Source organism: Phoca vitulina, unplaced genomic scaffold (assembly GCF_004348235.1).
Source record: "Phoca vitulina isolate PV1807 unplaced genomic scaffold, GSC_HSeal_1.0 scaffold13, whole genome shotgun sequence".
Taxonomy (NCBI): domain Eukaryota; kingdom Metazoa; phylum Chordata; class Mammalia; order Carnivora; family Phocidae; genus Phoca; species Phoca vitulina.
In genome coordinates this window covers 42,349,148-42,413,319 of record NW_022589716.1, presented here as the reverse complement: position 1 = coordinate 42,413,319, position 64,172 = coordinate 42,349,148, and the positions used below count along the sequence as shown (strand labels likewise).

Genomic DNA, 64,172 nt, shown 5'->3' with positions numbered 1-64,172 from the left:
AGGAGGGAGAGAAGGGAAGGAGGAAGGTGGGAGGGAGGGGAGGAGGGAGGAAGGCGGGAGGGAGGGGAGGAGGGAGGGATGGAGGAAGGTGGGAGGGAGGGGAGGAGGGAAGGAAGGAGGAAAGTGGGAGGGAGGGGAGGAGGAAGGCAGGAGGAAGGTGGGAGGGAGGGGAGAAGGAAGGCGGGAGGGAGGGGAGGAGGGAGAGGGAAGGAGGAAGGCGGGAGGGAGGGGAGGAAGGAGAGAGGGAAGGAGGAAGCCGGGAGGGAGGGGAGGAGGCAGGGGAGGAGGGAGGGGAAGAGGGAGGGTGGAGGGAGGAAGGAGGGGGAAAGAGCAGCCACTGTCATCTGGAAGCTGGCCATGTGCTCACAATTGGGCTGTGCTAGTCTCTGCCAAGACATGAGCAATTTCATGGAACACCAACCTCAGATAAGGTCCCTCTGGGACCCTGATAGAGACAAAGCAAGGCCACTTCAAACTGTGTCTCAGTCCAGATGAACAAGGTCCCTGTGCCACCCACTAAATACCAATCAGCCACTGTAAAAAAAGATTATGGCAGTTTCTTAATATGCTAAACATGTAATTACCATATAACCTGATAATTGCACTCATGGGCATTTATTCCCAGAGGGATGAAAATTTATTTCAATGCAAAAGCCTGTATATGAATATTTGTAACAGCTTTATTCATAACAGAACTGGAAACAACCAAGTGTCCTTCGGTGGGTGAATGGCTAATGATCAGTAGCACATCCACACCATGGAATAGTGCTCAGCAATAAAAAAGGAACAAGCTATTGATACAACAACCTGAATGAATCTAACAGAGAAGTATGCAGAATGAAAGAAGCTAATCCCCAAAGGTCATAAACTATATGGTTCCCTTTATATAACATTCTTGAAGTGATGAAATTATAGAAATGGAGAAGAGATTAGTGGTTGCCAGGGATCAGGGAGGGGAAAAGTGAGAAGAAGAGTGGGTGTGGCTCTCAAAGGCAGCTTGAGGGATCCTGATAGTGATGGAAATGTTCTGTATTTTAACAGTATCAATGTCAATATCCCGGTTGTGAAATTGTCCTGTAGTTTTTCAAGATGTTCCCATTGAGGGAAGCTAGATAAAGGTCGTACGGGATCTCTGTATTATGTCTTAAAACTGCATGTGATTATCTCAAATAAATAATTATCTCAAATATATTATACATTATAAAAAGTTTCATTTAAAAAACATGGTCAAACAGAGGTAGTTTTTGTTGTTGTTGTTGTTTGAAGTTTTTTAAATTTATTTATTTGAGAGAGAGAGAGAACGAGCAGTGGGGAGGGACAGAGGGAGAGAGAGAGAGAGAGAAGCAGACTCCCCACCAAGCAGAGAGCCTGATGCGGGGCTCAATCCCAGGACCTTGGGATCATGACCTGAGCCGAAGGCAGCCACTTCACCGACTGAGCCACCCAGGGGTCCCTCTTTATTAATTTTTAAAATTTAACTTTGGTCCTCGTCCTTTAAAGTAGGCATAGGGATCCTGGCATCTGAGAGTTAGCGGCGCTGTCAGGGTCAGCAGGTTCGACCTCTGCCTTCAGCCAAAGCTGGTTTTCATCCTGCCCATTTTACAGGCAGAACAACTGAGGCCCAGAGGCCAACATGAATCACGCTTAATCTGGATTTAGGAATATTTTAAACTCCATCTCATATAGCATCAGCTGCAGCTGTTGTTTCTCAAAGACTATGGAGTTGCAAAGATTCCAGTCTAGGCCAGAGGCTAGCTCTTCGAATGTGGATTTCAATGACATATACAAGGGCTTCTAACCCAGAAGTTCAGGTTGGGGTTTCTGCATGGAGGAGTGGGAAAAGTCCCAACTTTGCAGTCAGGGAAACCGGGCTTCGAATCTTGACCCAGCCACTTTCTGGTTAGTTATCTGACCTGGAGCAAATCATTTCAGTCTCTGACCCTTAATTTTCCATCCATGAAATGGGGCCAATGCCCCCTGATTTAGAGAATCCATTTAATAAATGTTTCAACGTGATTAAAACAGGCCCCATCCTCACAGACATCTGTTTGGTGACAAAGTAAAAATTCATGTAGAGAACCAGGCTCCTAGGTGTGCATAGTAGGAGCACATTTTTCCCCCCTACACCTGCGTGGCATAACTCTCAGACCTAACAAGTCCCTGGGGAGTTCCCATCTGCATGAGGAATCCCAGCGGCCTCATCACCGGAATGCCGAAGCGTAGAGCAGGCTGACTGTGTGCAGGCATGCTTCCAAGCACTTTATACCAATAACGTCACCAGGGCTAGGTGCTGCCATCTCCCCATTCTGATGGATGTGGAGACGGAGGCCAGCTCTTTGTTATCTCCAGAGTGCACGTGCTTGCTGAGTCAGGTGGGCCCCCAGCTGGCAGTCCTGGAATGCAGGGAAGCCGGATGCCACGCTCAGCTGCTGAGTCGGCTTCCCCGGGGCTGTCAGCTGTGCCCACAGGACAGTGGGAGGTTGTCTCATGAATCCCCACCCCCCCTACATACACACATAGGGCAGTGAGGTCACCTCGGGAGGGAGCTAAGCTGGGGCCTCCCGTACACCTCTGGCAGCCCTGTCCGCAGCCCTGGCCATCTGCCCATGTTGGAGAGACAGGAAATGCCCTGAGGTTGTGCCTCTATCCCGTGTCAGGTCCGTACAACCTGGTGCTACGGGTGAGACAGGAAGTAAACTCATTTGCTCAGAGACAGGAAGTACCTTTGCCTGGGATTAGAAAGCAAACAGAAGGTGAAGGGGGGGGGGCGGGGGGTCTTTCTGAGCACTTACTATATGCCAGTCATTGAAACCTTTAAATGATACTAAGTATTCTTTAGTCCAGTGATTCTTGAACAAGCATCTGAAGCACCTCGGCGGGTTTGTTAAATACAAATTATGGGTCCCACTTCCAGACTTGCTCATTCAGTAGGACTGGGATGGAACCTGAGAATTTGCATTTCTAAAAGGTTTTCAGGTGATGCTGAGGCTGCTGGTCCAGGGACCACATTTTGAAAGTAACTAATCAGTTCAACTTCCTTTCCCCTGGTTAATGGTGGTCTTCAAATTTCTTCTTACATACCTCCTGGGACGGAGGACTCATTGCCTATTCTGTCAACCTATTCCATTTCTGGATTGTTCTTACTGTAAAGACAGGAATTTTGTGTGTGTGCTTGTGTTGAGAAGAGAACTAATTCTATTGGCCCTTCCCTGTAGCCCATTCTTTCTGCCTCTGGATTACACAGTCTCATCAGACAGGCGCAGTTAGAAGGGAGAGGAGACCTGTAATCAGACTGAGGGTCTCCCTCACCCTCCCAGGCCATCAACCAAGCCCTGCCTGTTCTACCTTCTAAATCAGGGCTGTCCAACAGGAATATATTGTAAGCTCTATGTACCTACAAACATTTTTAAATTTTCCAGTAATTACATTAAAAATAGCAAAAAGAAGCAGGTGGAACTAATTTTAATAACATATTTTCTTTAACCCAGTGTACCCAAAATATTATCTTTTTAACGGGTAATACCAAAATTATTAGTGAGCTATTGCGTATTCTTGTTTTTCATAGCAAGTTTTGGGTGTCTTTTACACTTAACAGCGCATCTCAATTCTGACCAGCCACATTACGAGGACTCCATAGCCACACGTGGCTGGTGGCTACTGTTTGGGACAGTGCAGTGACCCTGTCCCTAGTCCTTATCTCCCCTGTCATGGCTCGTGCTCACCTGAATGCCTACCCCTCACAGCCTCACCAATCCACAACATGGCAGCCAAATTGTTGTCTAAAATGTAGTAGATTTGATCATGTCCCTCTTGCGTGGCTCCCCATCACTCTCAGGATAACACCTGGCCCCCGAGGTCTGGCTCCCAAGGCCCTGCCTCTCGCTTTCCCTTCTCCCCTCCTCCAGGCCCCACTCTCCTGCTGCACTGAGTTATTTCTAGACCCTCAGCACAAGCAGGGCCTCTTCCTCCTAACCCTTTGCACTCCCGGTTCCCCTGCCTGGAATGCCCTTGCAATGCTTCTTCAGCTTCCCTTTCAGGTCATTCATTCAGTCAACAAAATCTATTGAGCACCTACTGTGTGTCAGACACCGGCCTAGGTTCCTGGAGCAAACAATACATGAGGAGGAAATACACATAACAGAAGACATATAGTATGTCAGTTGATGAACAATAAAGCGGGATGACAGGAAAAGGTGGTGCTGGCGGTTACTACTTTGTACCGGGTGGTCAGGGAAGGCCTCTTGGAGAAGGTGACATTTGAGTAGAGACCTGAAGAAGTGAGGAAAGGAACCAGCAGGCTATTGGGGGAAAAGCATTCTAGGCAGAGGGAACAGCGAGTGCAAAGGCCCCGAGGGTGGAACCTAACTGGAGGGCTTGGGGCACATTCCAGTGTAGCTGGGCAGAGTGAGAGAGGAAGTCATTGGAATTAAGGTCAGAGAGAGCAAGAGGTGGGTCCCAGATGGTGGAGGGCTATGTAAGACCTTGAGTTTTATCCTGAGTGAGTTGGGAGCCCTGGGAGGGACATGAGTTGTCTTGGGTTTTAACCAGATCCCTCTGGTTGCCATGATTAGGACAGCGGCTGGGCTGAGGGCAGGAGCAGACAGACTAGTGGCATATTTTTTAATGCTATTTTAATAAAATTAGTTCCACCTGCTTCTTTTTGCTCTTTCATGTTGGCTGGACCAGGGTGGTTGCCATGGAGGTGGAGAGAATAGCCTGGCTTTGGGATACGTTGAAGGTGGGGCCAACAGGGTTTTCCAGATATGTCAGATACAGAGTATGAAAGAGCCAAGAGTCAAGGATGACTCCGAGATTTTGGCCTGAGCTTAGGATCCAAATGACTCCTCTTCCAGAAAGCCCTCCTGGGAACCCATAGCTCCCTGGGCCTTGCCTTCATGGGGCCTGTCATGGCCTGTCTCTAGCTGGCCTGGGCGCTTCCCAAGGCAGTGTAGGACTTGTTTACTATCCTACTTCCAAAGTGTTTGATAAGTGAGTAAGAAGCAGAGGCAGGCTGAGCTGGGGTTATTCTTGGACTCACTGTAGGAGGTCAGTCCCCACCCCTCACCCCCTTGGGACCTGTGTTTTCCTGTCTGCACAAGGCAATGGATATTCTAGCCTTTGCCCAGTTTCCTCACCAGAAGAGGGCACTGCCAGTCCCATTCACAGGAGTCCCCCAGTCCTCTGAGCCCTGGGCCTCTGGTCCTGCTGCCTGCCCAACCTCACCCCTTGGGAAAGCATTGGGTTGGCCCACACAGCTGGGTCCTGAGTCAGTCTCACCAATGAGGTGGGATCTGGGACACACCCCACCTCCTCCCTGCACCAGCCAAGGGCAGGGCAACTACCCCCTGCATCACCGTGCCCTGAGTCAGCAGTCATGGCCATGATCAGGGGGTGGGTTTGGGGGTTTAGGAGCCCCATCTGCTGTGCCTGGGGTGTCATGAGGAAGCCTCAAGTCAGACAGGAAGTCCTGGGGCCCGATAGCACCAGCAGGAAGGAATGCCACCCTGGTGAACTGAGTGCGGCCCAGGGCAACTCATGCCCCGCCCCCTCCCTGTCACGGGGGTGTGGCCTGGCCTCTCCCACCGCCCTCTTCCCCTGCCCAGCCTGGCATTGGCACAGTCCACACAAGGCTCTCCTGGCAGCCAACACGGGCCTCCAGACCACAGGTAATGGGACACACGTGCTGGGTGAGGGGCGGGGTGGAGGGTTAATTTTTAGGAGAACAGGCTCTTCCACCGGCCTGAGATTTTGTGGTTCCTAGGTGGACCTGGATTTGAATCCCAGCTCTGCACCTTCCCAGCTGGGTGAGCACCTCAGTCTCCATCTCTGGAGGTATCAGGGGAGGATGACAAATATTCACCTCCCTGGGTTGTTTTGAGGCTTCAGCCAGCCCATGTCTGGTCACAGCAGGTGACCAACTCCTGTTTCTGTCGCTAACTTGCTGCGGGACCTTCCGAAAAACCTTTGATGGCTCTGAGCCTCAGTTTCCCCTGAAGGGCCAAACTCGATCTCTGAAGGCTTCGTCCATTCTGCCCTTGTGGGACCAAACACTTGGGAGGACGAAGGTGTTTCCCCCCAAAACATCCCAGTCTCTGTGCTTTGACCAGCAAGTGAAGGCAGCTGCCCTCCGGACACCCCCTCCGAAGGCGCCCTAGGCTCTCTGGGCCAGGCCTGGTAGACTCGAGAAGATGAGGAGGCCAGTCGTCTCCTCCGCCTTGGGCTCAAAGGCACCTTTGGGGAGAAAATGCTGGAAATGCTGAACAGGCAGAGCCGGGCCTTGGGGGAGGGGAGCCCTGCTGCCTGTCAGAGGCTCACCCAGGTGGCGTGGCCTGGAAGGGAGCTCCGCCCCCCAACCCCGCCCCCAGCATCAGGAGCCCCCTCAGCTCCGAGGGAGCATCCCAGCCCCTCTCCTCAGAGGCGGCCTTCAGGCCTCCAGCCAATCCGTTTTTTTGGTAAGGGGGACAAAAGATGATGGTCATGTGCTTATTATTTTATACTGCTTTGTTTAGAAACTGCCAGAAAAGTTGAATCAGGCGTGTGTGTTAGGGGGAGTTGTGGCGAGGGACGTGTGCGGTGTTTGGTTTGGGGTCCAAACCAAGCAGATCTATAAATAATGGGACCTCCCCTGTCTCTGAAACCCGTGGACCTGGGGGCTAGCGTAGCCCTCTAAAACGCCTCTAAACCTGTGCTTTGAAATCCCCTCCAGGCCACCGTCCTAGAGCGCTCTCTCTCCCGCGCTGGCGGAGGTGTCCTCATTCTTTTTTTTTTTTCAATAACAACTTTATTGAGATATCATTCACATGCCATCAAATTCTCCCTTTTAAAGTGTACAAGTCAGTGTCTTTTAGTATATTCACAGAGTCATGCAACCGTCACCACTATCTAATTTAGAATTTAGAATTTTTATCATCCCCAAATAAACCCCGGACCCTTTAGCAGTCATCCCCCACTTCCTCCTTCCCCTGGCAACCACTAATCTACGTTGTGGATTATCTCTATGGATTTGCTTATTCTGGATATTTTATATGAATGGAATCATGTAATAGGTGCTCCTTCCTGACTGGCTTTTTTTTTTTTCACTTAGCATCATGCTTTCAAGGTTTGTCCATGCTGTAGCATGTCACCAGCACTTCATCCCTCTTTCTGGCTGAATGGTGTTGTATGATTCTATCACATTTTGTTTATCCGTTCATCAGTTGATGGACACTTGGGTTGTTTCCACTTTGTGGCTGTTATGAATAAAGCTGATGTGGACATTCATGTGAGAGTTTTTATGTGGACATAGGTTTTCAGTTCTCTTGGATGTATACTTAGGAGTGGACTTGCAGGGTCATATGGTGAATCTATGTTTGACATTTAGAGAAATCACTAAGCATTCCCCAAGGGGCTGTACCATTCTGCAATCCCACCAACTATACATGAAGCCTCCCAATTTTCCACATCCTTGTTAGCACATGTTATTTTCTGGATTTCTTATTGTAGCCATCCTAGAGGGTATGAAGTGGTATCTCATTGTGGGTTTGTTTTGTGTTCTTTTTAAAGTTTTCGTTATTTAAATAATCTCTACACCCAACATAGGGCTCAAACTCATGACCCCGAGATCAAGAGTCATATGCTTTTCCAACCGAGCCAGCCAGGTGCCCCTCTCATTGTGCTTTTGATTTGCATTTCTCTTAATAAATAGATGTCGAGCGTCGTTCCAGGTGCTACTGACCATTTCTTCAGAGAAATGTCTATTCAAATCCTTTGACCATTTTAAAGTTAGGTTCGCATTTTATTGCTGAGTTGTAGGCATGTCTGTTTCTCCAGGGGAGGATTCTGAGGCTCTGAGAATGAATGTGGTGTGCAGTGATCCCAGTCAGTGGAAGGTAGTGGTGGGAACTTAATCCAGATTTGTCTGACATTCAAGATGCAGCAAGCTCCTTCTCTTGCACTGGACACCTCCTTTCTGGTTTTCCCTGTTGCCAAATTACATGTGTGTGGGGGTGGTGGGGAGACAGGAGAAAAAGATGGAAAAGAGAGAGGAGACAAAGAAACTTAGGTGACAGAATGAGAAAGGAGGCTGGACTGGCTCTGGCTGTTTATTTTTTATTCTTTTTTTTTTTAAAGATTTTATTTATTTATTCATGAGAGACAGAGAGAGAGGCAGAGGGAGAAGCAGGCTTCCCGCAGAGCGGGGAGCCCAATGCGGGACTCGACCCCAGAACCCTGGGATCATGACCTGAGCCGAAGGCAGACGCTTAACCATCTGAGCCACCCAAGTGCCCTGGCTCTGGCTGTTTAAATAGGCACCTACCTTGGAGAATCTGAGCTGGGGAAAACCTTTTAAGAGCTTTTGGTTTCTTCCCATTAATCTTGATATGTTGTTGGGGAGGGGCTCAACAATTTTTACTAGGGGGCACACTCCCCCCTAGTTTTTCTTAGTTCCTAAATCTGAAACAAATCTGATTCAACCCTGAAACCCAAACAGGGAGCAGCATCCCCTAGTGTCTAGCTGGGTCTGAGGATCTGGGGCAGTGGTTGCCACACTTTCTTTTTTTTCTTTTTTTTTTTGGAGGGGGGGTGGTGCGGGCGGGGACAGAGGGAAAGGGAGAGAGAGAATCCCAAGCAGGCTCCACACCCAGCACAGAGCCTGACCCAGGGCTCAATCCTGTGACCCTGAGATCACCACCTGAGCCGAAATCGAGTCAGATGCGCAACCCACTGAGCCACCCAGGTGCCCCTGTCACACTTTTCGATTGCACAGGCTTCTCAAGAAAAATGCTTTAGGCACTCCTAACAGATGCATATTTATAGATTTAGAAATGATATACAAGTACTGTGATGATTAGCTAATGTCTAAAGGCCCAATATATACTCAGTGTGAATTTAATTACCAAAATAGTGGATGGAAGTCCACATACCAAGTAGTTTTCCTATTATTATTTCAGTAAGCATTACCGTGTGTATGAGATCCCATTCATTGTTTTCAACGTGGTAAGGTGGCTGATGAAGGCCTTGAGTGCGGAGCAGCCAGGGGTCTGTCCCGCACTTTTCCTGCTCTCGCTTGCACTTTCTGGATTAGAGTTATCTCCATCTGTGGTTTCTTTGCAGGGACTCTTTGAATCCACTTGTCTACTCTGTAGGGGCTGATTCAGTTAAAATGCATTGTTTGATCCTCAAATCCGCCCAACCTGGCACCAGTGTACTGCAATATACGGCAGTACAATATATAGGCTGAATGTAGGGAAATGAAAGACAGGGTCGCAGCAGACCTATTGTGGGGCTTCCCACTGGCCTTGGAAACCGCACTTAGTAGGCATGACATTCAGTATCTGACATATAGCCAAGGGTGCCCATCAGGGTTGAACTATATACTGTCAGCTATTTTTAGTTAAAAATTAAGTAGAAACAGATGGACTAATATGTCCCTCTGGAGATTATAATTTGGGAGCCTGGTAGGTTCTGAGCTAAGGACATCTAACCCAACCTCTGCCACCCCTCATGGCAGGGTGCCCATGACCATCCAAAGCAGTTCTCTAAAGAATTTTAGAAAATTATTTTATATATTGAGCTGGCATCTCCTCTAGTGACATCCCAAGGTCCTGACCTCTGGAGCTCGTAGCCCCACATGGTCCCTCTGTCCTGCAGGAAGCCCTGCAGATACCTGGGGACTGTGACCAAGTCTGTCCACGCAGTGCTTATCCCTAGGCTTAGTGCCCTGCTCCTCCAGCCACTTCTCTTGGCTTTGATCTTTTTTTTTTTTTTTTTTTTTTTTAAAGATTTTATTTATTTATTTGACAGAGAGAGACCAGCGCGAGAGGGAACACAAGCAGGGGGATGGGGGGAGGGAGAAGCAGGCTTCCCGCTGAGCAGGGAGCCCGATGTGGGGCTCGATCCCAGGACCCTGGGATCATGACCTGAGCCGAAGGCAGACGCTTAACGACTGAGCCACCCAGGCGCCCCTTGGCTTTGATCTTAATATCCCACACATCCCCTGGATTATCTCTGTTTGTCCAGAGCTTATTCTGTTCAGAACCCAGGATTGAACCTAGGATGGGAGATGGTGAGATATGGGTCACCTTCTTCACTGTAGACTCTGTCCTTCTGTTAATATGACCTAAGGCTGTGTTAGCTTTGCTCTGTAGCTCTATCACCTTGTTGGCTCATATTACACTTTAACAAACAATGGTTATGCACCTACTATGTGCTGGACACCAAGTTAGATGCTTGGGCTAACATTTACTTACCTTTCAGAGGGTCTTTTAAAACTCCTAGGTCTTTCTGTATGAACGGCCTCCAAGCTGGGTTCACCCATCCTCTTTCTGCACAGACTTGATTTTGTTATCCTGCCATTAAACTGCCTGATGGTGGAGGAGGTGGAAACTGAGGCATTTTCCTTCTTTCCCTCTGTGAGGTTCCCCTCATGCTTGACTTCAGACTCAGATTTGAGTTCATATCTAGACGCCTTGCTGTGTGACCTTGGGCAAGTCCCTTTCCCTTTCTGGGCCTCAGTTTTGGTCTCCAGGTTACAACTCTGTGGAATTGTAACCAGGAGAAAGGGAGAGACCGCCAAACCTGGGGAGCTGGGGGGTGGGGTGGGGTGGGGTGGGGGTGAGGTGAGCCTGGGACAGGAAGGGGGAGAATGTTGAAGAAGGGATGTGAACAAGTAATATAAAGGAGAGAAGGAGATGCTAAAGAAACTTTGCTAGGCTAGCATTTCTCTAAGCTCTTAAATTCAGTACTTTATGACTTCTTTTTATGAAGCACTTTGTCTAAGCCAGTGGCTAGAATATAGTAGAGAGTAAGAAAAACATGATTCCTCTTCCCCGGGAGCTCAGAAGTAAGGTCCTTTTCATCTCAATCCTCACAGCAACCCTGCAAGACAATGACACTAATCCTCATTTTACAGACAAAGGAAATTGAGGCTCAGAGAGATAAAGTGATTTACCCAACATCACAGAGCTGGGAAGCAAAGTGATAAAGCACGTCTTGAGTGGGCTCGGTCATACCCCATTGCCGCAGTGACTTAATCAAGATACCTCTCAGTATAATGTCCTGGCAAATGACATGATAATTTTACGATGTACTTTCCTATCCACAACCCCATATGCATTCCAAAATGTGAATAGTAAGAGTGACATTATTTTGTCTCGTAAATGAGAATAAAAACCTACAGGGGGGAAGTGATGTGCCTGAGGGCCCAGGGTGGGTTGGAAGCAGGGCCAGGACTAGGCTCTTGGTCTCATGACAGCTGACTCAGTTTCTTCCCCACCCCGTACATGCCCCAGGATGCTGAGAGGATTTACCAGCCACACCTTGGGATCCCAAAGCTGATGAAAAGACCATTTCTGTTCCATGCCCCTGGCTTCCGAGGGTCTGTTTCTGATTCCTTCCCCTCCCTAGCTGTCCTGATGGAGGGATAGAAGAACTCCGGATCTGGGAATTGGCACTGTCCAAAATGGGCAGCAATGGTGCCCAGGCCTGGACTCCAGGATAGAAAGGCTGACCTGGAGAATGTCAGGGATTGAAGCTGGTGGCATTTCCCAAAGCTGCGCCAAAGTATACTGAACCATATTCTGGGGGAAAGGACTGTGCTCTTGCATGGTTTGGGGAAGGGTTGGGATAAGGTGAAAGAGCTTTCTCTCCTGCAGGCCTTTTCAGAGCCTTTAACATGTAATCACACATTTTGGAGCTCCGAGATGGGAGCTATGGAAACAGTGTTGCACAAACATCTTTGAACACAAAATCTCCTTTTTTCTTGGAGCATTTCAACAGCCTGCTGTTCCCCACAAGATCCTATATGCATCTTATTATTAGAACATGCTGTTCTGGGCCTTTCTGCAGGTCACATCAACCCCGAGTCCCAAAGTTCTTTGCTGACTGGATGAATCAGGAAGACATTAACTGGAGGGGAGTGCTAGTTTCCTAGAAAGTCAAAGCTGAAAGAACCTTACAGAGGGCAGCCCAACTTCTACATATGGAGTAACTGAAGCCCAGGGCAATCCGGCAATGTGTTTGGAGGGGCGAGGCCAGAGGCAGGCAGGGAGATGACTTTAACACTCTGGGAGAGGTTCTGGTGGTCTGAGGGGACCACACTCTGCCTAGCATATGATGCCTTTGTTAACAATGCACACTTCCTTGGGCCACAGCCTAACCCTAACTTTGCTCCTAACACCAGCCACCTGAGTGGAAGCCTCCAAAGGAGAGAGTCCTGGGAATCTGCCCTGTCAACAGTTCTCCCAGGGAAATTGGATTATTAGCCAAACTGGGGAGACATTGAAGATGGGCAAGAAGAGGGGATACTCTCATTTATTAAGTGCCAGTATTCTGGGCTTGTTATGGGCACAATATCATTTAATCCCGACAACACTCTTGGGGACATATATATTAATACCCCACTTTATAAATGGGAAACTGAGGCTGAGAAGAGCCATCTAAGGGACAGGGATAAGAACACAGTTACAACCAACTCCAAAGCCCTCAGTCCCCTTATCAGATCTCTTGGGAAGGAGGCAGTGGGAACATAAAAGCCAGGCCCTCTTGAAGGGAAAATGGGACAAGCTTGGGCTTTGGCTGGCTGGGGAGGAAGGAGCCAGGGCATCCTTCCTATCTTTGGAGTTTGGGGGCCCAGGAGCATGGTGGAGTCAGAGAGGGAACCTGGTTTAAGAAGGAAGATGTTCAGCCTTTGCGGGGCTCCAGACTGTGGCAGGCACTGGGGTTAGAGACTGTGGCAGCCCGAATAATGGCCCCCAAAGAGGTCTGCATCCTAATCTCTGGAAACTGACTAAGTAAGGTTTCATGGCAAAGGAGAATTAACATTGCAGATGGAAGTAAGGTTGCTCATCAGCTGACCTTAACACAGGGAGATGATCCTCAATGACCTGGGTGGGCTCATGTCACAATGACACAAGGGTCCTTAAAAGTGGAAGAGGGATGGGGCACCTGGCTGGCTTAGTCAGTAGAGCATGGGACTCTTGGTCGTGGGGTAGTAAGTTCGAGCCCCACATTGGGTGTAAAGATTACTTTATTTTATTTTTTTTTAAAGAGTTTATTTATTTATTTGACAGAGAGAGACACAGTGAGAGAGGGAACACAAGCAGGGGGAGTGGGAGAGGGAGAAGCAGGCTCCCTGCTGAGCAAGGAGCCCGATGTGGGACTCGATCCCAGGACCCTGGGACCATGACCTGAGCCGAAGGCAGACGTTTAACGACTGAGCCACCCAGGCGTCCTAAAGATTAACAAAGGGGGAAAAAAGGAGAAAAAAGGAGAAAGAGTGGAAGAGGGAGGCAGAAGAGGTCAGAATAGCGTAAGGTGAGGATTGACCTGACATTCCTGGCTTTGCAGAGGGAAAAAGGCACCACAAACCAAGGTCTGTGGGTGGCTTCTAGGAGCTGGACAAAGCAAGGAAATTAAGGGGACGGGGTGGGGGGCGGGGGGGGTGGGGCGTTGGAGAGGTAGCTGCAGCAGCAGGGATAACAGCAAGGAAATGGATTTTCCCCCTAGAGCTTCCAGAAAGGAATGCAGTCCTGCTGACCCCAGTGAGACCTGTTAGACTTCTCACCTACAGAACTGTGAGAGGCTAAATTTGTGTTGTGTCACAAGTCAGATTCCCAAGAGGGAGAGGCTGATGGTCTAACCTGGGTACAGGGCAGTGACCGCTTGTCCTGGAGCTGTGTCGGCCAGGCCAGGATACATTTGAAATTAGGCTTTATGCCCGTTTGGGGTGGCTTGGGAAGCCAAAGGAGATTCTGGAGGGCTTTGGTATAGCCACCGGAAGAAGGGGCTTCCATCCCAGGTAGGCAAAAACAACAAGCATCCACCCTCAGTCAGCTCTGTTCTCTGCACAACTGCTCTTCTGCTTCTAATTCCCCCAACCCCGTTACTGCCCTGGGCCTGTTTAACTTAGCTGGCTCTGTGTTCAATTGAGGCTCACAGGCGCAATGTTAGCAGTCTACCTACAGGGAAAGGGCCGTTCACCTGACATTCAAGGCCCAGGATGATTTTCCCCAACCTCACGGGCTTCCTACCCCTTCAACTGCCTGCCACCCACTTCCTCTAGTAAACCTTTATCCCATTCGCCTTTTGCCACCTGTTGAAATCCACCTCAGTCCCCTCCTCCAAGGTGGGCAACAAGGAAGGATAAGCAGCTCCTGAATCAAGAGTTAGGGCTCTGGAAGTCAGCCTTGCCCCTGAGTTGCCTTAATACCTTGTGCAAGTTCCTCTCTATTTCTGGGTCTTAGTTTCCCCATCTATAAAATAGGACAAGAATCCCCACTCTGCCTCCCTCCTGGTGCACATGAGGATCAAGTGAGCTGGGCGGGGAAAGCACTGTGAGCTTGATGTCCCCTAGTATCCCTCCCACCCTGGGCCCAGGCCCTTGTGACAGCAGGAGCTTAGGAAATGTGGGCTGAACTGAAGGGGAAATCCAGTTTAGCAAGACCTGTGGGTACAGAGGCCCTGGCCTCACCAGTGACTCAGCAGGGCTGGGCCTTTGGGAGAAAAGTGCTAGAAAGTCAGGCATTCCATTTCCTTGTAGGATCAGTCTCAGATTTGGGGTGGGGGGCGGGGAAGGGCAGAGCACCTGCGAGAGGGGATTTTAGGGACCTCTAACCAGGGTCAGGGAATGGGGCTTCTCTGCTGGGGCAGGGGTTGGATTCGAGTCCACCTGTCAGCTGGGAGACTTGAACAAGTCACCCGTCTATCTGAATCTCAGCTTCTTGCTGCATAAAGTAAGACTTGCATTCATGAAATAAGATCTTGGGGAACATGCCTTGTTCTCTTTGCTCTTTCTGCTTTCTTCACTTCTCCTGTCCCAACGCCCCATGGTCCATCTTGCTTCAGCGGAGGTCACACGCTGTGCACTTGAGCTTTGGAAGCCCATCCCAGAAGTGCCTCGGCCAGCCTGACACTGTGCCATCCGTGCTGCCCTTCTGAGTTAAGCATTGCCCTGCGTGCTGATCCTTGAGTTTAATTTCTTCTTGAATCCATTTATCCTTTCTTAGAACAGAAATGTGGGTGGAGAAGGGATGGGGCAAGGACATTAAAAGGAGAAATAGGGCTGCCTCAGGTCCCACCTCCATGATAGTTGCATTTCCCTCACCCCTGATGGAGGAGCTGAGCAAGTGCCTGGGGCAGTTGCCCTGGCCGTGAGGACGCGGCTCAGCGCTCCACCTCCACGGAGGGCACGGAGGGCACGGAGGGCACGGAGGGCTAACTATAAGCCAAGTCAGCATCATTTGCATAGCACTCCCATGACTTCGTGGCTTCATTGCTGGTGCTAATGACAGGGGCCTGAGGAGAGCTGACAGCTGCACTCCTTCCTGTCTCCCAACATGGACTAAGCCACTCCCTTTGCTCAACCACTTACTAGCTACGGCCCTGGGAAAGTTTCTTAGTCTCCCTGTGCCATCTAGAAAGTGGGCACAACCCTGGTGAGCCATCACAGAGTGGTGGTGAGGAATACGTGAGATGACACCTGTAAGGTGCTTAGAGGGTGGCCTGGCAGCTGGGAAGTACTTGGTTGTCATCGTCATCGTCATCATCATTATCATTTTTGCTTTTTTGCCGGGCCCCGTGCAGGCTTTGGGTGACACAGAAATGAGTCAGTCTTGGTCTGTCCCCGAGCTGGGTTCAGGCTCTAGTGGAGGAGACACACCCCGCCGAGCCCTGAGAAGAGATCTGTGTGTGACCAAGAACAGTGGCCCTAGAGTTGTGCAACAAGGTGCCCTACCCTGAGGAAGAAGAGTCTGGCACAAGGCAGAATTGATGAGGCTTAGGAGAGCGATATGGCTGGGGACAAGGCGGGGGTGCCCTTTGGGCCTCCCCCCAATCTCTTCCTTCTTTAGAATTGCCTCCTGCAACTGTTTCCCATGTGGGATGTGGCCCCTTGCCTCTATGCCTTTGCACATTGTCCCCTCTGGCCCTTCTAAACTCACCCCAGCATTCCTTCCTTCAGGAACTTTCCCTGACTGACCCTGTTCTGATTTGGCTCCTGGGTTCCCATAGCCCCCTGGTCTACCATGAAATTCCTTGAGGACAGGGATGCAACTTGCTCACCATATTGCCCAGTTCTAGCACACAGTGGGTGCTCAATTAACAGATGTAATGCAGGAGAGGGAAAGTGTGTATCAAAAGTCCTGACTAAAAAGTTTTATTTTTCTCAAATAACAAGAAAGCAGGCAGCTGCTGGCAAGGGCTCGGCAGCTCAACAACGTCTGCGCATTTGCTTTGGCTTTTCCTCATGGTCACAAGGTGGCCACTGTTGCTCCTGCCATCACATTCATGTTCAAGGAAGGAAGGAGAGGCAAGACACAGCACCAGCACTGTTGGCTTCTTTTGTCAGGAGAAGAAAAACCCTTCCCAGAACCCCAGCCAACTTCAGCTACAAGGGAGGCTGACAAAACAAGTATCTAACTGGAGCTGGAAGAACAAAATTGCAGTTTCATAGCAAGAAAGAAGGGCAGGGGTGCTGGGGGAAGGAGGATTAAGGGAGTAGGGTAAGGAGGGTGGGGATTGGCTAGGCAACTAGCACAGGGCTTCATGAAGGAGGTGGCATTTGATCTGTGCCTTCAAGGTCAGATACAATTTTGATAGTAAGAAAGAATGGCCTAGGGGCGCCTGGGGGGCTCAGTCGTTAAGCGTCTGCCTTCCGCTCAGGTCATGATCTCAGGGTCCTGGGATCGAGCCCCACATCGGGCTCCCTGCTTAGCAGGAAGCCTGCTTCTCCCTCTCCCTCTCCCCCTGCTTGTGCTCCCTCTCTCACTGTGTCTCTCTCTATCAAATAAATAAATAAAATCTTAAAAAAAAAAAAGAAAGAATGGTCTAGGTCTGGAGGCCTGAAATCATCTCCTCTGGCATTTATTCCACACCTGCTCTATACCAAGCATTGTTCTAAGTGCTTTACATTTTTTAATACATACCATTTTAACAACACTATGAGATAAGCACTATTATTGTCCCCATATTACAGATGAGGAAACAGAGACAGCAAGAGGTTAAGTAATTTGCTCAAGATCCCACAACCAGGAGTGTTAGATAGGATCCAAGCCCAGATGGTCCACCTCTGAGGCACAAGGAAGGCTATTACCTTGCCAAGGTCTTGGTAGATTAAGAGTAGATTCTGTACCAAAAGCAAACAAACAAACATACAAAAAACCCAAACTCATAGATACAGAGAATGGATTGGCGGTTGCCAGAGGTAGGGGTGGGGGATGGCCAAAATGGGCAGTCAAAAGGTACAAACTTCCAGTAACAAAAGAAATAAGTCATGGGAATGTAATGTACAACATGGTGACTATAGTTACTAATATGGTATTGCAGGGGGTGCCTGGGTGGCTCAGTCAGTTAAATGTCCAACTCTTGGTTTTGGCTGGGGTCATGATCTCAGGGTCGTGGGATTGAGCCCTGTGCAGGGCTCCGGGCTCAGCGTGGAGTCTGCTGGAGGTTCTCTCTCTCTCCCTTTGCCTCTGCCCCTCCCCCTGCTCACGCATGTGCACATGCACGCACTCTCTCTAAAATAAATAAATAAGTTCTTTTTTTTTTTTTTTAAGATTTTATTTATCTATTTGACAGAGAGAGACCAGCGAGAGAGGGAACACAAGCAGGGGAAGTGGGAGAGGGAGAAGCAGGCTTCCCGCGGAGCAGGGAGCCCAATGTGGGGCTCGATCCCAGGACCCTGGGATCATGACCTGAGCCGAAGGTAGACGCTTAACGACTGAGCCACCCAGGCGCCCCATAAATAAGTATTTTTATTTATTTATTTTTGAGAGAGAGAGAGAGAGAGCATGAGTGCGGGGAAGGGGCAGAGAGAGAAACAGGCTCCCCGCTGAGCAGGGAGCTTGATGTGGGACTCAATCCCAGGACCCTGGGATCATTACCTGAGCCAAAGGCAGATGCTTAACTGACTGAGCCACCATTGCCCAATAAATAAATCTTTAAAAATAATAATAATAAGGTATTCCATATTTGAAAAGTTGCTAAAAGAATAGATCTTAAAAGTTCTCATCATAAGAAAAAGAATTTGTAACTACATATGGGAACAGGTGGGAACTAGACTTATTGTGGTGATCATTTCACAATGTAGAGAAATATTGAATCCTTATGTTGCACACCTGAAACAAATATAATATTATATGCCAATTACATTGCAATAAAAAATTTTAATACAATTAAATTTTTGTAAAAAGAGTAGATTCTCTAGACCAGTGGTTCTCAAGTAGGGGTGATTTTCGCCCCCAGGGGACATTTGGTAATGTCTGGAGACATTTTTGATCATCACAACTGGCTGGGGCATGCCACTGGCATCGAGTGGGAGGCTTGACATCTCACAATGCATACAATGGCAAAGAGTCATTGGTCCCAAATGCCAGGAGGGTTGCGGTTGAGAACCCTACTCTAAACTAATCAGAGTAGTGAAGCTATTCCCTCTCCCAGTTGAGGACTTAGACTCAGAGCTGAGAGAAGAAATAGGGGAGACTTTTAAATGAAGCCTGTGCAACTCAGCTATGTTGCTGTAACAAATAGACCAAATCACGGTGCGCAAATAAGAGAGAAGCTTATTTCCTGAGCACGTAGCTGATCAGAAGCAGGTTCAGGTGGTCAGGCAGCTCTGTGCGTGAGGCCTGGCAACACTTAGATTTCCTTTTGACTGCTTGCTCAGGAATTCCCTGGGGTATTCGCTTGTTTTGCACGATTGAGGTAGTTCACCGCCCCCACCCCACCCCCGTGGAGTCTGGGAGTCTGCCGCTCCAGCAAACACAAAAGGAGGAAAGAGGCAGTGGAAAGGCAAGCAGAAGTTGGTATGTCCAGAGCTGCACCAGGCTCTATCGCCTGTGAAAGCACTGGTTAAAGCTTTAGGGATTTTGGGAGCCAAAGATTGTTAAACCCAACCATTATTAAATTATAGAAATGTACAATTAAATAAATTCTATTAAAAACAAAGTTAATATGTACTCAAAAGGTATCACTTCCTGATTTATTTTGCTGCCTTCTGCTATTACCTAGGCACTTGAGATTTTCATACCTGGTTTATCTGTATGGTAGAAACAGCGCATGGTGTGTTCTATGGCTCAGCCCTCCCCAACTTCTCACTCCACGACCCCACACTGGTAGCTTGAAATCAGCCACAGTGGGAGTGTTTACACCATAGAAATCAGTAAACTCTACAAATCAGAGCTCGATGGTTTGTTCTGTGGATTGTCTGCATTTTAGAAAGTGATCAAGAAAACACTAATAATGCAGATTGAACCTAAAAATTGCATTGCACCTGCAGCCATTACATTGTGAGTAGCCGAAAAAGTTGAGAAAATACTCTTCCAGAATTTGAAGACTGATTCGATTCAGCATTGCTCATCTCACTGGCAAACTATGACAAGAAATGCCTTAGTTGATTCACTTTTGTCTTATCCATTAAGGTGAAAGAAAACAGCAGCTAACGTTCACACTGGAAATACTCCGGTTCATCAATGACGTCAGCAACTTTTTTGCTGAATCTGGTAGTAATAAAAAATGTATAGTAGTCTGATTTTGTGACCCTGTTATTGGTAATGGACTTACAAAAACTGATAATGAGTTTTGGGGTGTATTAAACAGAATGTGGATTCTGGAGTGTCTCTGTAAAATAGGGATAATGAAATGTACCTTGCAGGGTTATTTTAAGAGTCAAATGAGACAATGGGGAAGTTTTGTTGTCTAGAAACTACAATTCAGCTGTGAAGAGCCATGAATCCCAATGCCTACATGACTGGTTTGTGAGCAGGCTCAGATAAGCCCTTAGTAAAACCATGAAGGACTACACTGAGACAAGATATGGGCATATTACATTTATAAGTACTTAAGGAAAAATTATTGGGGGTTTTATTTTTTTTTTTAATTTTTTTAGATTTTATTTATTTATTTATTTGAGAGATTGAGAGAGTGAGCATGTTCGAGGGGAAAGGCAGAGGGAGGGGGAAAGAGAGAATCTCAAGCAGACTCCACACTGAGTTCGGACCCAAGGCAGGGCTCAATCCCATGACCCTGAGACCCTGACCCAAGCCAAAATCAAGAGCCAGACGCTCAGCTTACTGAGCCACCCAGGCGTCCCTATTGGCGATTTTATTATAACAAAAACAATACTGTTAAAAATTTAGAAAATGTAAAGTAAAAATCAGAAGCTAAAAATACCCATAATACCCGACCCAGAGATAACCACTATTTATATTTTGATATAGCTCCAATAACTATTAACTCAGGATCATGTGTGTTTATTTGGACCCCCACCTATGCCCTGAGACTCCTCAACAAGATCATGTTGAAGAAAGTCCCAGACATCATTTAATTTCATCATAAAAACTTCAGTATCCTTACATTTAAGGACACTTCAAATCAATATAACCTCAATATAAATATCACACCTAAAAAAATACTCTGGTGGAGGATGTTTATAATGAGGGGAGGCCATATGCGTTTGGGGCCAAGGGGCATGTTGGTTATCTCTGTTTGTACCTTCCACTCAATTGTGCTGTGAACCTCAAACTGCTCTAAAAACTAAAAATAAGTTATTAATATTATCAAAAGATGATCCACTATTCAAATTTCCCTAACTGTGTATTCCCTTTTTTTTTTTTTATAAGTTGTGCTCTTGTACTTTTGAATATTGGGTGTTTGTCTTTTTCTTGTTTGTTTGCCAAGGTCTTTATATGTTAAGGGGATTAACTAAGGTGGTACTACTTACTTACTTATTATTGTTATTCCTCCAGGGAAAACCATGGAGACATCAGGACCCTCCTCCCAGACTCCAGATCATAGTCGAGTCCATGGAGAAACAGAAGATCTAGACTGTATGTTTGCCTTCTCTCACCCTCTGGGCAAAGCCACGTGGGAGGTAGAGTCCAGCAATGGGTGGAACAGAAGAAGACCTTGCTCGCCTCATGTGGCACAATGGCTCAAGTCACAGTTGAATCCTCTAGAGAAGTAATGTTTTACACACACACACTCACACACACACATGCTTGGTCCAGTCTGTCCCTAGAACTTTCTAGCTTTGGGGACCTTCAGTGGCTCCCCAAATCTCAAGGGGGCTCTGGAGGCTTGGGCTGGCGCTGGGGAGGGTCCTCAGAAGGCGAGAAGGTTCCTGTGCTACCCCAGAATTGGGGATGAGAAGATTCACTTGACCAGATCATCCCTGCCCTGTAATTTAGAGTGAATCCTAAGTTGACCACTATTGTATACAGTCTAGTGGCCTCTGGGCAGGATGGGGGGCTTAGAAGCCCATCTCTGGTTTCCACATTCAGAGAAATTTATGCCTTGGGCCTTCCTCGAGCCCCTGGGGCCTCTGAGAGCTTGGATCTCCTGCACCCTCCATTGGCCCTACTTGTTTGGGGAAAGTGTCCCGGAGAATCCAGTCATTCCTGGCCCCCAAGTCCAAGTAGATGCCTGGGGAGGTCTTGCTGGTCTCTGGGGTGGGAAGGGGCAAGAAACACTCATCCTTTTCTATGTGTGCCTCCCAGATGAAGAGACGGATTTCCACAAGCCAGACAGGGAGGCTGGACTCCTTTCTCATGAACAACCCAAGAGAGACAAGTCTTCTACCTCCTTCTCCTCTTCTTCCCCCTCCTCCTCTTCCTCCTCGTCATCCTCCTCTTCCTCAGGTACAGCAATATTAATATATATGTGTATATTCACAATATTATCCAAGAAAAGCATTTACATGGAAAAACAATGCCCCATAATCTCCCACCTTGATACTTTAATTCTATTTTTCCATATCCCCTTCCAGACCGCATCTATCAGTACACATAACTTGTATATAGTTATAACTACCAGACAAATAATTTTGTCCTCTGTTTAAAATGTTTTGCTATCGTATCCTGGGCATTCTGACAGGTTATTCCATAATATCTTGGCAGCTAATTTTCATGCTTACCAAAAAGTCCCTCAAGCGGCTGCATCTCATGTAAAGTAACATTGAGGTTTATCAGGAGCACTCTGGTGTTGAACTCAATGCATCTGTCTGCTCAAGCAGCCTGCCTAGGTCCAAATCCTTTTTTTGACACTCACAAGCTATGTGTCCTTGGGTAAATTGCTAAACCCTATATGCCTTGGGGTCCTCATCTGGAGGTTGGGGATGATAACAGAAGTTACTGCCTCATGGGATTATTGTGAGGATTACATTCTTTACATTTGTCAAGTCTTAGCACCTAGCACGTAGTAAAAGCTCTAAAAAACAAGTGTTAAGATTATCCCCCAACAGTGCACCCCAATGTTTATAGCAGCAATGTCTACAATAGCCAAACTATGGAAAGAGCCCAGATGTCCATCCACAGATGAATGGATAAAGAAGATGTGGTATATATATTCAATGGAATATTATGCAGCCATCAAAAAAATGAAATCTTGCCATTTGCAACGACGTGGATGGAACTAGAGGGTATTATGCTAAGCGAAATAAGTCATTCAGAGAAAGACAATTATCATATGATCTCACTGATATGAGTAATTTGAGAAACAAGACAGAGGATCATAGGGGAAGAGAGGGAAAAATGAAACAAGACAAAACCAGAGAGGGAGACAAACCATAAGAGACTCTAAATCTCAGGAAACAAACTGAGGTGGTTGCTGGAGTGGAGGGGGGTGGGAGGGATGGGGTGGCTGGGTGATGGACATTGGGGAGGGTATGTGCTATGGTGAGCGCCGTGAATTGTGTAAGACTGATGAATCACAGACCTGTACCCCTGAAACAAATAATATATTATATGTTAATAAAAAAAAAAAGAAAAAAAGATTATCCTCCAACCTTCCACCAGTTTACCATGCTCATAAGCAACCTTGCTCAAAGGTTTTTACTTTTTGAATTTTTGGCACAAATTGTGTCCTTGGGATCAATTCCCCACAAGTTCTTCAGTGGGTTAACAGGAAATGAATATCTCCCATTGGGCCTTGATTACAAATCGCCATATTATTCTCCGATAGAAAGCAGAATGTCCTTTCATTTTTATTCTCTTAATTCAAAATGTTAGGCGGAATGGATAGCACCGGCAGCGTCGTGCCTGGCATTTATTGAGCACTTACTATGGGCCATGGACTGTTCCAAGCACTTTACATGTAATAACTAAGTTCGTTCTCATAGAGACCCATTGAGGAAAGTGCTATTATTATTCCCATTTTACAGGTGAAGAAACTGAGGCACGGGGAGGCTGAATGACCTGCTGTCAGAGGGCTCAGTAACCAACTCGGGATCCCTGGAGGTCTTTCCTGGACTGGGGAGCCTAAGGGGCGGGCTCTGGTCTACTCCTCCACCAGAATGCCTGCACTAAGATCTGCTTTATGGAGTGGGCTTCGGCCTGAGGTTTCATTTGGGGGAAGAATTCTCAGGCTAAATCCTAAAAAATGCTTGCAAAGCCCTGGCCTCACATTCTCACATTACAAATGATGAGACTGAGGCTCAAGACTACAAAATCTATGCTTATTTCTCCAGACAGAAGAGAGTGAGTGATTGGTGGGTCCAGTGGGTTTATTTGAAGTCCTCATAGGACTGGAAAGGAAGCCACTGCCCTTATTATTTTTTTCTTTTAAAGATTTTATTTATTTCTTTGAGAGAGAGAGGGAGAGACAGAGAGCTCGAACAGGGGGAGGGGCAGAGGAAGACACAGAAGCAGACCCCCTTGCTGATCAGGGAGCCTAATATGGGGCTTGATCCCAGGACTCTGGGATCATGACTCAAGCCAAAGGCAGACGCTTAACCGACGGAGCCACCCAGGTACCCTGCCACTGCCCTTATTAAAAAGTACAATTGACCCTTGAACAACATGGGGTCAAGGGACTGACTCCCCACGCAGTTGAAAATCTGCATATAACTTTTGACTCCCCCCAAACTTAACTACTAAAGCCTTCTGTTGACTGGAAGCCTTACCGAAAACATAAACAGTGATTGCTACATATTCTGTATCTTGTATGTATGATATATTGTATTCTTACAATAAAGTACGCTAGAAAATAAAAAGTTATTAAGAAAAGGAAGAGAAAATACATTTATAGCACAGTGAGGTGAAAAATCTGCGTGTAAGTGGACCCGTGCAGTTCAAACCCGTATTGTTCAAGAGTGGACCATATATAACCCCATCCCCTGTTAGGGTTAGCCCTGGAAGAAGAGCTTCCAGGTGCAAGGGGGCTCTTGCCTGTCCTTTTGTTTCTCCTCCCTGGGTGGGAGGTGACATTCTGTCTTCCGATTGTGGTTGACCCTCAGGGGCGCTGCTCCGCTACAAATGTTCTCCCCCAAGTGTGGCTATGAGCCCCTTCCCTCAGGTCTCCACAGCACACATAGGACTACCTGTAGTTAGCAAAACAGAACACCAAGAAAAAACAACAAGAAAATCAACAGAAGCACAGAGACATACTGATATCAGGATTCCAATCTCTGATCCACAATGGGTGGCCTGCTGTTAGAACTCAGACCCTGCTCATTCTTTGGGCTTAGATGGCTCCCAATGCCCCAAGCCTGGTTGGGTAGCTCACTGCAGCCCCAGCCCTCCTCCACACTCAGGACCCGAACTCATAGTCTAGCATCCAGTACTGCTCTCCCTACATTTCTTTTTGTTTTTACTGTATCCTATTATTTTTTAATTAAAACTTTTTATTGTGAGAGGCGCCTGGGTGGCTCAGTCAGTTGGGCGGCCAACTCTTGATTTCAGCTCAGGTCATGATCTCAGGGTCGTGAGATCAAGCCCCATGTCAGGCTCTGCGCTGAGCACAGAGCCTGCTCAAGATTTTCTCTCTCCCTCTCCTTCTGTCCCTCCCCCTGCTCATGTGCACGCTCTCTCTCTCTCTCTCTCAGCAAAACAAAACAAAACAAACTTTTTATTGTGAAAGATTACACATAGGAACACTGTAGAAAATGTGGAGTATATAAGGAAGTAGAAAGAATAAGAAAATCATCCTTTGCTCTGTCACCCAGATATAACCACTAAACACATATTAGTGTGTTTCCTTACATTTATTCAATAAATATTTATTGAGCACCAGCTATTTGCCAGGCTCTGGGATGGATACTGGGGGCACCAGCAACAAACTTTGACTCCTTCTGCCAGGGTTAATTTTTTAAGTAACTGAATTAGAGTGCACATACAAAAGTTGTCTTCGTTTTAGACAACATATAATTCTATAATGCCTTTTATAAAAAATACTCTTGATCTCAGCTCAGGTCTTAATTTCAGGGTCGTGAGTTCAAGTCCCACATTGAGCTCCATGCTGGACATGGAGCCTACTTAAAAAAAAGTTATATATTATGAACATACCATAGAGAAAGCTAAAATATAATGTTCATTTGTATGTTGATGGAGGCAGAATTTGGAGTAATTTTTGCTTTCATTTTCTGTATTGTTTGATATTTTGCAAAATGCAATGAAAAGGCCTTTTATTTTAAAGATTTTTATTTATATTTGAGCGAGCACGAGAGAGCCCACAAGCAGGGGGAGTGGCAGGCAGAGGGTGAAGCAGGCTCCCCACTGAGCAAGGATCCCGATCCGGAACTTGATCCCAGGACTCTGGGATCATGACCTGAGCCGAAGGCAGACGCTGAGCTACCAGGCACCCGAAAAAGCCTTTTTTTTTTTAACACTGATTAATATTTATAAAATACAGAAAAGAAGAAAATAGAAGCCAACCAAAATCCTATCTTCTGAGATAAATACTGCTGTTGTAATCTTGATGTACTTCCTGATACCTTTTTCTCTGTATCTAGCTGAGATCACATGCACTGATTTTAAAGCACAGTTAACTGGCTTCCTGGAAATTTGAAATTTATCCACGATTGAGCAGGAGTTTCCCAAGCACACTGAGGGACATTAGCCCGGGTGGGAGTCATCTTGGTCATCCTAAGGAAAAGGGAGTCCTCTGGACCTCAAACCAGGAACTTCCTGCAATGCTGACTGTCCAAGAGTGCAAATAAGTCTGTCATTCTTCAAGTCTTGATCAAGCTCCTCCTCCAGGCACCTTTCGATGAGTGAGGACCCAGGCCTTGTCCTTCAGGAGCTCAAGATGGTTGGAGAGATGAACCCCACTACCACTGGCCCTCTTGCCCACCGTGTCAAGTACAGACAGTGGATACTATAGTAACCCCAGACGAGGGAGGGCCAAGGTGAGCGTGAGCTGGGGCCGTTGGAAAAGCCTTCCTACCCCTTAATCTTCAAGATAAAGGAGACAAATGGGAAGGGCCTTCCAGGTGGGAACAAACAGAGTCAGCATGATATGGGGACGCAGAGATGACACAGCCGTGTGCTTGTAATATGGTACCTTGGATGGACCTTGTCTTATCTTCATGAAAGCGGCAGTGGAAATATTAAATGATTTGTTCAAGATCACACAGAAAGTTTATGGCAGATCTCCTACCCCTCCCATTCCCCAAAGACCTCTCTTTCCTCCAGACCTCCTCATATAGGCTAAATTCTGAGAACACCAGAACCAATGTATTTCAGGCTCGTTCCAGACTGAGGTTCTCCTACAGCTTGTGTTTGTTCTCTGCAGAGAGCAGTGATGAGGACCAGCACCCAGGAGTAACTGGACAACGTCAGCAAAGCCAGGGGGCGGGACACCCCCCGGGACAGCTCACCTGGTAGGCAGTAGGCCTTGCCCTTTCCCCTTTGCTCGCCCAGCTCACCGTTGAGCTTCTCAGCGGGACCAAGCGTGCCTGCGTAAGGATGTTCCTCACGGCATTGTTTATAGTAGGGTGCTGGTAGCAAGCAGCCTAATGTCCAACACCAGCAAAGTACACCCTGTCCTACAACTCTATTCTTCACATATCTCTGAAGTGAAAAAGAAATATGTCAAATCATAAGATTCGTTTGATCTCATGCATACTCTAAAAATTCACACGTATGTGGTGATGGGTACGACCGGAAGGAAAAATAGCAAAATGTTAGTAGTGGTTATCTCTGGATGGTTAAATGATGGGTGATTTCTATTTTCACTCTTTTGACCTGGTCCTATACTATAACTATTATACAGTGAGCATGTTCTATTTTGACAACCAGGAGAAGAATTTTGGAAAAATAAAAATTTTAAGTAAATTGTGGCCTAAATGGATTGTGGCAAGAAAAGAGCATGGGAGAGGGGCACCTGGGTGGCTCAGTCGTTAAGCGTCTGCCTTCCGGAAGCTCAGGTCATGATCCCAGGGTCCTGGGATCGAGCCCCGCATCTGGCTCCCTGCTCGGCGGGAAGCCTGCTTCTCCCTCTCCCACTCCCCCTGCTTGTGTTCCCTCTCTCGTGTCTCTCTCTGTCAAATAAATAAAATCTTAAAAAAAAAAAAAGAGCATGGGGGAAAGAGCCTGGATTAATGCCTAGAACGGAACCTGGCACACATGAGATGCTTAATAAATGCTGCCCTTGAAGCTGGAGTTGAGTTCTGGGTTCTATTTCTGAAGATAAAAGTGATGAGGGGGCGCCTGGGTGGTGCAGTTGGTTAAGCATCCAATTCTTGCTCTCAGCTCATGTCATGATTTCATGGGTCGTGAGATGGAGCCCCACTTCTGGCTCCACGCTCGGCGGGAAGTCTGCTTTAAGATTATCTCCCTCTGCCCCTCCCCCGACTTGTGCATGTGCTTGTGCACGTTCTCTCTCTCTCAAATAAATAAATCTTTTTTAAAAAGGGATTAGGATTGCAGGCTTGGGTGTCAGATCTGGGTTTGAACCCTGGAATTTCCACTTACTGGCTGTGTGATCTTCAGGGAATAATTTAACTTTGTGAACCTCAGTTTCCTTACCCATAAAATGGGGGAGGGAGAGGTACGAATACTTTCTTCATAGGATTTCTGTAAGGATCTAATGAAATATTAAATATAAATTACTTAGTTCCACATTGATACCTAGTAAGTGCACAATAAATGGCAACTCTTATTACTGACTTTGAAGGAGGCCCAGGTCCACTCAGACCCTCAGTTCTTTTTCAGGAAACTGACCACAGTCACCTCTGAGTGCGTGGGGGGAGTTAGAAAGGGTAAAGGGAAAGTACTTGTAAGGCTGCCTTGCCCCTTGAAGACTGCCCGGCTCACGCCCAGCACAAAGAAGGACCGTGTTACTTTTTAAGGCTTCAGATGTGCAGGAGATGGAAGCTGCCCTGGGGTGCTGTGATGGGGAGAGCTGACTAAAGGGGGTTGTCTCCACTCAGGTGCTGAGCATGAGGAGCCTGACCTTTTGACGGATGAGCTTCAGCTCTATGGAGGTAAGTCATTGTCCAGTGGCTTTGGCAAAAATGGAATTACACAAAGGACATGAGGGCTTTGGGCTTTGTTGGACAGAAACAAGTTCATGAGGGTGTTTCATGGCTGAAAAGTGCTAGGAAAATATAGGAGATATGGCAAGAAAAATGGTCAGAACATTGGTAAATGGGGATGGAGGCAAGCATTTTCTGCCTTGGTGAGACTGTCCCGGATTCCCTTCTGAACTATAACCTTGACTTGCAGGGCGACTTAGCTCAGTCACCCAATCTTTCTGGGCCTGAGCTTCCCAGCCAGCAAAATGGAACATGATTAGCAACCCACTGTCTTGGAATAGTGGGCTGTTTACAGGTGCACAGGAAAATTAAGGATCTCATCTCGAAAAAACTCATGTTATGGAATAATTACCTCCAGGCATCGTGATTATTACAGCAAGGAGATATAAACATTATGGCACTTCGCTTGGAAGCACTTTGATGAAATGGGGACAATTTGTAAGAATGAACCAGTTTGCCAAAAAGCCTAACAAATGCATACTGCAGTTAAGAAAACCCACTTAACTTTGTTTAATACATGGGGTATCTGGCTGGCTCAGTTAGTAGAGTGTGTGACTCTTGATCTTGGGGTTGTGAGTTCAAGCCCCATGTTGGGTGTAGAGATTACTTGAAAAAAAATCTTAATTTTGTTTAATCCAACATTTCTATAATCTACGTAGTCTCCTAACACCTGATAATAACCCAAGAAACAACAAGAAACACATACACATTCTAAGAAATGTAAATGAAATATTTTAATTTCTGCATCAAGATATTACCCATGGCTGCCTCTAGGTGGTAGCATTGTGAGTAATAGTTACACTGTTTTATTTGCTTAACTGAATTTTCTGATTTTCTTTCTTCCCTTTTTTTACACAAAAACAAGTATTACTTGGTTTAGAAAAATGTTTATAATTACTCAAGTAGTGTAAGAATAGTTTCACAGGGTGTAAAATGAGAGAGAAACTGTTACATTTACATATATTTAAAAATGTTTTTGGGGGCACCTGGGTGGCTCAGTCGATTAAGCCGACTGAGTTAAACTCTTGATTTCGGCTCCGGTCATGATCTCAGAGTCATGAGATCAAGCCCCACGTCTGGCTCCGTGCTCAGCGTGGAGTCTGCTTGGGATTCTCTCTCTCCCTCTCCCTCTGTCCTCCCTCCCTTAAATAAATAAATAAATCTTTAAAAAAATGTTTTTGGGGTGCTTGGCTGGCTCAGTCAGTGGAGCATGCGACTCTTGATCTCAAGGTTGTGAGTTCAAGCCCCACATTGGGTGTAGAGATTACTTAAAAATAAAATGGTTTTATCTCTCATAAAAGAAATTCATATTTAGTGTAGAAAACGTAGATACCACCACAAACTTGTGAATTACTCCCCCCCACCAAGACATTGGAAGTTCTTAGTAAATTACACTCTTGGAGTCTCATTTCATGCCGTTCTAGTAGGTATGTTTTCCGTACCCTCAGCACCGGCCACTCTTAGGTCACCTGCAGATGATGCTTCCCATTTGCATATTAGCCTTAAAGACAGTCCAGCATGTTGATTGTTGTGTGCCGAGTGCCCCCTTCTGGTGTCTGTGTCCTGGGGCTGACCCAAACATTGGAAAGTGTACCGGCATGGTGACTACTGGTGGTGGAGGCAGGGGGCGCTACCCGGGGGTCCTGCCTGCCCTTGAGGGGAAGGATTTGACAGGCTAGGAGAGAGGTCACCAGGAATTAGAATAGGCACCAAGAATCAGGGTGAATGGGGTGGGTAGACCACCCTAGACCAGATTAATGAGGAGGCTGCGGCTTGGGACAAGTACATAGGGCTCACATCACCCTCAGCAGTGCAGACAAGGAGCTCAACACTCAGGGTGTGGGGCTGGGCTTCCCAGGATGCAGCCCGCCTCGGCTCCCACGAACTCGGCCTGGTGGGGCTGGGTCCACGTAGCTGAGGGTCACCACCTGCATCTTGCATGGTCAAGAACAGGCACAGGTCGCAAACTGGTGCCCACGTGTGTGCAGATGTGTTTTATCTGGCTCATAGAGCATTATTATTATTATTATATTTCATCAACTCATACTTTTTCACATTTAGATATCTCTGAAATCAGGATGCATCTTAAAATCACTGGCAACTTACAATTAAAATTGGCAGTGGTTTTCCTTACATAGTAATGTATAAAATAATGTCATGTCTCACAAACGATGACATCTTTGATTCCGTGGAATCCAAGAGTTGCCAACCTTTTTTATAATCAAGAAGTTGATGTAAAAACCTGGATTTCTGGCTTTTCGTGGGAAATTGGATGACCTATAACACTAGACAGGCATTCCTACTGTGGCTGGTGGCTGGTGGCTGCCCCTTAGATGGAATAGGCTTCCAGCTTGCTCCAGTCACCACTTGGCCCACTCAGATCACATGGAAAGTCTCTGAGTGAGATCCACCTTCCCCACAGTGTAACTTCTCCCCACCCAGAGGATAAGGGATATGTGATCACTGATTTTCCTTCCATGTAGGTGCCCCTGGAGAGGTGGTGCCCTCTGGAGAATCAGGTGAGTGTCCTCTTAGGGGAGAGAGGTTGTCAGTACTGATGATGGACAGGTCTGGGCACTGTCTTTCCCCTGGGAGAACCAGCTACTGTTGGGATTCATGGGTGTGAGATGGGGACTCCAAATCCAGCCGGGGTCCTGGGACTCTGACCTGGGCTCAGAGGGTTAGAAAAGGGTTTCAGGCAAGAGGAAAAGGGATTGCAACTGGCAACTGATAGATGGAAAGCTCCTTTGGGGGCTGGAGAATTTGACGTGGCTTTTTCAGAGGTCATCTACTTCCTCCGCTAGGGTGCAGGCACCTGTTAAAGTCCCAAGCTAGCCTGGCACTAATGTTGAGTTTCTAATCTCCAGGACTCCGAAGAAGAGGTTCTGACCCAGCAAGTGGTAAATACACAAACTCCGAGAAGAGAGAAGAGAAGAAGGAGGGGGCCTGGATTCTGGGGGATTAGGACAGGACCAGACAGCCTGAGAGGGTGGGTCAGTCACAGCAGGGATGCCATCACCAGCCAGAGTGTCACCACGATTCTGGAAAGGGACCTCCAAGCTCAGGAGAAAGGAAACAGAATGCAGACTCAGGCCTGTGTGGAGAGGAGGGGGGGGGAGTGGGGGCCCCAAGGACAGATAGCCCCACCTTCACAGCTTTGCTCTGACTGGTCCTGCGGTGAGTGCCTTCTGACCCAGGAAGAAGAACCCAAGAGAGCCAGTCTCAGTGAAGCAGGGAAGAGAAAACCCCACCAGCCATCCCTCATCCAAGTTCAACACTCATCTCTCTCTTGTTCCTAAGGAGAAGTGGAGGCCTCTGAGTTAAGAAGACTGAATATAAAGAAAGATGGTAAGGAAATTGGTGCCCCCAAGCTGCTTCTGCCTGTCTGGTCCAGATTTCTATGGGCAGAAATTCTGCCGGTGGCCTAGAAAAACAACGATCATAGCCCACCTTGGTCGTGTGCCCTGTTTGCAGACTCCTCGGCTTAGAATCACCTCAAGAAGGTGGTATGATGACTCCCATTGTGCAGATATGGAAACTAAGGCTCAAGGATGGAGTGTGGGCTTTCAGCGAGCGAGTGGCACAACCTGGGCTTGAACCCTGGTCCTGTGCTGTTTCTGCTGTACATGGAGTCACAGGGATGATAAATGCCCCCTAGCCCTCTGGCCACAATGGGGAGCTGGAAGGGGGGGTGAGGAAGCCCTGAGGTTAGATTAGCTAGACTCTAGAGAAGGAGCCATACGAACTGGAAGGAACTCCTTCACTCTAAGCCGGGGGTCTGTGAGGGCTTCAGGGAGGAGGTCAAGGAAGGGACAGGAGACCAGGGTGTTTGATTAAATAAATGGCAGTTGTCCTAGAAACATCTGGGGTTTTTGCAAAGGCCCACCTTCAGGGAGTGGGAGACCTGGGTGTGAGCCCCTGACTCTGTCCCTCTCCAGCTAAATGAACCAGGGTTTTAGAGCTTTCCTGGGCTATGAAATGTGCCTCATTTGAATAAAACTGAGATTCCCAAAGTGCAGGGCATGACATTATACCCCAAAGCAAGAAGGTGATTCCCCTTCCCGCTCTCCTTCCTAGAGCACGAGCGCAGTTTGGAGCCCCTGTGCATTTAATGCCACCCTGACCCTTATTCATTGCCCTTCGGACACAGACAGCAGAGCCACCTCTAATCTCAGCCCCTTGACTGAGTCGAGGGCCCCGTGTCATCTCCCCAGTGACTAGCCCAGTGCCTGGCAAAGTGCCGCAGGGCCTCACTCACAGAGCACGCCTGAGCACCGGCCCATGGCACAGAACCCACTCTCAGCGCCTCTCCTTGGAGAACCCTCCAAGCCTACATTTGCACTTCTGGGCATGGGGCCCACAGAAATACGTGCACAGAGATTCATATGTATTTGGTGCAGCATCACTAACAGCAAAAAATCAGACACTTCTAGGTTCATCAGTGGGGGACCAGACAGATAAATTAGGTTAAGTTCATACCATGGAACACTATGCAGCCATCCAAAAGAACAGGGCGATCTACATATGTTCTGAGATGGAAAGACGGCCCTGGTCTATCTATGAGAGGAAGAAAGCAAATGATAGAGCTGTAGGTGTACAAATGGGTCCTGCTTTTTTTTTTTAATTCAAATATAATTAACATACAGTGTTATATTAGTTCCAGGTGTACAATATAGTGATTCGATAATTCTGCACATTTCTCAGTGCTCATCATGCTAAGTGTACTCTTAATCCCCTTCACCTGTTTCACCCCTCCCCTCCCCCACCTCCCCTCTGGTGACCATCAGTGTGTTCTATTTAAGAATCTGGTTTTTTTGTTTGTCTCCCTTTTTTCTTTGTTCGTATGTTTGTATGTTTGTTTCACTCACATATGCGTGAAGTCATATGTTGTTTATCTTTCTCTGACGGACTTGGTTCACGTAGCTTTATACCCTCTAAGTCCATCCATGTTGTTACAAATGGCAAGATCTCATTCTTTTTATGGCTGGGTAATATTCCATAATATACACATACCACATCTTTGTTATCCATTCATCCATTGATGGACACTTGGGTTGCTTCCATAATTTGGCTATTATAAAGTTACAATAGACATAGGGGTGCATATATCTTTTCGAATTAGTGTTTTCTTTTTATTTGAGTAAACACCCAGTAGTGGAATTACTGGATTGTATGGTAATTCTATTTTTAATTTTTTGAGGAACCTCCATAATTGGCTTCCCACAGTGGCTACACCAATTTTCATTCCCAACAACAGTACATGAGGGTTCCTTTTTCTCTACACCCCTGCCAACAGTTGTTATTTCTTGTCTTTTTAATTTTAGCCATTCTGACAGGTGTGAGGTAATATCTCACTGTGGCTTTCATTTGCATTTCCCTGATGATGAGTCATGTTGAGCATCTTTTCATGTGTCTATTGGCCATCTGGATGTCTTCTTTGGAAAAATGTCTGTTCATGTCTTTTGTGCATTTTTAATTGGATTATTATTATTATTATTGGTGTTAGGTTATATAAGTTTTTTATATACTTTGGATATTAACCCCTTATCAGATATATCATTTGCAAAATCTCCTCCCATTTACTAGGTTGCCTTTTTGTTTTGTTGATGGTTTCCTTCACTGTGCAGAAGCTTTTCATTTTGGTGTAGTCCCATTTGTCTAATTTTGCTTTTGTTTTCCTTGCTTCAGGAGACATATCTAGAAAGAAGTTGTTACAGCTGATGTCAAAGAAATTACTGTCTATGTTTTCTTCTAGGAATTTTGTGGTTTCCTGTCTCACATTTCGGTCTTTCATCCATTCTGAATTTATTTTTGTGTATGGTGTAAGAAAGTGGTCCAGTTTCATTCTTTTGCATGTAGCTGTCCAGTTTTCCCAACACCTTTTGTTGAAGAGACTGTCTTTTTTCCATTGGATAGTCTTGCCTCCTTTGTTGACGATTAATTGACCATAAAAGCATGGCTTTATTTCTGGACTATCTATTCTGTTCTGTTGATCTGTGTGTCTATTTTTGTGCCAGAACCATAATGTTTTGATTACTACAGCTTTGTAGTATATCTTTGTATCTGGAATTGTGATACCTCCCTGCTTTTGGTTTTTTTAAATGTGCACATATATGCCTGGAAAGGTTTTGGCAATCACCGCTTGCTTTTAAGGAGGGGGATTAGGGAGGGAAAATGGGGCATTGTGAAACTTTTAGACGTGACACATTTGCCATTTTTTACTGCATTTAATATTCATTTGACAAACAAAAATATTGGGCAGCTCTGCAAGCCTGGCATTGCTTTAGCGTCTCAGCAAAATCCCTACCCTCCACCCTACTGAGAGGGACAGAGAATAAATCTGTTTCACATTTTTTTCTTTGTTTTTTGAGAATAAGTGTGGAAATAAAAATATAACACATTGAGGGGTGTCAGTGTTAGAAAAATAATAAAATGAGATAAAGCCTGGAAATGGGGTGCTTTTTTAGTTGGGTTACTCAGGAGCAGCTTCTCTGAATAAAGTTACATTGGAGCAGAGACAGGACTACTTTTAGTAACAAAAAAAAAGAGAGAGAGAAAGAAGCAAATAGTAATTCCCCGCCTCTGCCTTTACAGATGAGTTTTTCCATTTTGTCCTGCTCTGCTTTGCCATTGGGACCTTGCTGGTGTGTTATCACTATTACGCAGGTGAGGGCCGTGGGAACAGGTGGGGGGATAGGAGGGGCCAGACTTGTAGGCTGACCATTCTCTCCCTCGCTGCCCTCGAAGACTGGTTCATGTCCCTTGGGGTCGGCCTACTCACCTTCGCCTCCCTGGAGACAGTCGGCATCTACTTTGGGCTGGGTAAGGTCCCCCCCCCCCCCCCCCCCGCCACACACACACACAGACTCTTTAGGGGTGGTGGCTGGACCGCCACAGATGCCCATTAAGGGCCAGAAAGCCACCACCTAAACATTTTTTTAAAAAGATTTCCTTATGCTCGTGTTTTCTTCCTAACCACTTTCAAGGTCACGGTGAGGTCATTGGCAAAACCCCATGGAAAAAATGGGCAGTTCCACAAAAATGCAACAAAAACAGTTTAAAGTGGCAAACAAACAGAATTAGCCAGAGATCGAAAACAAGGCAGTTCACGGAGTGGGGTACTGAATTCACTGAATTTCCTGGCACTGTTATTGCTGCTCGAGGTCATTGTTTTTAATAATAATAACTCCAGTAGTATTATCTAAGCTCAACCTGCTGCCTGAAATTCCACCACTAATCCCTGTTTGTGTGGGTTAGGCCTTTATGGGGGGGGGAGGGGTTGGGGGGTGACCCTGGGTCCCTTGCTGGGGCACAAAGCTCAAGCTCCTTTCTCTCTGTTTGTGAGCAGTGTACCGGATCCACAGCGTCCTGCACGGCTTCATCCCCCTCTTTCAGAAGCTTAGGCTGATGGGTAATGTTTCCATCCTTCCTATGTTCACCATCTTCCTCCCTATCAGGGTCTTTGGTTGCAAACGGGGCTTAGCCTATAGGAAACAGCAGGGCCTGGAGTCAGGGGCCCCTGCCAATTCACCAGCTTTGGGGCCCAGGATCATCTTTCAGCCTCCGTTTCCTCCACTGGTCCGTGGGTGTAGTAATACCCACTGCACAAGGGTGTTATGCAAAACCACATGAGGAACGGATGCGAAAGTCCTTAAGTGTGGAAAACTGTAGAAAAGTGAAGGGAATCTGGGTGTTCCTCATTCTCTCATAGAACTTTACATTTACCCAAACACCAGTTTTGCCAGGATTTTATTTGCCTATTAGGTGTGCTTCAGTTATGTTGCACGTGACCGATGAAGGAATTGAGGCCCAGAGAGGTGGAGTGACTTGCCGAAGGTCACAGCTAGTGTGGCTGGGCTGGGCTAAAGGAGATCCTCTTTCTTTCTGACCAGCAGCTCTGTGCCTCCCATGATGTCTCAAAACTGAGAGGCCAGGGGGCTGTGTGGCTCTGTGCTGGGGATATCTGTCTCCTATAGCCCATTTAATTCATAAAGGGGAAATTCGTTGCAGTGGCTGTGGGTCATGGAGACCCGTGGCTTCTAGGGTGACATTATCCCAGCTGCGAGGAGTATTTGGGCATCTGGGGGGATGGTGGAAATGAGGCCTGGCTGCCTTCAGAATCCCATGCCATCCTGCGGGGCTTTGCTTTCCAGGATTCAGGAAGACCGACTGAGGCCAGTGCTGGGCCGGCAGCCATGCTGGGCCCCAGTATGACCACCACTGCATCTCCTGGATGTGCAAGGGCAGAGCCCCGTCCTGGGAGACACGCGGGCGGGCCAGTCTAGAGCAATAAAGAGAGCACTTTTCCTTCCGTGTAGTCTGAACGTTGGCACCAGCCTGGACCCGGGTATCATTTGGGCAGTATTGGCATGCAGTCCAGCTGCCAGGATGGAAAGCAGAGGCAAGGTGCCAGGCCTATGCCCTTTGCGGTTCCTGGATCAGCAGGATTCTAGGATGTCACTGCTCTCAGGAGACAGTAGGAGACCCCTGGGCCCTGCAAGCTGTCATCTGTGTGGGCTCCTGATTCCTCTCAAATCCCCAGGCCATCCAGGTGGGGTGAGAGAGGAAAGAGAGCCCACTGCCCCGCGGCAGGGAGCCATCATGCCAGGCCCCCAGGGTGAAGCTGAGACAGGCGAGCTGCTGGGGACTAAAGCCACAGCATCAAGGCATCTTCTCTAGCCCCATTGCCTAGTGCCAGCCCCGCTGCCTTGGATTCCATCAAGATTCAAATAAACGTTTTCTTCCCTGGACTAAAAAGAGTCAGCTAAATGTTCCTTCAAGTTTCTTGAGCATGAGAACACATTTGGAGCCTCCTTTCACCCCATCTAGTCAGGGGGGACACCTTGTCTATTGGATAAAGTATAAAAGGGAATAAATGTACAGCCCCTCACTTAAGGTCCAAGACTCACATTGCACAAGTTCAGAAAGAGGGTTTTGCATACTTTCCTATGAAAAGATCTGGGGCTGCTAGGTGCTCTAAGCCCAACAAATACCAAAGGAGTGAAATAGAAGCACACATACACAAAAATCCCTTGCAAACTTGGGTTGCATAAATGGAGGGACAGAGTCTAGATCGAAGGAGGTGATAGTACACCCTACTTTACACAGCTATTCCACACCAACGCACATATTCAGTTCTAGATTCACATCTCAAGAGCAATAGTGACAAACTAGAAAACATACAGAAGAGACCAGAGTGGGAATAGAAAGAATGATTGAAGAAACGAGAACTCTTCAATTTACAGAAGAGAAAAGTGGGGCCTTCCCTGAGCTCACAGACTCTTGGAGGATACTTTCTCAAGTGCTTATGATGGTCCAAGTACAGTCACATATGTTATCTGATTTAATTCTCACAGCAGCCTTGAGATGTGTCAGTCATCCTCATTTTGCAGATGGAGAAAGAGACTCAAAGAACTTTGGTAACTTCTCAAGTTCCCACAGCAAAGCAAGTGGCACAGCCTCCATTTGAACCCAAGCTTAAGTTCTCCTTATGCCAAGCTGCCTTACAGAGCTTAGCCAGTCTAGGCCCCCACTCCAGGCAAAGCAGCCCCGAGGCAGCTGCACTTTTCCCCAGACTTTGGGGTTCCTGAGTTAGAGAGTATTTTTTTAAAAAATGAGAGGAAGGGGGCGCCTGGCTGGCTCAGTTGGTGGAGCATGTGACTCTTGATCTTGATCTTGGGGTTGTAAGTTCAAGTCCTGTGTTAAGTGTAGAGATTACTTAAAAATAAGATTTTAAAAAATAAATAAATAAAATAGGGGCACCTGGGTGGCTCAGTCAGTTAAGTGGCCAACTCTTAATTTCGACCGCTTAGGGTCCTGAAATTGAGCCCTGTGTTCGGCTCCACGTTTGAGGGATGGCACGGAGCCTGCTTGAGATTCTCTCTCTCCCTCTGCCCCTCCCCAACCCCCACTTGCATGTTTGCATGCACTCTCTCTCATAAATAAATAAGCAAATAAGTAAATAAATAATAAATAAAATTAAAAAGTTAGAGGAGGGCTGCCAACTCTTTCCCTTGCTAATTGGAGACAATAAAAATAACAAAACCCATCAACTATCAGCATCATTTTATAAAAGAAAGAATAGTTTTACACCAAAAAAGCAGGGAAATTATCAGCAGAAACAAAAGAGGGTTTTAAATGAACAAAGCTTGGGGCGCCTGGGTGGCTCAGTCGTTAAGCGTCTGCCTTCGGCTCAGGTCATGATCCCAGGGTCCTGGGATCGAGCCTCGCATCGGGCTCCCTGCTCCGTGGGAAGCCTGCTTCTCCCTCTCCCACTCCCCCTGCTTGTGTTCCTTCTCTTGCTGTGTCTCTCTCTGTCAAATAAGTAAATAAAATCTTTAAAAAAATAAATAAATGAAAAAAGCTTTATGAAAATTTTACTGCGTGTCCTTTTTCCTCAAATCCACCAGAGTCTGGTGAAAAAAAAAAATCATCATTCAGAAACCACGGAACTGGAGAATTTCCAAGGACTTTTACATTCTCTTTTTCTACTCTCATTCTAAGACACCTCTCTCAATGAAGCTATGGCATTATTTCAGAAGAATAGTGATGTCCAAGTAGGGAATGTTCTTGGTAGTCACAACTGTGCTGTCTCAACATTTAGCTCTGAGCCCAGCCCTGACATGGATGCCCGTGGCACGGTTCTCCGCCTTTGCTCCTCTTCCTCAAGATTGTTTTGTTGTTCTGGGTCCCTTGCATTTCCACACTGAGTTTTAGGAGCAGCTCATCAACTTCACAAAGAAGCCAGTGGGAATTGTGATACGACTGCATTGCATCTGTAGATAAATTTGAAGAGTATCGTGCTTCTTTCTTTAGTGATTTATTACCTTTTTAACATTTACATGAGAAAAAAATTTTTGCACCAAATCCTAGCACCCAAAATCAACCACAGTTAGGTATTTGGGTGTGTTTCCTGTGAGTCTTTAGTGCATGAGGTATTTATTTTTATTTTGGGCCCTTTTCTCTTGCACATAGAATAAGGATTTTTCCATTACATAATAAGGATATTTCCATAAGCATCATTTCCCACCCACTGTGCTTTTCACGCTTTGCATAATAATCCCTGCAGATCCAGGTAATAATATCAATGGCTAACATCTGTTCAGCACTTCTTATGTGCTGGCCGTGGGGCTAAGCGCTTGGTGGACACCCTACCGTTCTTCTTCATTGAAAGCCTGTGAGGTAGCATCTGTCATGATCTCCATTTGATAGATGAGAAAACGAAGACACAGAAAGCTAGGTCAGGTATTTATCAAACAGGAATAGAACGTAAGTTTTCATGATAGAAAAACGAACTTACTGACTCAAGGACAGTGTGGTTAGCCTCATTTTGTGAGAATGCGGGGTCCCTGTGGCTGGCTCTGTCACTGCCTGGCTGGGATTTTGGCCAAGTCCTTCTCTGTCTTGGCCTCAGTGTCCTCGTCTGTGCAATGGGGATCACAGTGGCCCCCACCTCACAGTGTTGTGGCGAGGACTACATAAGATAATTGCATGAAGTCTTTATTTTTAAATGGCGGGGGGGAATTGGAGGGAGAGATGAACCATGAGAGACTACGGACCTGAGAAACAACAGGGTTTTAGAGGGGAGGGGGGAGGGGGGATTGGTTAGCCCGGTGGTGGGTATTAAAGAGGGCACGTACTGCATGGAGCACTGGGTGTTATGCGAAAACAATGGATCGTGGATCACCACATCAAAAACCAGTGATGTATTGTATGGTGACGAACATAACATAATAAAATTAAAAAAAAAAAAGAAGAAGTCTTTATTTTTAAAGAGTCATCCATACAGATTGTTATTAGATGTCTAGTTTTATGTCTCACTTATTAAAACCCTCTTATTGCCGAATTTGCTTTCAGGTTTGTATTCTCTTATTTGAAAGCAATCCTTTTTGTGTGTTTGTTTTTGTGTCTGCTTTTATTATTTGAGTATAGTTGATGTATAAAGTCTTATACACAGTCTCTGGTACATAGTAGGCGCTCAGTAAGAGCATCTTCTTGGAAGGTACTTGATCAGAGCAGGGGCGCACATCTGATCTCGTAAGTCAGGCAGGCCAAACCAGCCAGAGGTAGAAAAACGGGGAGTCAGGAGGGGGGACCAGGCAAGCTGACACCTGACTGAAGGGGTCAGCTGCTGTCCAGCATCGCCAGACAGGAAGAGCAACCCGCGGCTACCAGCCAGAGCCAGCCAGGAAAATGGAACCCCACCAGGGGTTTCAACAGAGAGCTCTAACACAGGGGATATGTTAAACAGGCCCAGGAGGATTGAGAAGGCAAAAGGGGTCACTGAGGTATCACGTAACCTACCTAGGGCTGGGGAACAAAGGAAAGAGGTTTGAGTTCCCAGCCCTGTGAGGAGGGGGACAGCTTGGGGGGGCTGGTGTCTCTCCTGGGGGCCCAGTGGGGCTGGTTCAAGACCAGTGATGTCAGACCTCAAATCTCTCAACAGAAGCCAGATTTTCTTTGATGTTGGCAACTAGTTTTTTTAAATTTCAAATTCTGCTGTGAAAAATGGTTCCTCAAAAAATTAAAAGTATTATTACCATATGATCCAGCAAGGCCACTCTGGGGCATATACCCCAAAGAATTGAAAGCAGGGATTCAAAGAGATATTTGCACACCCTTGTTCAGAGCAGCCTTATTTGCAATTCTAAAAGGTAGAAGCAACCCAAGGGGCCATCAGTGGATGAAGGGATAAACAAAATGTGGTCTATCCATAAATGGAATATTATTCAGCCTTAAAAAGGAAGGAAATTCTGACACATGCTACCACATGGACGAACCTTAAGGACATTATGCTCAGTGAAATCTACCAGTCATAAAAGGACAAATATTGTATGATTCCACTTAGATGAGGTCTCTAGAGTTGTCAGATTTATAGAGACAGAAAGTAGAAAGGCCAATGCCAGGGGCTGGCTGGGGGAGGGGAATGGGAAGTTCCTGTTTGGTGGGTACAGTTTCGGTTGGGGAAGATGAGTTCTGGGGATGGATGGTGGGGCTGGTTGCATGGCATGTAAAGGTATTCAGGGTCACTGAACTGTACACTTAAAAATGGTTAAGATGGTAAATTTTATGTTATGTGTATCTTACCACAATTTTTAAAAAAAATTCAAATTATCTGTGGCCAAACAAAACTGGATCCAGCCTGCAGGCCATCTGTGTTGGGGGGCTCTCCATGGTGTAAAGCTGGAGGTGCACACAGAACGGGAGAGAAAGCCAGAGCAAGAACAAGGACACAATCATTTCTGCTCCACATTCCAATTTTGGGCAGGCTGACCACACTGTGGGGACATGAGTTCAGTCCCTGGCCTGCCTCTGGTAACTTTGGCCTCTCTGAGCCCCAGTTGTCAAAGGAGGGGCTCAGTGGATCAGGTTGTAGGAGCCCCCCATGCCCTGAAAGAAAGCCCCCCCCCCCCCACCCTCTGGAGCTCAGTGGAGCGTCCATCTGCCCTAGTGTGCTACCTCCCTGGGGCCCCAGCCCCAGCACTGCCTTTGGACCTTCTCATGGCTCTTCTGCCCAGCTAGAGCTCAAGGCCAGTGCCAGCCCAGGGTCTGGTTACACCTCAGGCATCACGCAGATTCCCGTCCAATGTGTGGTCTAAAAATAAACCATTCCATCCTAAGTCCAGGAAGGCAGGATTGCAAGTGGGGGAGGGAGGGAGAAAGCCTTTGGATCGGGGTGGGCTTCAATCTCTGGCTGCCCTGGATTCCGTGCAGTGGGTTTCTGTTGTAAGCACTAGGGAGAAGACGGGGGTATGAGAAGATCTTGAGGCCACACAAGCCAGCTTGCTCTGGGAGGGTAGAAGTGAAGCCCGAAAGGACGGTGGTAGCTGTTCGCCCCCTTCTTCTGACACAGCCACAAGAATCCCCCGTCTACTCCAGAGAATGTGAGCCTGGACCCGAGACAGAGCCAGGGATGCTGCCGACTGAACCTGGGCAGCTGGAGAAAGCACTTGACATTGAGCTAGGCCGTGATGGGAGAGATGTATGGAAGGGCTTTCCAGGCAGAGGGCACAATGCAGGCAAAGGCATAGGGGGGTAAAAGAGGATATACACCTAGGAAGCAACAGGTGGTCAGTTCAGTGTGGTGGAGGCCTATAGGCTGTGCATGAGAGTGAGGGTTAGTGGGCCGTGGAGCACGCAAGGTTAATTGTCCCCTTTCCCCCAACAGGACTTTGAGAGCCAGGATAAGGATTTAGGGATTTTTAAGGATTTAGCCTAAGGACACTAGGGAGCCATGGAAGGTGTTTGAGCTGAGGAATGTCACAGTGAGATTGCATTTTAGAAGATCACTCTGGCACCTCTGTGGCGGTTGTGGGGTTCAAGAAAATGAGCCTCACAGACTTTGAACTCCAGGGACCGAAACTGACCAAGGGCTGCTGTGCTTTGTGCATTGAGGCCATGCTTCCTATGGGGTGCTCCCAGCCAATGACTTAACACAAGGGGTCTCCTAAGGCAGGCCCCTTCCTGGGAGACACAGGACTACCTGACACCTACCAGACCTTCCTTAGACAACCTGGCAGACTAGCTCCTTTCACCCAACCTCCCTTCCCTCTCTTGTTCACCTGGGGCTAGATGTACATCACAGCCCGACAGCTCTCCCAGCCTTCCACTCCCTCCGAGTTTCCTCTCACACAGGTGTTTCGCCTAATAAAATCCTTCCATAGTTTATCCTGTCCTGGTACTAGCTTCTCAGAGGGCCCAGACTAACAGGGTGAGACTAGAGGCAGGGGGTATCTGTGGCCACAGGAACAGAGAGGAGGGGTGAATTTGAAGACATTTTAAAGGGCTAAGCCACAGGATGTCTTCAACTGCACGCACACCCTCAGCCCCCCTGGGCTTTCCTTAGGGTTGTAGCTCTTGACACCCAGCATGAGGATGGTCTATATCCATATTTGTCTCCCCCACTAGATTCTGAGTTTGTCCAATAAATAAATGAATGAGTGCATGAGTGAATGAATGAATGGATAGATGGATGAAGTGAAGGAAAAAGGAGAATCTCAGATGATCCTGGAGCTCTGGTTTGGGCCCCTTAGTGGATTGTTGTAGTTGATATTTGCTATTTGTCCCCCTGGTGTTTTTTGCCACTCCAATTTTCCTTTGAAGAATAAACCTACACCCTTTTGTGCATCAAAGGACACTATCAAGAGAGTGGAAAGACAGCCCATGGAATGGGAGAAAGTATTGGCAAATCACATATCCAATAAGGGGTTAAATACCCAGAATATGTAAAGAACTCCTACAACTCAACAACCACAAACACCCAATAAAAAATGGGAGGGAAAAAAGACAAAGGTATTAAATAGACATTTCTCCAAAGAAGATATATACAAATGGTCAATAAGCACAGGAAAAGGTACTCAATATCTTTAGTCATTAGGGAGTTGAAAATCAAAACCACAATGAGATATCACTTCACACCCATTAAAATGGCTGTTATATTTAAAACAAAAACAAAAAACCCAGAAAATAACAAGTGTTGGCGAGGATGTGGAGCTGGACGTCTGCCAGACCTTCCTTGTGCATTTTGTTGCTGATCAGAATGTAAAATGATGCAGCCACTGTGGAAAACAGTTCAACAGTTTCTCAACAAGTTAAACATAAAAGCCAGCAATTCATGGCTCAGTCGGTTAAGCATCTGCCTTCAGCTCAGGTCATGATCCCGGGGTCCTGAGATCAAGTCCCACGACCGGCTCCCAAACTCAGTGTGAGTCTACTTCTCCCTCTGCCTCTGTTCCCCCGCCCCCTCCCCCTGCTCATGCTCACTCTCTCTCTTGCTTTCTCTCAAATAAATAAATAAAATCTTAAAAAAAAAAAGCCAGCAATTCTACTTCTAGATGTACATTCAAAAAAATTAAAAACAGAGGGCGCCTGGGTGGCTCAGATGGTTAAGCGTCTGCCTTCGGCTCAGGTCATGATCTCAGGGTCCTGGGATCGAGTCCCGCATCAGGCCCCCTGCTCCTTGGGAGCCTGCTTCTCCCTCTGCCTCTCTCTCTCTCTGTCTCTAATGAATAAATAAATAAAATCTTTTTTTTTTTTTTTAAAGATTTTGTTTATTTATTTGAGAGAGAGAGAATGAGAGAGCACATGAGAGGGGGGAGGGTCAGAGGGAGAAGCAGACTCCCTGCCAAGCAGGGAGTCCGATGCGGGACTCGATCCCGGGACTCCAGGATCATGACCTGAGCCGAAGGCAGTTGCTTAACCAACTGAGCCACCCAGGCACCCTAAATAAATAAAATCTTAAAAAAAAAAAATTAAAAACAGAGATTCAAACAGGCACTTGCACACCCATATTCATATCAGCATTATTCACAATAGCTAAAATGTGCAAGTAACCCAAGTGTCCATCCACTGATGAATGAACACAAAGAGACAAAATGCGCTCTACCTGTACAATAGAATATTATTCAACCATGAAAAGGAAGGATATTCTGGGGCGCCTGGGTGGCTCAATTTGTTGAATGTCTGACTCTTGGTTTCGGCTCAGGTCATGATCTTGGAGTTGTGGGATCGAGTCCTGCATTGGGCTCTGCGCTCAGTGCAGATCTGCTTATCCCTCTCCTTCTGCTCCCCCCCCCCCCCCCGAGGTCTCTCTCTCTAAAATAAATATATAAAGTCTTTCTTAAAAATTTTTAAAAATATTTTTTAAAGATTTATTTATTTATTTCAGAGAGAGAGAGCACAAGCAGGGGGAGCAGGAGAGGGAGAAGCAGCCTCCCGCTGAGCAGGGAGCCCGATGAGGGGCTCGATGCCAGGACCCTGGGATCATGACCTTAGCCGAAAGCAGACGTTTAACCGACTAAGCCACCCAGGCGCCCCAATATATAAAATCTTAAAAAAAAAAAAAGGAAGGAAATCCTGACATACGCTACAACATGGATGAGGCTTAAAGACATTATGCTCAGTGAAATAAACCAGTCATCAAAGGACGAGTATTCTATGATTCCACTGATATGAGATACTAGAAGGCAAGAGATGATGGTGGCTCAGCCACTGAGACCAGGCAGACTGGGATTGGAATGGGGGAGCTGGCTTTGCGGTGGGGGTGGGGAGGTGTGGTTGGGAAGAGCAGGGTTCAGACTATAGTGTGTAACGTTTGAGATGCCAACAGACATCCAGGTAGAAATGTGGGTGGTTGATTCTATGAGTCTGGAGATCTAGGGGGTGCTCTGGGCTGGGGACACACGTTTGGGAGACGTCAGCATGAAGATGGAATTCAAGGTCCCAAGACTGGATGAGGTCACCAAGACTGCAAGTACAGAAAAGAGTCACAACCCTCCCTGGAGAGGCCCCATCATCCTTTACTTGTTCCCCCCCGCCCCCGCCACCAACCTCATGTTTTCCCAGATGGAGAGGTAGGGAAAGGGTGGTTCAAGAAGAAGAAACAATGTGTGCAAAGACTTGGAGGCTCTCTGATGCCTATGTGGTCACACATGGGCAATTCTGAAGGGATCAGGGTTAGGGGCCATGAGGGGAGTAGCAGGAAATACAGTGGCCAGGGGGTGGGGCCAGATGTCAAAGGGCCTTAATGAAGGAGGAACTGGGGCTTTTCCTAATGGCTGTGGGGAGCCATGGAAGGGAATTGCAGGGAGAGGGGCGTGAAGCACTCAGCTCTGAGTTTTGGGGAGTGCCCTCTGACTACAGAGCAGGGACAGGCTGGATGAAGCCTGGATGAAGGGAAACTGACACAGAGAAAGAGAGGATGTTGGTCCAGAGGATGTGGGTAGCCCTGAGCTGCAGCAGGATGGATGGGGTGGGGGTGGGGGGCAAAGGATTGGACAGCAGCAGGCTGGTGCTCCCTCAGTGGCTCAGCTGCTGAGCAAAGGATTCTGGGAGGATGCCCTACCCATTGGGAAAGACCCAAGGCTACTGAGCACAGGCTCTGGCCCATCCTGGCCAAGGGGGCCGAACCAGTGGTCAGAGTGGACCAGCCAGGCCTACGGCAGCGGCAGCCCCAGCTGTGGCAGTTTTCCACAGGTCTGGCCTGGGGTGGGGGAGAACCGGTCCTCTTGAAGAAGCCCAGGCCCTGCCAGGATGTCCGGTGTAACTTCAGTCAAGTCATTGCCCCTCTCTGGACCTCAGTTTCCTCACCTGGAAAATAGGCTTCCAGGAGAGTACACAATCTCCAGGGGAGAGGTTAAGAGTGGGGCTCAAAGAGGCTTCTAGTAAAGTGGAAAGAAACGGGTTTCTAATTCTGACTGGCTGTGTGACTTTGGGTAAGTCACTTTATCTTTCCCAGCCTTGACTTCCTCATCTGTGATATGGGATGATAATATTATTACTACCTCATAGAGCAGTTGTGGGAATAAATGAGGGGCACTTCATACAGTGCCTGGTACCTAGTAGGGGCTCAACAAAGGTTAAAGATAGACCTTGCTCCTCTCCTCCATCCCTTCTCTTATATTGTGGCCTTTATAGGGGAGAACAAAGACCAGAGAGGTGGGCCTCTGCACACTTGAGACTGCAGTCAGAGGGAGGCCTATAGGGTTTCAGAAGGAAAGCAGCCTCGAGGCCCTGGGTAATTTTACCATTGGGAGGGGAGCCTGGGGGTGGAAGGAGGAAAAAGAGAGAGAAGAGTGTCTGGGAGCCGTGGAGGGGGGAGGCAGGGCAGGGCTGGGAGCGATCTCACCTCCCACACCCTCCTTTACAGAGGGGTCTGAGGGAGGAAGAGACAGGGAACCTGCCCTGTCCCATCTACCAGGCCAGTGGGCCATTCTCAGCATTAGTAAGTCAGACAGGGGTGCCCAGGTCCCGGGAGGTGAATTTAAGGAATTTTTAAAGTTTCAGAAAGCGAAGTAAACGCTGGTTTGGAATAGCCTGGAGTAGTTGTGTGTAATTGTAACTTGATTGTTCTTCCTGCTACAGAGCAAGAGCTCTCCGAGTGTGGTCCTAGAACCATCACCAGTCAGCACACCACCGTCATCTACACCTCGGCACTTGTTAGAAATGAAAAGTCTTGGGGCGCCTGGGTGGCTCAGTCGGTTAAGGGGCTGCCTCCTGGTTTCCGCTCAGGTCGTGATCTCAGGGTTGTGGGATAGAGCCCCACATGCTCAGCAAGGAGTCTGCTTGTGGATTCTCTCTCTCTGCCCCCAACTCCCCCCCGCTGCCCGCTTGCACATGCTCTCCCTCTCTCTCTCTCCCTCTCTATAAAATAAATAAATAAATCTTTAAAAAAAACAAAAAGAAAGAAAAGAAATGAAGTCTTAGGTCCTACCCCAGACCTATTGAATCAGAAACTCTGTGGGGTGAGGCCTGCAATCGGCATATGTGATTTTATTTATTTATTTATTTATTTAAGGAAGGGGGAGCGGCAGAGGGAGAGGGAGAGAGTCTTAACAGTCTTAAGCAGACTCCGTGCTGAGCGTGGAGCTGGACACGGGGTTCAATCCCACAACCCTGTGATCAGGACCTGAGACAAAACCAAGAGTCAGAGACTTAGTAACTGAATGAGCCACCCAGGCCCCCCTGCATATATGATTTTTAAACAGTGTTACTATCTACAAAGAATTTATCAAACAACACCCAAAACAAATAATCCAATCAAGAAATGGGTAGAAGACATGAACAGACACTTCTCCAAAGAAGACATCCAAATGGCCAACAGACACATGAGAAAATGCTCCACATCACTCGTTATCAGGGAAATACAAATCAAAATCACAATGAGATACCACCTCACACCAGTCAGAAAGGCTAAAATTAACAAGTCAGGAAACGACATGTTGGTGAGGATGCGGAGAAAGGGGAACCCTCCTACACTGTTGGTGGGAACGCAAACTGGTGCAGCCACTCTGGAAAACAGTATGGAGGTTCCTCAAAAATTTTCAACTTTGACTTTTCAATTTCAATTACCCTATGAGCCAGCAATTGCACTACTAGGGATTTATCCCAAAGATACAAATGTAGTGATCTGAGGGGGCACCTGTACCTCAATGTTTAGCAGCAATGTCCACAACAGCCAAACTATGGAAGGAGCCCAGATGTCCATCAACAGATGAATGGATAAAGAAGATGTGGTATATACATACAATGGAATACTACTCAGCATCAAAAAAATGAAATCTTTGCCATTTGCAACAATGTGGATGGAACTAGAGGGTATTATGCTAAGCAAAATAAGTCAATCAGAGAAAGACAGTTATCATATGATCTCAGTGATATGTGGAATTTAAGAAACAAAACAGAGGATCATAGGGGAAGAGAGAAAAAAAAAAAACAAGACAAAACTGGAGAGGAAGACAAACCATAAGTGACTCTTAATCATAGGAAACAAACTGAGGGTTGCTGGAGGATCAGGGGTTGGGGAGATGGGTCACTGGGTGATGGACATTAAGGAGGGCATGGGATGGAATGAGCACTGGGTATTATATAAGACTGATGAATCACAGACCTGTACCTCTGAAACCAATAATACATTATATGTTAATTAATTGAATTTAAATTAAAAAAATAAAATCTGTAAAATAAAAATAAATAAATAAAATAAACAATGTTACCGAGATATAATTCACATATCATACAATTCATCCATTTAAAGGTATAATTCAACAGTTTGGGGGTTGTCACAGAATGGTGCACAATTATCACAATCTGGTATAGAACCTTTTCATCACTCTCCCCCCAAAAAAACCCTGTTAGCAGCCACTCCCCATTTCCCTTTCCCTCAACCTGCGGCAACCATAATCTACTTTCTGTCTCTATGAACTTGCCTATTCTGGACATTTCATATGGACAGAATTATACAGTGTGTGGCCTTTTGTGTCTGGTTTCTTTCACATAGCGTAATGTTTTCGAAGTTCATCCATGTTGTAGCTGTGCGTCAGCACTGCACTCCTTTTTATGGTGGAATAATAGTCCATCGTATGGATACACCACATTTTGTTTATCCATTCCTCTGTTGATGGACACTTGGGCTGTTTCCACTTTTTGGCTGTAATGAGTAACGCTGCTATGAACATTCGTGTACAAGTTTTTAGGTGGATACCAAGCCCCCCGGGTGATTCTCAAGCATGCTCACATTTGAGAAGTATTCTATTAGGCGAACATATCACAATTTATCCCTCTGTTACTGACAAACACTTTGGTTGTTTCCAGTGTTTGGCATTATGACAATGATGCTATGAACATCATGCACATCCTTCCTGTTGCAGGAGTTTCTAAATGGTTGTGGAATTGCTGGATCAGAGAGTATGCATCATATAGGAGTTTTCCTAGTTTAAACCACACTCTTTTCCAAAGTGGGTTGACTCATTACCCTCTGGCATATCCAATGGTACTATCAGCTCACCAACACTTGGTATTGATGGCCTTTTATTTTATCTTATTCCATTTTTTTAAGATTCTTTTTTTAAGTTTATTTATTTAAGTAGTCTCTACACCCAATGTGGGGCTTAAGCTCACGACCCTGAGATGAAGAGCCACGTGCTCTACTAAGCCAGCCAGGTACCCCACTGATGGCTTTTTAATTTGGGTCAATATGGTAGGCACATAATGTTATCCAGTTGCGTTTTAATTTGCATTTCATGTTTATCAATGAGGTTGAGCACTTTTTTACATACTTAGTATCCTTTTGGATTACCCCTTTTAGGAAGAGCTAGATCAAGTTTTTAGCCCATTTTTTGGTCTGTTGTCTGCCTTTTTTCCTGTTGATTTTAAGAATTCTTGATGTATCTTTGATACTATCCTCTGTTTAATATTTGATGACTAAATATGTATGTCTCGATGATCTTCTCTCACTCCATGGCTCATCTTTTCACTTTTTATGATGTTAAAATCCCTAATCTCATATTCAACAGTCTCTTGTCTCTAAAGGAATGAATGAACATGTATTAGATCGGTCTCGGGATTTAAAATGATGCTTTGGAAAACAACATCACTTCTGTGATATTCCTGCCTAAATACATAAACTGAATCTCATCATGAGGAAATATCTGACAAACCAGATGGAGGGACATTTTTTTTAAAGATTTATTTATTCATTTATTTGAGAGAGAGAGAGAAACAGCAAAGTGAGAGAGAGCATGAGTGCGAGGGGTTGGGCACAGAGGGAGAGGGAGAAGCAGACTCCCTGCCGAGCAGGGAGCCCGATGCGGGGCTGGATCCCAGGACCCTGGCATCACAACCTGAGCCGAAGGCACACGCCCAACCAACTGAGCCACCCAGGTGCCCCTGGATGGAGGGACATTTTACAAAAATCTGATCCACACTCTTCATAAGTGTCAATGTTATGCAAGACAGAAAAAGGAGCTGTTACAGATTAATCAAGGCTGAAGAGCTGTCATAAATGAATATAAACATGGCCTTGAATTTTCTTCAGTTATAGAGGACATCTTATTAATGAAAAAAAAAAGATATTAATGTATCATTGTCAGTCTCTTGGCTTTGATCATCGCACTGTGGTTATGTAAGGAAACGTACTTGTTTTCAGTAAAAACACACGGAAGGATTTAGGATAAAGAGGCATCATGTCTGCAAGTTGCTCTTAAATTCAGGGGAAAAAACGTACTTACAGAGAGAAGGATAAAATAAATGTGGTAATATGTTAACATTTGGGAATCTGGTGAAAGGGATATTTGTTCTATTCTTGCAACTTCTCTTTATGTCTGAAATTATGTCAAAATAAAGAGTAAAAAACAAATCTGTTCATAATAGCTATTGAAATCAGAGATTAGCCAAGATCAGGAACTAGAGATTTCTGCTACAAGCACAAACAACCCAAAAGCAAATGGAAAAAAATTTTAATAGACACTTCAAATAAGAGGAAATGCGCCTGGCCAATATGCATATGAAAATATGCTTTATCTCATTAATTATCAGGAAATAAATTAAACAAATTAAAATAAATTAAATATAAATGAAGAAAAATAAAAATAAATCAAACAAAATGACAATGAAATACCACTCCACACCCACCAGATTGGTGAAAATGAGTTGGTATCTGAGGATTCCAACTGTAGCCCCACGATGCAGCGGGAATGAACACCCACTACTGGGTGGGAATGTACATTTATTGGTTCACTCACTTGGGAAGCTGTTGGGGATTATCTAGTAAAGCCAGAGATACACATTCTGTGGTCCAACAACTTCACCCTTAGATATGTAACCAGAGAAATGCATGCATATATGTGGCAAGACACATGTATGAGAATGAGCACAGCAGGGACCCCTGGATGGCTCAGTTGGTTAAGCTTCCGCTCAGGTCATGATCCTCGGGTCCTGGGATCGAGTCCTGCATCCGGCTCCCCGCTCAGCGGGTAAACCTTCTCCCTCTGCCTGCAGCTCCCCCTGCTTGTGCTCTCTCTCACTCTCTCTCTGGCAAATAAATGAATAAAATCTTTTAAAAAAGAAATAAAATAAAAACATTAATAAAAAAAAAAAAAAAGAATGAGCACAGCAACCCCGTCCAAAATAGCCCCAAGCTGGAAGCAGCCCAAATATCCATGAACAGGAGAATGGATCAGTTGTGGCACAGTCATACACTGGAGTGATATACACCAATGAAAATGAACACACGAGGGGCGCCTGCGTGGCTCAGTCGTTAAGTGTCTGCCTTCGGCTCAGGTCATGATCCCGCGGTCCTGGGATCGAGCCCCGCATCGGGCTCCCTGCTCAGCGGGAAGCCTGCTTCTCCCTCTCCCACTCCCCCTGCTTGTGTTCCCTCTCTCGCTGTGTCTCTCTCTGTCAAGTAAATAAATAAAAAATCTTAAAAAAGAAAATGAACACACTACATCTGCAGGTAACACGGGTGGGCCTTACAGATACAAAGACAATATGTTTATATTCTTACAAACAATATCGAATAAAGCCATATGATTTTGTTTACATAAAGTTTCCAAGTAGATAAAACCAAAACTGTATTGATTACAGATACATAAACAGGTAATAAAGCTATGAAGGAAAGCGATAAACAAATCCCTAAGCGCGGGGAGACTGTTTAATCTGTAGGAGGAGTGTGATTGAGCAGGGAAAGGGGGCCGGTGCTGCGGGGGCCTGAGGGGCAGGCAGTGTTCTATTTCTTTACCTGGGTCGTGGTTGTTACACGAGAGTTTACTCTATAACTATTTTTCAACCCGTGTGTCTATCTTGGATACTTTTCTCTGTATTGTATTCCACAATAACAATGGTTTAAATCAAGTACTGCATTAAAAACAGAAAGTAATCTTTGCTCTTTGCTCAACTGAAGTGCTATTACAGCATGTGGACACGAGAGGGAGCGCTAACCAGGGAGCAGCGGCGAAATGAGGTTTCCTAGCAACGGAGAAAAACATTGAGGAGTGGTTAACAGCATTCTGGCTCCTGCACCTGCCAGGTCGGCCCCCGGTCGGCTTCTGGTACCTGGAGCGTCTCTGTTGGGTCTAAGAGCGTCTCTGACCTTTCCGGATGGGCTCTTCTCCCAAACGCGAGGTCAAGTCTAGGGAGGCTGGGGAGGCTGCGCCCAATGAACTTGGTTTTCTCGCCAGTGTCAGAAAATGACACCCTCAGGCCTTGACCGAGGGCCCTTCTCCGTAAGGCTACAAACGCGTCATAGTGTTTCCCTCAAAAAACGGAAGAAATTAAGAGGGGGGCTTTGCACCCAGCCTTCTAAGGCACCAGGTCACAAAGGAAGAAAGATTTCAAGATTTGGACTGTGGTGAAGGTTTTCTGGATTGTTGACAAAACAGAAGGTTTACGAGCAGGTAAATCTCATGCTGAGCGGGGTCACGGTGACGCGCGTGTGCAGAACACACGGTGTGAGAGAGCTTTCCCGCACCTCATCTCACTTCACGACCCTTCTGCTATCACTCCATTTGGTAGATGAAGAAACTGAGACTCAGAGACATTAATGGGGCGAAGTCCAGAGCTTTCCTCCCCAACCGAGTTTACGAAAGGATAAATATGAGTTTATTCTGAAAGAGGAGAAGCTGTTAACTGTCTCAAAGAAATGAAATTTTAAACAAGTAACTTATTTTCTCCATTAATTAGCAAAACTATTTCAAATATGATATTTCTCATGGCACTCTTGCACAATGTGAGTCTTTAAAATGTTTCCATCCTTTGATCCGTCAACCTCACTTCTAGGAACCTATCCTAAGGACTTAATTGGAAAGCTGGGGAGGGGTGTATGTGCAAATATTAGCGGCAGCATTATTTATCAGGGCAAAAATTGAAAACAACACAGAGAAAGAGGTAGCCAAGGGGACAAAGTAAAATTAATTCCTCCATTTAAAAAAATGATGATACCGAAGCCTGTGGCATCATCAGAAAGGCTACTGTGAAATATTAAACGAGAAAAAAAAAAAACAGCTGCAAAATGTCCTGGACACTCAGCGAGTTTGTAAATACATAACATCCCATTGGTGTAAGGGTAGGAATAAAGTGGGGGAAAAGAAAAAAAAATTGGAGAAGTGGGAGTGCTTTTTTTCTGTTCTGTTTTTTTCTTAACTTTTTTCCCTCCCCTTTCACTTACAGTCAGTTTACTTTTTCTTTTCTTTTTTTTTTTTAAGATTTTATTTATTTATTTGACACAGAGAGAGATAGCGAGAGCAGGAACACAAGCAGGGGGAATGGGAGAGGGAGAAGCAGGCTTCTTGCCGAGCAGGGAGCCCAATGCAGGGCTCGATCCCAGGACCCTGAGATCATGACCTGAGCCGAAGGCAGACGCTTAACGACTGAGCCATCCAGGCGCCCTCAGTTTACTTATTCTTTTTCTTCTTTTCATTTTTTTCTTTTATTGGGTATCTTTCTTATATCAGTTGGCAATGTAATGCTTACTCCAGGGAAGTCAGAGAATATAAGAACATTAAAACACTCCCACTCACAAAGAAACAACCTCTAGTAACACCTTAGGGCAGTGTTCTTAAACTTGAACATGTAAACAGGATCACCTGGAAGACTTGTTAAAACCCAGATTGCTGGGCCCCACTCCAGAATTTCTGTAAGTGTGAGGCGGGACTCAAGAATTTACATTTTTTTTTAAAGATTTTATTTATTTATTTGACAGAGAGAGAGTGAGAGATCACAAGCTGAGGGGAGGGACAGAGGGAGAGGGAGAAGCAGGCTCTCTGCTGAGCAGGGAGCCCAATGCGGGGCTTGATCCCAGGACCCTGGGATTATGACCTGAGCCGAAGGCAGACGCTTAACCGACTGAGCCACCCAGGCGCCCCAAGAATTTACATTTTAAACAAGTTCCCAGGTGATACTGATGCTACTCGTCCCCAAGCCACACTTAGAGGACCACTGCCTTAATGTATAACCTTATAAAGTCTTCCTATGTGTCACACATATAGATTCCTCACCAAAATACGATGGACATTTAGGTGGTTTGTCCAGGAGCATTCTCATATGCTAAGTCTTTGGTGTATCCTTAATTATTATCTGAATAATTAAGACTGTCATAGTTATTCATTAATTATCTTAATTTTTAAAATTATTCAGATGAAGTTTCCAGTTCTAGAAACAGAATCGTTGGGTCAAAAGACCTGTGTGTTTTTTAAGGTTTTAATCTTGTCAAATTGCCACCATAGAATCTCATGTTTGCCATGTGCTGTGTAAATGTGTCATCTCATTTAATCTTCACAATTTATTCATTCATTCGGCATATATTCATTGAATGCTACTTTTTTTTTTTTTAAACGGTCTCCATGCTCAGCTTGAAGCCCAAAGCCAGGCTTGAACGCATGACCTGATCAAGACCTGAGCTGAGATCAAGAGTCAGATACCTAACTGACTGAGCCACCCAGGCGCCCCTCACTGAATGCTGCTTTGTGCCAGGTACTTTAGGGACTCAGGATTGAGCAAGATGCGGCAACCCTATGAGGTAGATACTATTGTTATTCCCGTTGTATAGCTGAGGAAACAGATCCACGCGCTGACTTACCTAAGAAGACTCAGCGAGTAGCTGTATCCTGGGGCCGGCTGCTTCAATCATTTGCACAAAGAAAGTCACTGCCTGCTCCAGGAGGCCTCATGCTGCATTGTTCCACAGCAAAGGGAAGATCTTAATTTTGGGTGGCAACTCTTTTCCCTCTTTTTTTTTTTTTTTTCATCACGATCCTGGAAAAGTCAGATGAGGAAACATCCTGGCATACAGCATTTGGAAATAAAACTCATCCATAAAGCTGCCAGGAATAAAAGCTAGCCAAACTTTCTCAACTGAGTTTGATTTCCCACTCTTAAGAAATTAGGCAGAATTGGCCCCATTTGATCCCAAAGTTAGACTTGTTAGAAAAACCTCTAACAAAAAGCATGATAGATGTGTATGGACATGTAGCAATTCAGTCAGATCTTGTTTTTCACTTTCCTAAATTAACTAATTACAACTGTGGGCTGCGTATCTCATAGGGTTAAATGCAAAACCTTGTGAGTCAAACAGATTTGACAAAACAGAAGGTTTTACAATAAATTATTATAACCCTCCCTGGAAGCTTCAGTTTCCTCATTTGCAAAATGGGGCTAAGAATACTTTCTTGATAGGTCTCAATATAAGATCTAAATGATTAAGGGATAGTGGTCACCATCTATCTCCCTTTTAATCCACTAACCTGCCTTCTTGCAAAAAACAAACAGTAACCCACACTGCAGTTGCTGTGTTGGATGAGGCAGCTTTGCTAGACAGAGTAACATAGTTTGAAGTTCATGGTATCCAACCGTTGATTGGCTTATACATTCTTTTTCATCCCTAATAGGAAAAAGGTCCAGAAACAGTCCACTCTTAATGTAGAGCAGACAATGATACACATTTATGATCTATCTCAAGGCTGTGTTCTCTCTCCTGCTCTCTTTCATAATAAAGGCTGAAGGGACTGGACCATCAGACATTCTGCAAAACATCACATTGTTCCACTCTATTAGTGAAATAGTGTTTATAGGGCTGGGTGCATATGACCTGCCTCTGGAGAGCAGGAGATAAACCCTGTAAGAATTCAAGGACTCTAGAGGATAGGCAATTCCCCCCATTAAGTGTCAGGGACTCACCACATCAGTGTAGTTTTGAGGGGAGCAGTCTGGAGCCTGCTGGGACAGTCCCTGCACAGTAAAGAGCACGTGATTGCATCTTGTACCTCCTTCCATTCAGAAGGAAACACAATACCCGGTAGGTTTCTGCAGGCTGGAGTCAGCATATTTTATACTTGAGAATAGGAATCCAAGCTACTTTCTGAATGGTGTGGAAGGCTGTCATTTTTTGAGCAGGTCCTGGCCGGAAACGAGCTCTGCAGCAGATCCAGGCTGGACTGCAGGCTTCTCTGCCTCCAGGGCCGCACGGCCCAGAAGACCTTATTGTCCTCGATGTCTCTGTGGTGGGAGAAGGTACCACATGTCTATGGCAAGCCCAGTGAAGTCAACACAATCTAGACCCCTAGCGCTCTGGAGCAAGGCCAATCAATCTGCAACAGAGAATCATCACCATGTGAGGAACTCCTCCTGGGGTGGGTACTGGTAGAGATGGAGCACCTGACCATAGAACATTAAGGAGCCTGGAGCTGAAACAGCCCATTACCAGCTGGGATCTGTGAGACCTACCAAGTCATTAAGGTCAGGCGAGCTTGACAGTAATCCGAAGTAAGATGGTGCATCTGGGATCAGGCACAGGCAGGGCTGGAGGTCACAAGTAAGCTGCACAGGCAGGTGGCCCAGACCCCCACGTCACCCACCAACATGCACCAACACCTCTCCTTCATCTCACACCTATGGTGGCATGGGGCTCTCTTACGGCCAGCTGACAAGGAGGGAGAAGGCTAAGCGTGATTCCCAGATGGGTCTGTTTGGGAGGTGGGTGTAAGCTGAAAATGGAGGACAGCTACGGTACAGCGTCACCCAGAAGTGACCTTTAAAGACAATAATGAGGTGGACTCTTACCAATGGGCTGGGCTTTGGGCAGTGTACTTGGGCATCCACTCTGTGGACAAGAGAAGTGGCGTGAGGGAAGAATAAATACAGACTATGGGCAGTGGCAAAATCAGGCAGGATAAATATTGAAAGACTGGGGACAAGGCGATCTGGGAAAGAAGGTTGTGTGTGGACCCATGGGAATGGGCACAATGTGTGAAGATCTTGCATCATATGTTGACATCCACCAGAGAACATCCATCATGGAAGACGTACTAAACAACCAAGCAGGCCAGAGTGACTCAGCCAGGTCATCAGTCAGTCTCTGCCATCCCAGTTTTGGCATAATAGACTCATAATGAAGATGCCATACGGCAGGAATAGAGGTTCCACATTCACTAAGAATGATCTAGCTCCTACCGCTGCTGAATGTCCACTTTTCCAGCAGCAAAGAGCAACATGGAGCCATCAATGTGGTACCATCCTTCAAAGAACCCCACCAGCCACTTGGTGGCAAGTTAATTAAATTGGACCTCTTTTACCTGGAAGAAGAAGGAATTCATCTTGCCTGGGACACATCTTCCTAGGATGGGTTTACCTTTCCTGGCTCCTGGGTCTCAGCCAATCTAAAGACTTGCAGAGTGTTTGATCTATTAGTGTTTGGTTGCAGATAACATCACATTAGACCAAAGGACTCCCTTTATAGAAAAGGATGTGCAGTGGTGGACATACGATCATGGAATCCACTGGACTTATGACATACCACATTGCCCAGAAGCTGCTGGTCTTTGGAGGACTTTGGACTTTGGAGGATTTGGGTGCTGAAACCTACATCCAAGCCAGTCAAATTGGAGCTCAAAGAAAGAGCAGGGTTTCGGTCTCTCCCAACCCCAGGCCAGGAGTATCTCATTTCTATCCCACAGACTCCTAAGAAGCAGGTTCTTTAGTTCTTAATTCTTTCTGACTTGTGTTCTTTCTCTCTTGCTCATATGCAATAAATTCTGCCTAAAAGCCATTGTACCATCATGCTCTCTTGAGTACCACTGCCAGGAGCTGCTTCCCACAGGCCCCTGGCCTGCCTGGAGGCTTTCTTGGTCAATAGCTGGCAAGGTTCCAGTCCTGTTGGGCCAAAGCCTCTGTCATTCCTTCCCTTTCCCAAACATCTGAGCAGATCCACGACTCCAGCTTTCTAGAGTCATAGGCAAGGAATCTTGGTAGGAGGTAGGCTCAGATTCAATTTCTGTTCTTTTCCCAGATGCATTCAGCTCTTGCCAATCTAACAATCTCTAGAAAACTCTATTTTATGCCCAGAAGTTGGGATGAGCAGAATCCTGAGGAATCATAAGGTTCCTCTTGGTAACAACCACTTTCCTATTGTCTTCCAGCTGGATCTGGCAAGGGATCTACAGGTGGTGATGATATCATGTTAGAGGGGCCTGAGGTCACCTTAGAGCGGGCTCTAAAGCCCCTCCGCCTCTGGCTGGCCTGACTTGTCCTCTGCTAAGACCATGTTCTCACAGGCAACAAGGGGGTGAGGGAAGCAGTCCAGGACCTGAAAACCTTCCCCCTCTTTGGCTCCCACTGTCCTGCGGATGCTGTTGTGATCACAGTTTGTATATGAAAGAATTTTATATTTAAAATGTTTGGTAGGGGGCGCCTGGGTGGCTCAGTCGTTAAGCGTCTGCCCTCAGCTCAGGTCATAATCTCAGGGTCCTGGGATCGAGTCCTGCATCGGGCTCCCTGCTCCGCGGGAAGCCTGCTTCTCTCTCTCCCACTCCCCCTGCTTATGTTCCCTCTATGGCTGTGTCTCTCCTGTCAAATAAATAAATAAAATCTTAAAAAAAAAAAAATGTTTGGTAGGCCTAAAAATAAAAAGTACTTTAGCTAGAAAAAAAAAAAAAGATGCAACTGAGGCACCAATTTGGAAATGATACTCTGTAAGGAAAGTTACGCTGCAAAGAGGCAGCATTCACCCTAGACCAACACCATGGATGGGTGCGGTTTATGAGCAGAATAAATGGATTTGGGAATTAGGGGGTGGAAATAAGAGTGATTTCTCTCACCATACTCCCCATGAGCCACTGGGAGAATTTGGGCTTCCCATCCTCACAGCTCTGGGCTCTGTAGGTTCTGGTTCCTGGGGGCGGTGGGGGGGTGGGCAGGGGTGCTTCTGCCAGGAGACAAAGAGTCCCATTGAGCTTTAAGCTATAGCTGCTACCTGATCATTTCAGGCTCCTGGTGCCAAGGCAAGAGGAGTCACCCCCCCAGCAAGTGAATTGACTGCAACATCAGGCGGAAACAGAGCTGTTGTTACACAAAGGACAGAGAGAAATACATTTGACGCTCCAGGTGACCCACTTGTGTATTTCTCGATGGTAAATAGACAGATGTTAAATACACAGATGCAGCAACCATGACTAAGATGAGCGTGGTGACAAAGGTCTCAGACCCCTCAGAGATGAAGGTCTGGGTCATGAGGCTAGGGAAGCCCCTTAGACCAGCAGAGGTCTGAGCTGAGGGCTAGGGAGTCTGGAATGGGAGAGAGGTCACAACTATACCAGCTATAGCATGAGGGCTGTAGCTTATTCCACTAACCTGCTAAAGTGTCCCCAGAAAAAGAGAAGGATCAGAATGCTGGAGGAGTCGTTCTCAGATGGTGTTAACTTATTTTACAAAGCAAGGGATCCAAATGATACAGAAGTGTGGTGAATGCGGTGCTGTGTGCCCACATCTCCTCTTCAGAAGCCCCAGGCACACTCTCAGCTGCCAGGAGGCTTGCCCTTTACGGACGGGGATGCCTTGTCCAAGGTTATGGTCCCTCTTTGGAGATAGCCCCAGCCAGTGACTGGCCAATGTAGGGGTACTAAGCCCTGGCCCCCTTCCATCAATTCAGGACATCTATAAAGAGCCATCCCATTTTCAGAGCTCCCAGTGCCTGAGGTCTCTGTCATAACTCCCTTGCAGTTCATCTCCCTGTGTGAAATTCTGCTGTCCTCACCCCCTCGCAAGTGTTGTTACCGGGAGAGCGCGCCATTAAATCTCTTGCAGGCAAACCTCCCCCTCCGAGTCTGTTTCCCAGGGAACCTGGCCCAGCCCGCTGTGCACATCCTCAACCACACGAGTTAATGTCAAACCATTCCCAAGATGGTTGTACCAACTTACATTCCTCCCAACAATGCATGAGAGTTCTATTGGCTCAACATCCTCGCCAAATCCTGGTATTGTTAGACTTTTTATTTTTAGCCAATCTGGTGGGTGTGAAATGGAATCTCATTGTGGTTCAAATTTACATTTCCCTGATGACTAATGAGGTTGGGCCCCTCATGGGTTTACTGGCCACTTGGGTTTACTCTTTGGGAACAGCCCCAGCTCCCTTGCCAGTTCCAGTTCCACAGACCCACTCATGTAATGCTGTCTAATAATGGAGTGAGGCCACCAATCTCAGTGAAGCCCTCTGCCCTCTTCTGACTTGACATCTGAGCAGTGTGACATTTGGTCACCACTTTGTCCGCCCATCACCCTCTTTTCTTCGCTTCCTCGACATTGCACTGTCCTCATTTTCCCCTCCCTCACTGGCTGCCCCTCGTCTGTCTCCTCAGCAGGCAGAGGCATGACTGTTGTGTGTTTGGGGTCCTCAGGGCATAGTCTGTGCTCTTGTCTCATCGCCCTCTGACCCCCTCTGCAGGTTCGCTCACACACACCCTCAGCTGCGGTTACCATCATCATACACTGAGGATTCCCACATTCCTCTCTGTGGACACCTCCACGTGAATGTCTCAAAGCCTTTCCACTTCCATCTACACAAAATAGAAACCGTGACTTTTCCTCCCAAACCTAGTTGTTGGCCAGGAGTTCCTGCTTCAGTAAACGTGTCACAATCCTCCTGATTCTAAACAACATCAAACACCCAGGGACCCCCCCCCTTTCCCTCTATTCAAGCCATCATGTTCAAAATTGGTTATCTTCAGTTTACCCCTCCAGATCCACTCTCCGTCCTTCTCCATTCTACTCTCTGCCTCAGGAAGTTGATTATATGGCCACCATGAAAGGGCTTCCTTGTTCTTTAGTTTCTGATTAGGTTGGGCCAATGGCGTTTTAGTTATTGGGGTGTAACAAGCTACCTCACAACTTGGCGGCTTAAAAATACCACTACTTTGTTGTCTTTCATGATTCTGTGGGTTGATTGGGGTCATCCGGGGTCAGTTCTGCTCCACCTGATGTCTGCAGTGGTGGCCGTCCCTTGGGGACTCAATTCTGCTGGAACATCCAAGATGGTACTCTCATGTCTGGCCAGCTGGTGGGGATGGCTAGAAGTCTGGACTGAGCAGGAATAGGAAGGCTGAAGCTCTCTTTTTCCAAGTCATTTCAGGCCTCTCCCTCTTCCTAAGGCCTCTCCCTGTGGTCTTTCCAGCACAAGGTAGACAGACTTCTAATAAGGCAGCTCAGGGTTTCCCAGCCTGCAAAAGTTGAAACTACCAGGCCCGCTTAATCCATAGGCCCAGAGCCAACACAGTATCACTTCTGCTGCCTTCTGTTGGTTAAAGTAGGTCACAGGACCAGGCCAGATACAACACGGGAGGGAGTACACAAAGGCATGAACATCAGGAGGCATGATTCATCAGGGGCCATCCTTGGAGACTAGCCACCCTAGTCTACTATGTGGTCCCCAAGGTCTTCTAGCATGCAAAATAGCATGCAAAAATAGTCATGCCTCTGCCTGCCTCAGTCCCCCTTCCCATAATCCCCAAAGTCTTAATCCATTACAGCTTCAGGCTCAGGCCTGAAGTCCAGTTTTTCATCAACTAAATTTCATCATTGTTGAGAAAGCATTTGGGCATGGTTTCTCCTGATCTGAGGACCCGTGGACTAAAGGAAGAAGTTATCTGCCCCCACATACTCAACTTGTAATGAGACAGGAACTGAGCATCACAGCATACACTCCCATTCAAAAAGGGGAAACACTGGGGCGCCTGGGTAGCTCAGTTGGTTGAGTGTCTGCCTTCAGCTCGGGTTGTGATCCCAGGGTTCTGGGATAGAGTCCTGTGTCGAGCTTCCCTGCTCAGCAGGGAGTCTGCTTCTGCTTCTCCCTCTCCCTCTGTCCTTCCCCCTGCTCATGCTCTCTCTCTCAAATAGATGAATAAAATCTTAAAAAAAGGTGGGGGGACACAGAGGAGTCATAGGTCCATCGCAATTATGAAATTCCCCTGAGTACAATTCCCTTTCCTCCAGGGGTAGGATATGTGTGCTAAGGCTCAGGCCTCCTCCCTGGGATTGGTTCTATAGGAACATCTTATTTTATTGCACTTTACTTTATTGCACTTAGCAAATATTGCATTTTTTACAAATTGAAGCTTCAAGACTTCTGTGGAGGGAGTCATTGCAGATGCAGTGAAAATAGCAAGAGAACCAGAATCAGAAGTGGAGCCTGAAGACATGACTGAATTGCTGTGATCTCATGATCAAACTTGAACAGATGAGCAAAGAACGTGGTTTCTGAGATGGAATCTACTCCTGGTGGAGATGTTGTGAAGACTGTTGAAATGACAACAAGGGATCTAGAATATGACAAACTCAGTTGACAAAGCAGTGCGGGGTTTGAGAGGATAGACTCCAATTTTGAAAGAAGTTCTACCATGGGTAGAAAGCTATCAAACAGGATCGCAGGCTACAGAGAAATTGTTTGTGAAAGGAAGAGTCAATCAATGTGGCAACTTTTACTGTCTTATTTAGAGAAGCTGCTGCAGCCACCCGGCCTTCAGCAACCACCGCCGTGATCCGTGATCCATCAGCCAACAACATGGAGGCCACACCCTCCACCAGCAAAAGGATTACAACTTGCTGAAAGCTCAGATGATGGTTAGAATTTTTTAGCAATAAAACCTTCTTTAATTAATGTACATTTTTTAGATATAGTGCTATTGCTCACTTAATACTACTGTAGAGTATAAACATAACTTTTATATGCACTGGGAAACCAAAAAATGCACTTGACTCGCGTTATTGAGGTACTCATTTTACGGAGGTGGTCTAGAACACGATCTACAATACCTCCGACACATGCTTGTATGTGGCTCTTGGCTCCACCCTCTGAGTCATCCTTCTTTTCCATAAGAAACGCCCCATGTTGGCCTGTTTCCTTGCCCTTAGGATGTTGGGGTCACAAAGGCTATTTTTGGTTTATAATGTCTCTGTTCTTTTCAGTCCCAGTTAGTAAAATAAAAAAAATGTGTGATTTCCTATGTATCAAATCATCTACTCCATTAGACAAAAACCAGACTTCCATTTCATTCTGAAACAGGCCCTTTTCTACTTTGGGCCATAGGCAAGCTGCTAAGGGACGATGGCTTTAGAGATTCTCAGAAGTCATTTGTCTAGCTGAGAGGATCTACCTGATACACCCTTGAATCCAGCTAAAGTCCCAGCACAGGGTTGTGTGGTTGCATGCTTGATCTAACCTTGACCCTGAGGTTACAGTTTACTGGCAGCACCCTAGATTTGATTTTTTAAAGATTTTATTTATTTATTTATTTATTTATTTATTTATTTATTATTTGAGAGAGAGAGCATGTAAGCGCCAGCCCACAAGCAGGGGGAGAAGGAGAAGGGAAGAAGCAGAGGGGGAGGGGCAGGGAGAGCGAGATAATCTCCCGCAGATTCAGCACTGAGCACAGAGCCCAATGTGAGGCTCATTCCAATGACCCCTGAGATCATGACCTGAGCCGAAACCAAGAGTTGGACGCTTAACCCACTGAGCCACCCAGGTGCCCCCTTAGATTTGATCTTTGCCACCAGGTTCCCTCCCTCCCCCTAGGTTTTTATTTTCTTTGAGAATCTTTATTAGGCTACATAGGGTGGGAATGAGATGATTTTCCAACCCAGCAAGCTTGAGGTTAGAAGCTTTTCCTTTAGATTCCCTTGAATACCAAACAGTTCTTTCTTTGGTCCATCTCTCTCTATCCACACCTCAGCTAAAATGAACCATTGGCTCTTTCAATATTCTGCCTTGAAATCTTCCTAGCCAAATGAACAAGTTCATGAACTAAATTTTCTGTTTTCCACATTATTACAAGGAACAGTTTAACTAAATTGTTCTGTCAGTATGTAAGTTGGGTTCCCTTGCCTCAGCCTTTTATAACAATTTCCTCAC

The 64,172-nt window shown here is 46.4% G+C and overlaps 1 protein-coding gene across 1 annotated transcript; it reads left to right on the top strand.

Moving 5' to 3' along the window:
• The first annotated feature begins 5,629 nt into the window (after window positions 1-5,629).
• On the top strand, window positions 5,630-36,617 carry TMEM40 (transmembrane protein 40). Its single transcript, XM_032412263.1, has 11 exons — window positions 5,630-5,666; window positions 20,721-20,801; window positions 21,471-21,611; window positions 28,121-28,174; window positions 30,709-30,744; window positions 31,093-31,125; window positions 31,526-31,573; window positions 34,820-34,891; window positions 34,973-35,047; window positions 35,574-35,636; window positions 36,379-36,617. Exons 2-11 carry the CDS (start codon window positions 20,729-20,731, stop codon window positions 36,396-36,398), a joined length of 615 nt encoding a protein of 204 aa, XP_032268154.1. The 5' UTR covers window positions 5,630-5,666; window positions 20,721-20,728; the 3' UTR covers window positions 36,399-36,617.
• Window positions 36,618-64,172: the final 27,555 nt, after the last annotated feature.

What these genes read in the sequence shown, in the direction of transcription:
- TMEM40 (XM_032412263.1), top strand. Translation starts at nt 20,729, where the DNA reads ATGGAGACATCAGGACCCTCCTCCCAGACTCCAGATCATAGTCGAGTC. An exon ending in AGAAACAGAAGATCTAGACT is followed by an intron (nt 20,802 to 21,470) that starts GTATGTTTGCCT and finishes TGTGCCTCCCAG; the next exon opens with ATGAAGAGACGGATTTCCAC. An exon ending in GTCATCCTCCTCTTCCTCAG is followed by an intron (nt 21,612 to 28,120) that starts GTACAGCAATAT and finishes GTCTCCACTCAG; the next exon opens with GTGCTGAGCATGAGGAGCCT.